The following is a 72,089-nucleotide window of genomic DNA, read 5'->3' on the forward strand; positions in this document are numbered from 1 at the left end:
TTTTTATCTGAGTACCAAATTGGGCAAGGGCGTTGACCGAGCTACCTAAATGCTAGGCCCAAGGGTTGGCCGAGGTGTTTGGTAAGACAGATGGCCGAGCTAGGTATAGCTCGGTCGATGCTTCTATTCCATTACTTAGTTGAGCACAGAGCCAAGGTCAAGATGATAGCCGAAGTAAAGAAAATTCTGTAGCAAACCGAGGTAACATCAATGGCGAGAGCCGAGCTGTGTATAGCTCGGCAAGGTGGCATTCGATAGATCGGCTTTCGATCACACGGTCTGAATGGCAGGGGACCGAGATAAGGCAGTTCGATCAGGAATGTATAACCGAGGTAAAAGGGTTCAGCCATCTCACTTGGCTTGCAGTGATGAGACTCATAGTAGGACTCTGCTAAGGAGAGTTAGAGTCCTACTGGGATTGTGTAAACCATCTCACTTGGTTGGTAGTGAGTAAGAGTATGACTCCTAGGAAGACTCTGCTAAGGAGAGTACATTGTGCAAACCATCTCACTTGGTTAGTAATGAGTAGGGTGTGTGATTCTTGGAACAACTTTTATAAGGAGAGTTAGAAATCCTATTAGGATTGTGTCAAGTAAAGTCTATAAAAGCTCATGACCAGACCTATGTACAAGTATCCCAATTGTTACTCTAGAATACATAGAGTTTATTGTCTATTGTCTAGTTGCTGACTTAGGCATCGAAGGGGTTTTCGGCACACACCCGTCGGTTAGCCCACGTTTGTGTTTTCAGGTGGCAAAGCAACGTTGTTTGGATGAGTGCAAACTTGATCAACAGGATCATACGAGAAAAATTATTTCGTGCTCGTACAAATTATAATTTAAAAGTGACATTTTGTTTTATTATTTTAATCTAAGCTGTCTTTATTGACCTTTTTAATTTTAAAAAAGAGTAAAAAAAACCTACTTAGCCAAATTGTTTAGTTCACATAAAACATAACTTTTGTTAGTTCTATAAATAAAAAAAAAATAATATCATATCTTTATATATTAAAATATATAATTTTTTTATATATCATTGTGATTTCAAATTATTTATATTAATTTCAATGGACTTTAATTCTCTTCATGTTTAGCATGTTAGTTTTGGGTTAAAATAGTCACAAAAAAATAAAATAAGTTAAAAATTAATAAGACAAAATGTAACATAGAAATTATAATTATTTTATTTTTTCTTTTAGAAAATTCAAAAAAAAAAAAGTTTATTCATAATAAGATTTTTTAACTCTAAATTAAAATAACTAAAAAGTTAAAAGTCAACCCACATCCCAAACGAAAGCTATGTAGTGTTTTGAAAAGTTGGTAAAAAGTTGACTTTTTAACTTTTTTAGCTAAAAAAATTAACTTTTTTTGACTTTTTTGTAACTTTTTTATATAAAAAAATTAAAAAATCAAAAAACTAACTGTTATAGCTTCTTCCCAATTGACCTCTATGTATGTAATGAATAATTTGAATCCCTTTAATCTTTAAAAATATATATATATATATAATGATTTTAAAATTATAGGCCTACATATATTTTATCTATTAATTTAAAGGATATGAATGTAATTTGCCCAAAGAGCAATGTTGACGATCACAACACAAATCAGTGCTCGAAATTTAAAATTGTACCGCATATTTGGACCACGGAGCGGCCTGCCATCATCACTGCCCACCATCTTTGCTTTGTTTTTGTTACAGTATTATTTTCATTCCTTTTCTTAGTCAAATTACTTGAATTTTCTAATAACCAAAAATATATATATTAATTTTTTAAACAATAATATACTTAGACAATGTTTGGTAACTTGGATTACGACTAAAATAATTAATAAAGATAAAAAAAAATATTAAAATAATTAATAAGGAGTTGTTTGTGATGATCTAAATAAGTGTACTTTTTGTCTTTTTACGAAAAAATGTGCAGAAAAATAGAGAGGTGATGTGATGAAAAAAAGATAAAAAGATAAAAAGATGGATTATTTTGAAGTTGTCAAACTTGGCCTAAGACAAAACGCTACATCTTATAAATCAATTAATTATTTTTTCTCTCTAACTATATATTCAATTATAAAAAAACAAAAAAAAAATCATAAATTATCTTAAACACAAACTTTTTTTTTTTTAATCTTGTAAATAGTTAAAAAGTTAAAAAAATAATTAAAATAGCTAAATCTCCAAACAAGGTTTTAAAAAGAATTACTCTCTCCATCCCATTTTAATGATTCATTATTCTATTTTTTTTGTTATTCCAAAATATATATTCACTTTGAAAAGTCAAATTTTTAAATTTAAAATTTTTTAAAATTATTTAATACAACGTAATTATAAATATATTTAAAAATAAAAATAGAATGATATTTTTAAAATTTTACCTTTTAAATTTGAATTCAAACTATAATAATTATGTCCACTTAAAAAATTTAAATTTTTAAAAGGGGCTACTAAATTTAGGAGGGGAGTAATAAAAAACAACGATTCATCCCACTAAAGACATCACCACTAATAGTATTAATGTATTAAAAAAATAAAAAAAATATATAATTTCAAGACCAAAACATCACATCATTAATGGCGAGACCCACTGCCACCTAATTAGTAGAAACACTAATTAGTGCTCTCAAGCATTTTTCAATAAAAATATATTTGCCAAACAAGCCGAAACGGCGCACAAACACGGGCCACTACAGTAGAAAGAAAAGGATGTAACGGCCAGTTGACGTCACGCGAGGCACACGTGTACGGACGATAATGTTTCCTGATTCCTCCCACCGAGAAGTTATTGGTGGATGTTTGGGCGTGGTGTCTAAGAGATCTCCAAAAGTTTATTAGAAATTTTATTAAATTTAAGTAAAAAAAAAGATGGGATATCACTCATTTAAATGGTGTGTACTGTAATTTTCATCAAAATACATTGGACGTTTAGGAGATGACCATTAAATTTAGGGCAAATTACATATACACCCCTCGAGGTTTGGCTAAATTACAGATGCCCCCTGAGGTTTGAGAAATTACGAATTTCCCCCTGAATGCTATATTTGCATAAGAAATTAGGGGGTAATTTGTTATGAAATATAAACCTCAGGGGGCAAATTGTTATGAAAATACAAACCTCAGGGGGCGGGATGTAATTTTCGAAACCTCAGGGGGGTATCTGTAATTTAGCCAAACCTCAAGGGGTGTATATGTAATTTGCCCTTAAATGTAAGTAAAAAAAAGATGTTATATTAGTTATTTTAACGGTATATACTGTAACTTTTATCAAAATATACTAGACGTCTAAAGAAATGACCGGCCGGTCAACTAAAAAGGGACAAAATAAATTTTATTCCTTCCATTTTTGTTTCCTCAATTCCTTTCCCAATGACTACTCTTATAAGTTGTGATGTCGAATGCAATTAATGTGGAGGAGTCAAGGGTTAGTTAGGGCTTCACATTTCAACTGTAGAAAGAGAAAGAAAGACCAGTGCATACAAGTTTTGATCAAACACCAAGACAATTGTTGTGCTTGGAGTCGGAGCAACCACCGAATATGCTTACATTTTGCTAACAAATACAAGTAATTGTAAAATGGTTGTTGTGATTTTGATGAGTTTGTAGGGTAGGATATGTTTATATTCGTCTCTCTAAAAAGTAATTGTCTCTATTTTTTTTCTTGAATAATTATTATTATGATTGCAAAAGAATAATTATACTGGGATTGGAAGAATTTTCTTCAGTCTTTGAATTCCGCAAACGAAACGATTCACTTGCCGAATATTCTTCTCCAATTTCTGTAGCTATGGGTACATTGGCTCTTTCTCTCTCCTTAAAAAATAAGTTATGCATCATGGGTTTTAGATTACAGAGTTTCCTTTCCAGACTAGTATAATATTGTTAGATGTGCTGCTGCACTTGCATATATATATATATATAGAGAGAGAGAGAGAGAGAGAGAGAGAGAGAGAGGAGTTGGGTTGGGAGATTTGAGATAATAACGAAGTGACAGTTAGAAGAGGAAGAACTGAATGGCAAAAATGAATTATATGAATTTGCTTTGAATATTTTGGCCAAGTTTACATATACAACTCTGTTTTGGAAAATCCTACATCATTGATCAAACAAAGCTTTCTTTCATCTGGGAGTCGACTGGGTGGTCGATCTCTCAGTATAAAATTTTTACAAAATTTTGCTTGAGGTGGTCATTCGAGAGGGCGTCTAGTAGGTCCACACTCAACGACTATGCACAGTAAATTGCTGAAAGGTGTAAGACATCTTCAGTTTGGTAAAAATTTTGGAGCGTTCTCAATTTGATATCGTTTTGATAAAACCGTTGGAGCTAAAAAAGATGTACTTTTTCACTAAATTCAAATTTTGATAATGCATCTGGTGAACCGTTGAAGATAGCCTAATAGTGTTGTGATTGATGAAAAAGATAAAAATGTTAGAAATTTTAAATATTTTATCAATATTTTTATTAAAGGTCTCACATAAAATATTATTCTCTCCATCTCAAAATAAATCTCTTATTCTATTTTTTATTGTCTTAAATATTAGTCCATTTTTAAAAATGAAAAACTAAAAAAATATGAATTTTTCATTTTGTCATTATTTTAAATTCATTAATAACACGAAAAGTAAAATTATGACAATTAATATTCTCAAAAAAATGTATTATCTAAAAGTAATTTTAGAAAATTAATATTTTTAAAGGATAATAATTATATTACTAAAAAAATAAATTTTTTAAAAGAGACTATTATTTTAAGACAGAAAAAGCCATAAGTGCATGAGGCCTATTAATTTGTATTAAATGATTAGAAAATAAGAACCATATGATAAATGGCAGTGGCTTTGGTCCAGTTTAAGATCGGACTGGATCGTATTGTTGGGCCCGTAGGGGTCCATCACGGGTCCCGTTTTGATAATTCGAACCGTTCAATATGTAGAACTCATCGAGTACTATATGTCTGTAAAAAATCACGTTGATCGGATATCAATAGCTATGTGAACAAAACAGTTTTTTTATCAACAGTTAATTATTTCACCGTCCATTTTTTTTTATACAAAACTGATTTGATCACATAACTATTGATATCCGATCAATATGATTTTTTACAAGATATAGTACTCGACGAGTTCTACACATAAACGATTCGGACTATCAAAACGGACCCAAAAAATAAATCTCATGAACTGAATTGGACGGGTCAGTCTTGATCTCAACTTGAGACAAGCTGGACCCATGATAAATTATAGGGCAAATTACATATACACCCCTCGAGGTTTGGCTAAATTACAGATACCCCCTGAGGTTTCAGAAATTACATCCCGCCCCCTGAGGTTTGTATTTTCATAACAATTTGCCCCCTGAGGTTTATATTTCATAACAAATTACCCCCTAATTTCTTATGCAAATATAGCATTCAGGGGGGAATTCGTAATTTCTCAAACCTCAGGGGGCATCTGTAATTTAGCCAAACCTCGAGGGGTGTATATGTAATTTGCCCTAAATTATAATTGGTGTGGTAATGACCACGTGGGCCCAAGACTTGTCAATAATTTTTCCCTCCCACCACGAAATGCCGCGTGTCCCTGACAGCACAGCAGTCTCTCTGCCTCTGGATTCTCCCTCTCCACTGGCACAACAGCCCCCAAAGTAACAAGATTTGAATTAAATTTTTTGAAAATTTGAATTTTCTTAAATAAAAATTAATTTAACGAAAATAAATATTAAAAATTTATTTTAAAAATTCTTTCTAATTATAAAAAATGATAATTATTTTTCAATGTTTTATTTTTTATCAAATTAATTTTTTATTTTTTAAAAAAAAATTAAAAAATTTAACCAAACAAACTCTCTTTATAGTTTTGAAAAATATTTTAAATTTAAATTACTATTTTAATTTTTAATTTTTTTTTTAAATTTAACTTAATCTACATCTACATACACTTACAAGTATAATATTTGTAAATAAATCTTTAAAAATTAATAAAATATTAAAAAAACACAAAAAAATTACTATATTATTTTATTTTAAAATATTTTATATTTAGTAATTTTTTTTAAAAAAAATCATAAATTATATATTTTTTAAGTAAATTTAAATTAAATAGATCTAAAAAATTAAAAAAAATTTAAAATTTTAAAATGTTAACTAAAAACCAAAAGCAAATACTAATTTTAAATTTTAAAAATTATTTTTAAAAACTCTAAACCAAACAAATTTATACATTGAGAGACTAGTATTTTATGAAAAGGATAAATTATATTGATGTCCGTAATGTTTACAACAATTTCAGAGAGTGAAGTTTAAAATTAGAGTTGTTAAAATATTATTCGCTTCTATGCTTTTTTCTCTATATATTTATACATGATATACTATAATTATATATCAATTTATTAAAAATATTCTTGAAGAAAGAAAGAGTTTCATAACGTTTGAATAGGAGATGTTACAATGTGCACTCTCAAAAAAGTATATCTGGTATGTCTTTCATAATTTTTTTATAAAATTTCATAACTTAAACTCAAAATGTCATAATTTTTTCACAATAAAAATCGTAACTTTTTTTCATTGAAAAATGCCAGAACAAAAATCACAACATATCATAACATTATCATTCTTAACTTTAAGGCACACGTCATAAATTCACTATTTATAACTTTATTACAAAATGTCATAACATACACAAACATCATAACATTTATCATAAAAAATCACAACTTTTTACCATTATACACCATTTGAAAGAGTGCACATCGTAAATTTCTCCTACTAAAGTACTCATGTTTGTGTTATCAACAAAAGTATTTATGTTGGGTTAAATTTTCAAAATTTAAATAAACAAGAAAAAAAAAGATATTTTGAATTTTCAAATATTATTCCCAGCCCATAAAAGAGAAAACCATGTAAAAATATGAATTTTTTCCTTTCACCAAACTATAGTTATCAATTATCTCTTAATTTTTCATTCAATTCTATTTATGCTCTGAGTGAGCGAGTAGGCATATGCTTTCTATCTTTCAATTGGATAACAATTGCTTGGATGCAATTGTGTATATAGAGTAAGAAAAATAATCGCTGTTTAGTTTCAATTTTCAAAATATACTTTTCAAAAAAATTTCCTTTTTTTTATTTTCACTGAATTTTTTTTAATATTTTTATTATTTTTAGACACACTTAACATAAATATACTTTATTATAATATTTACAAAAAAAAAAACTTTTAAAAATTCACTAAATACTAAAAATACAAACAAAAAAACAAAAATTCCATATATTTTTCAAATTTTTATATATTAATTTTTTAAAATATTTTTTCACAAATATTTTACTATTTATATATATCTACATAAGGTACATCTAAAAAAATTTAAAAAAAATTCTTAAAATTTTAAAAATATTCACTAAAAATAAAAAAATGAAAAATAAAAACTCAATTTTCAAAAAATTAAATTTATAAAACTGAAACTAAATAAACTGAATAATTTCCTATACACATAGGGTTACAAACAACCCAAACTACCGATGAATAGATCAAACTCAATTTGTTTATTAAATGAACTAAAAAATTATTGATTAGTGCTAGGACACCATATAGTCATGTCCCAAGTCAATCATAAATCCCCATACCTCATATTCCTCAATCAAAATCGTGAGTTACATCCCTTTACCAATCACAATACAAATGGAGCGCCACGTGACGCTGTCACTAGACCAACAAATAACTTCTCTAACTTATAGACAAAATTTTAGACTCGTTTAGTAACCAAGCTTAAGCCTCTGTTTGCGATGTGAGTTAACTTTTTAACTTTTTGATTCTTTTAGCCTGGGACTAAAAAATTTCGTTTGAATAGATTTTTTGACTTCTGTGAGAGAAAAAATGAAATGATTATAATTTAGATGTGACATTTTTTCTTATTAACTTTTTAGCCTATTTTATCTTTTTGTAAAATAACTCCAAAATGCTATGCCAAAAACAGTCAACCCAAGTTCAACTTGATAAGACTCTTGAAAAGTAAAAAAATAAAAAAATTCAAATTAAAACCTTACTAATATCATCACACTATTACTGGACCACCTTCACAGTATTACTGTACCGCCATCACACTATTACTGCATTGCCGCCACCGCTGCTGCACCACCACCACTAGAAAGACATCACAGAGCACTTTGCTAGAAGATTAAACTGTTTTTTTTTACACCCCATTAGAAAGCTTTCCCAAGCATGCAAGAAAAAAGCTTGTTCAATATGCGTGTGTGCGCAGATCAGCTTGGCTATTATTTATGTACAAATTAGTAAATCTTTCACCATTGATGGATCAAAGTCAAAGTTGTCCCCTTCAAGCATGATGGTTTCCCACAAATAGTGATTAGTCAAATTCAGCAGAGTTAAAAGATTTAAAACAATAACACTATATACTTAGAAATTTTATCCAGAAATACTAATATGCGATTCAGAACTTAGTGTACCTAGATTGAGATGCCTGTAAGAGCCTGAAAATGAAGAATGGATTTTACATATGCAGAACTTAGTGTATACGCCTGCAAGAGGATCTCTTGTAAAGGCTTAAAGATTGAAAATAACAATTTTAATAATAATTACTTAGTTGACATCCACACAAAGGTATTTAATTCTCACAATCAATGTTGCTTCTATGTATCGCCGTGTAATTTCTTATGAAGGTCCGTTGTTCTATGAATTTGCTTCATTTTACTTTGATCTTTTCTTACCAGCAATTTCTATGTATCGTCAGTAAGAACAGAAAATAACGAACAAAATAAACCATTTAACAACTACTCTTATCAACTAATTTTAATAATTTCTCATATGACTATGAGAAGCAACAGCAAGAAAAACAAGAAAAAGCACTCAAACGTTTTTGAAACACTGAAAAGGAATCACATTTTCTTGAATCCATTAGAAGTGAAATCAAACATGAAAAACAAAATAATGTTGCACTAATATAGAGCTAAAGATTGCAGCCAAGGAACCATGACTATTAATATAAAGCATACCAACTCCACGGGACAGATTTCAGCAATGGCTGGGTAAATGGTAGTTTAAAAGGGCTTCTCATATTCCTGTGTTGTTTGATCCCAAACATGCACAAAACCTGTACAACACCATCTCAAAGCACTTAGCAAAGGAATACAAAAAAGGATATCCCAAAAAATCTAAATCTTTAAACAAACAAACTCATATATTTGACCATATTCCCAGAAAGTAGACAATAAAATTAGTTGATTGTTCATGTAAGCATAATTTCACAATTTGGAAAAGTGCACATCCTTAACCTATATCACAAATGCATTATGAATTGGCAACCAATAGCAACCCACTGCTTCGATATGTACTAAGATATATCACATTTACAAAGTAACTGAAGAACCCTAGGGCTGAAGTTCAAGTAACCCAACAGGGATTTGATTAATATCCATTACAATTCAAGGAAATGCCTCCAACCATGATTTTAAGTTTTCACACGGACAACCACTCCAGGCCTAGCAGCACTCATGTGGTACCTAATGTTTCTTTTAATATTATTTCCCAGTTGCTACCCACAGTTCAAATCTCGTTTCCACTACTGTTGCATTCATCTTAACTATTTCACACTATGAACCCCGAATATCGAATCCCTGCTTGAACACTTTTTTTTTTCTTCTTCTGAAAAGTATTGCACACAACAATCTATTGTCTGTGTTTGACAACCCCCACAGGGAACGTATTAGTCTGGTAATGCAATTACAATCCTATGTTCTATGGCATTAATGTAAGATGGAACCTGAATCACTATGGAAAGAGGAATATTTTTTGAACATTGTAAAAACAGGAATTGGAACAGCATGTAATAAGCTGCTTAGTCTGAAATGTGGTATTGTGGGAGCATGTTTCCAAGATGTCTTAGCTAGGTGCCAAAATGTGAGATGCTAGTTTCAATTGTAATTATGAGACCCCGAGACTTGGGTCAATGTTTAGTATACCTTATTAAACTGTTGGTATTCAAGTACTGGGGCAACCACTTTGTGTACTATGCCAAAAGTTAGGTGTATACCCAATCTTTCTGTCCCAAACACACATTAATGTATATTATTTGGGCGTCATTGTTGTTTTTTTTTTTTTAACATTAACCCAAAAACCAACAAAAGCATATACTACGTAACTACTTTGTGCACTATGACAAAGGTTAGGTATTTACCCAATCTTTAATGTGTACTATTTGGGATTTTTTTTTAATTTATTTTAAACATTGACCCAAAAACCAACAAAAGTATACACTAAGCATCATAGATTATACAGCCCTTCAATCAAAGCATAGACATGTGTCCAAACACCATATTAGGCAGATCAACCACAAACAGTAGATTTCAAGAAAACAATAATACCATTAAATTAAATTTCTGGCATACTTATTGGTATTTCTCCCAGGGACATATATATTGATTCATCATCGCCAAGAATCCCCTGAAAAAATCAATACAAAGTAAGTTATTCAGCAGCCATAATTAACGTAGTTGAGAATTGTATTAAGAAACTTCAAGATATATAAATGAAGACTATATGTAATAACTTGGTCCTTTCCAGTGCCACACGGATATATACCAATATCAGTGTGAAGAACTACACATGGAAAAGATCCCAGTTAAACAACTATCCAGTTTCCAGCAGTTTGTAAATTGTAATTGTACCTCTCCATTATTAAGGGTCATCTCATTGTGCAGAGAACTAATGTCTGCTGGTACAGAAGAACAATTGGATATTTCAGTTCCGATTAACTCCGAAATCATAAGCCCATAACCATCCTGAACATCAGACATGACATTCGTATTCTGTGCATGATTAGGAAAGCTCTCCAAGCCTGTAAATACAGCTTCTGCCCTGTATAATCAAACAGTTATAACTTTAGAAGAGAACTTCAGTAGGCAAACAAATACAGGATTTAAATAAATCACAAACTTAAAAAGAGAGCGGGAGGCTAATCAAACTTAAAATGAAAGTCAGCTGCTTTTTCAGCCATCAAACAAGCATTTGAAAGAGGATGACTTAAATTGGAAAAGATATGATAAGAGAAACATACTTCCTATCTGAATTATTGAAGGCCATGTCTTCTTGTAGAGAATCACTTTCCAAATCAATCACCTCAACCTCTTTCCCATCAGCACAGCGGTTACCATATTTACCAGATATATTGCCGTTGTTACTTATGGACAAATCAACATCCACTGGTGTGGCTTCTTTTTTGCTCTCTGGAATAGATGGGAAAAAGAGAATTGGATCACGAACACGATCAACGTTCTCATTCACTTCAGACGCTTCCATAAGATTAAGATCACAAATCTTAAATGAACCCGGAAAAAGTTGTTTCTCTTCAGCATACTCAACGCATTGTCCAACACCGCCTCTCTGATACAGAGATATATCCACCGATCTCTCTTGTTCCGTGGACAAGGTCACTTCCTTACCAGTTGAACTCCTTCCTTCTTGTAAAGTCAGTTGCTTTCCATTCAACTTAGAGAGGTGCAACTTTTCATCAGGCTGTGTAACTAACACGGGAACCCATTCTCTAGGTTTCTTAATTCCCTCCCTGTCCCTAATATCAATGTGTTGAATGGCTCGTTTCTCACCTCTTTCCATAATCATGGAGCTGCACCTTCCAATCCCAGGTAGCACCTCACTTGAATCTTGCTCATTCATGAAAGATCTGTCTGGAAAAGATTGAGACCGTGTGCATTTTCCTTGATCCACATACACGGGACCTAATTCTCCATCGTTCTCTGCAGAAATAAAAGGTGGCTCGTTCACAATATCAGAATCAAGGCATTTTGAAATCTGGATTGGATTTGAAGGCACATCAACTGAGGAGTCATCAACAGAAACATCTTCTTCAATGGGGACTTCAGATCCCATTGGAGGTGGCTCATTCACAACATCAGAATCAAGGCATTTTGAAGGTTGAATTGAATTTGATGGTGCATCAACTGAGCGATCATCAACTGAAACATCTTCAACAGGGACTTCAGATCCCATTGAAGGTCCCATATCATAATTGTTTCCCTCTTGTCCCATATTACAATTGTTTTCCTCATCAGTAACTGGAACAGGATCAATTTTTGAACCCCTCATTGTCAAGGAAGAACGGGTTTTGGTAGGCACCTTGGCAAATCTGCTGAAACTTAACAAATCACCGACATTCCTGCTCATAGAATCACCCTCTGCTACACAATGTTGAATGGGTACATCCTCCATGGCACTTTGTTTCACTACCTGATCATTTCTAGTGGCATCCTTCATCTCAACATTCTCCTCATTTAGGAGTTTCATATCATCAGACCTTTTAGTGAGTTCCACATCAGTTTCAGGCGAGAGATCTTTCCCAATAAAAGAACTTGCCTTTGTACCCATGTCATCCTGCAACTCAAATTTCTCAACTGCATAATCTAAATCACCAGCACCATCACTTTTAGGTGCTAATTCACTCATGTGGGACTTCTGCACCCCATTACCAACTTGCTGCTCATCCTGAGATCCAGACAAAGAATCATCCTCACCTTCCATATTTGGGTAAGCCCTAGCTTTATCAGACCATGACCCGCTCTTTCCCGTTTCTCGTCCCCAATCGGAGCCATAATTTTTGAAGGATCCCATACTCCTACCTCTCGTAAAACTTCTTGACCCAGTTGGGTTACATTCATCATTAAACCGTCTCCGACTAGGCGCTGCATCAGAAACATTCCCCAAACGAGCAAGAGCCGAAGTGCGGCCCTCTAGAGGAAGCTGCAAACCATCCTCCGCTTCTTGCTGCCTAAAACCCTGAAAATCCCCTATCTGATTCTTCAAACTACCATTTTGCCACTTCCCTGAAAGAACATTTGGGGGCAGCAACCCCTTAGAAACCAAATATTCGGTCGCCAGACGACCTGCCTCTGTAAAAATGTCAGCTCTACGTGGTGGTGGAGGCTGCCGCGCTTGGTATGGTTTTGGCTGACCGCGCCCAAAACCACGATTATAGTTCCGGTACTCTGAATTATACATGCCATGACCTCTAATCGAACTTTCTGGTGATATCCGAGAGGCTGCAGACACACCACCACCCATTCCCATAGAACTAGACCTATACCCATTTCCAGGATTTCGATGCCTCGCGTGCATGTTTAAGCAAAATGTATATGATATACTGAACAACTAGTAAGCTGCAAAGAGGCTTCACTTGCCTTTCAAGAATTCAACCATTCACTTGGTTCAAATACCTCAAGAAATCAATATAAAGTGAAAGTAGTGAACATCCCAAATATACAATCAAATTCCTCCGAAAAAATTATGATGCAATGAATTATTCAGCTAGTTCTCAGTTTCAAGATCCAAGAAATGGTATCAGTATCTCCTTTTGGAACCTGAAAAAGCGAAAGTAATATTCTCTAGAACCAAAAAAAAAAAACCCCTAAATTCACGGTCCTTTAGGTAAGAAACAAGATTTTCAAGTCCAAACACAACGAAGTCCGAAAAGATTGGAAAATCAAGAATATGCCACAAAGATCTGGTGATATTGATCAGAATCACGAGCAATTACCTCCGACTGATGCACGATTTTGTCTAGTTTCATGCCGATTGTTTTAGGGTTTCAGATCCAACCTCCCTTCGTCATCAACAACACATAAATGCCCACAATTTCCTTATATGCTTCTGTGTGAATGTATATATAATCAACAGATTTTCGCAATCCTCGCCCGGTTCAAAAGAGTTGATTGATTATATTCGATTTGCTACGATCTGTGAATTGTAATCTATATAACCATTAATAATCCGAAGAGGTTGATCAGTTGTTTCCGATCACAGCAGACACGGTATGGGGTTCTGAATTCACAATTTCTTTAATCACGTTCGGTAAAAGAGATCGATTTATATATTGCGTTCAGATCCTGGTGCAGTGATCCTCGCGATCCTTTATCGCGTGACACTTGTCCCACTAATAGAGCCAAAGGCTGAGATCAATCCTTACCAAAATGACGTCGTTTCGAGGGAGACGAGAAAAAAAAAATCTGAGTTTCAGATGTTCAATAGTACCAACACAAACTTGAGAGAGAGAGGATGGGTTGAGGAAGAAGGAAGCCGAAGCCGTCGCCGATGCCGATGAAGCTATTCTTCAAGGTTTGGTTTAGTTCTGCTCTTCAACTCCTCTACTCTCTCTGTCTGTGATTTCTCTTACTTTTTCTTTTTAGAATCTGTAAAAATACCCAATTTGAAACAAAAAAAAACAATCAGCTATCAAGCTACTACTATTGAATTGTACTACTCTTGAATTGAATTTGATTGTGCTTCATTGATTATCTGTTTGGTGGATCTAAAATTACCTTTTTTGCTTTGATTTGTATTTGCAGATCTTTGTTATGTATATGTAGATTTAGAAATTTATGTATGATATACGAGTTTGATCACTAAACTCATGTTATTTTGAAACAGATTTTCCATTTCCAATACCGAGTGCTTCGATAGGGCGGCGAGCGGCGCCGTGAAGCTCTTCCCCAGCCCTTTTTCTCTCTTCTTTTTTTCTTTCACTCCGCCGCATTCAAACTGGAAAACCCAAGAATATTTTTTTGGGGGTTCCTCCACCAAAACGACGTCGTTTTTATGAAGGAGTAATCCATTAGTGAGACAGGTGTCGCGCCATAAAGAATCACTAGAGGATCACTGCACCAAGAGGATCTGAACGCTTTGCATATTAGGGTTTTTTTTTCTTTTTCTTTCACTTTCTCGAGAAAAAATGAATCCGTATCCACACACCCATTTTTGGATCCCACACACAAGACCGAAACACATTTTACACGTCTTTATTATTGTTTATTCAGCAATGCTACATTAAAAGAACCAAACACAGAATCGAATATTGAAATTATTTTATCAGATAATTGTTTGAACGATTGAAAGATATTACGACAATTTGGATTGATAAATTTTAACTAAGATGACAGTTACAAATGACATCATGATAGTTGTGATTGACAAGGCCTGACCGGTTATCAAGCCGAATGACTGAGTGTATAGTTTTTGTGTTTGTGCGCCTAAATTTTTTTTGTCATTTATTGATACTGACATATTATTTGTGCTATGCACAAAATAAAATAATATATTATTATTTATTAAAAATATGATAATTTTATTTGATTTTTTTATATTTTGTCTCTCGAATTTTTTTTTTATATATAAGTTTAAAGGTTTTCTTTCAAATGTTTATAACATATAGTATAGATAGATTAAAATTATTGTATTAACAATTAATAATTAAAATTATGCTTTATTATAAAAATGACATAGTTCTAATATTTCACTATTTCAGAATAAAAATCTATGAATTTTAAAAGATTGTCATATTGGTTTTTGGAAGAAAAATAATTAAAAAATGGATAAATTAAAAACACATCATCTGAGATTTATTTAAATTACAAATTATCCCCTGCGATTTTAGAAATTACATTATGTCCCATAAGGTTTTTAATTTCATAACAAATAATTCTTTTTTTAAATAAATCATCAAATTAATTAACAATTTTTAATAATGGTAAAATTTTATTTCAATTAATAATTCAGATAATTTTATTATTGTATAGGTGAACAAATAGAAATTTCACATTTTCAATTAATTCTGTTAAATAAAAAATTCTGACAGTGAGGTATTTATAATTTTTCAAACCAAAATGGAGCAATTCGTATTTTAAGAAACTTCATGGGGTGTATTTGTAATTTATTCTTAAGAAATTTTAAAAACTTAATAAGTAAGAAAGAATCATCGTATGCAAAATCGCAAAAATCATGGTTAAACTAACAAATCATTCAAATCAAAAATAGATTAGCTTAATCAGTTAGGTCAAAAGACCACCAACTTATACAAAAATTAATTAATTAAAATTTTTAAATTTTATTTTATTAAAATTTAAACTGTCAATAAATATGGAAAGTAATGTATTAATTTAAATTTAAAATTGATACAATATAAATTTAAAATTATAATAATTTATCTCATAATTTATAAGTTTTAAATACAAATTTGAATTTATCATAATTATCTCATAATTTTTGTATTAAGAAACAGTAAGAGTGATGTTGAGATTATCAATATTGTGAAGGATAAAAAGTCAAGCCCAAAGCCCAAGCAAATTAAGACACGACCCAAAGTATTTGTACCCGGCCAAGGCAAAGTTCCAAATAAAGGCCCAAGTCCTAAGGAAATCCAGTTGTAAAGAAAACAAAGTCACGTGATAAGATATTTAAACAAGAACACTTTCTGGAAAAAAAAATCCGTGATATGAAAGAAAACCCTTGGATCAAATAGAAATTGACAGAAGAAAGGATGCGAGATCAACCGACTCTAACAAATTGAGCATCTGATAAGGAAAATCCAACGATAAAAAATGTGAACCCATATCTGAACTAAATCTAGGCCATCCAAAATACAGCAACAGATCAAGACAGCTGGACCACTTGCCTGACCAATGCCTGAAGGCATAAAACACCATTGGATCAAGACAGCTATTCAACGATCAAGATACTAGGTATCCACACTATAAAAGGAGAGAAGAAAATCGTTTAAGGAAGGTACAAAAAAGATATTTTCTTTAAAAAAGAAACAAACAATATGTTTGAACAGTATTCTAACTTGATCGTTGGAAGGTCCTCTCGACCAACCATGATCACTGACGTTTTAGCATTTGTCTTTTTTACAAAGTAAAGGAAAGAACAACTCATTTCATTTTTCTTGTGAAGAAGAAATTTCACCCTTCCACAAATATATCTATATATTTTACAAAAAAATACTTTTAAGAAGAGATATTATGAGAGTTTCAAAATATCATACAAAATTATTTTTAAAATTAAAACCTCTGGATGGGATTATAAAATAAAAGTTAAATGAAAACTAACCAATGAAAATTTTCTTATTTGTTTAAAATTAAGAAAATCAAATATATATATATATATATTTGGTATGAGATATTAATTATAGGGTTTCTTACTCAAAATCTCATTTTGCTTATATAAATGAGAGTATAATATTTACTTTATGTAAGTGAAACAATTCACTTTTTCCTTATTTTCCTGATTTGGGATTGTAAAATAAAAATTAAATGGAAGTTAGTCAATGATAATTTTCTTAATTATTTAAAATAAAGAAAATTAAATAATTTATATAAATGGGAGCATAAGTTTCACTTTATGTAAGTGAAACAATTCATTTTTTTTATTCTCCCTTCGTGAGATTGTAAAATAACAGGTAAATATAGGAATTTTCTTAATTGTTTAAAATTAAGAAAAATTCAATAATTTTATAATAAGGGTTTGGAGCTTCTAGAAGGTTTCTTCCTCAAAATCCTATTTATAAGATTTACTTTATATAAGTGAAACAATGCACTTTTTCTTTCTTTTCCCGAAGTGGGATTGTAAAATAAAAATTAACAATTGTTTAGGCAAAAAGTTTATTTCTAATCAAGCAATCTTAGTTCTTTAGTTTATTTCGAATGAAACAAATCTAATTAATATATTTTGATAAAATTGTTAAAATCACCGTTAAACCAACAGATCATTCAAACCAAAAACAATTTAGCTTATCCTTCATTTGGGATCTGGATTGGCTTTTTGAATTTTTAACTATTTTAGTCTGAGGCTAAAAAGTCTTAGTAGGTGTTAGACTTATTTATTTTGATGATTTGTTTAATTATGTTTTAATTTATTTGGAAGAGAAAAATAGAATTACAATTTATTTTGATGATTTATTTAATTTATTTAAAAGAGAAAAATAAAATCAACATTTATTTTGATAATTTATTTAATTATGTTTTAATTTATTTGAAAGAAAAAAATAGAATCAAAATTTATTTTGTCCCATTATTTCTCACCTAAACCTTTATCTTAAATGTTGTTAGAATGTATTTAATATTTCATTAAATCAGGAGTTCAAATAGCCTAAAACAGAGATTCAAACAACCCAAAAACAGAGGTTCAAACAGCCCAAAAACAGTAGCAGTTCAAAAGGTTCAAGTAGAAGATATTCAAATTTGTAATGATGGAGTGGAAGATATTCAAATTAGTAATGATGGAGTGGAAGATATTCAAATGAATACAACGGCTATAAATTCAAATGAATACAACGGCTATAAATGACTATAAGTTTCATTATATATACCAAAGCCTCTAATGTAAACAAGTTACAAAAAAAATCAGAAAATATTCTTTTATCTATAATCACTCACATCTATTCTTTAAAAAATTTTCTGAGAAGTGTTTTTCAATTTTTGTTTACATCCTCTCTAAAAAATTATACATTAAGTCGAATAGTTTTAAACCTATCTTTCCTGTGTGAAGACTACAGAAAAATCAGAGTTTCATTTTTATATCTATCTTTAAGAGATAATTCTTGTAACTTTCTGTGAAAGCAAAAACACCTTCTTTTAAATCCTGTAAGAGTGTAGTACTCTCAGTGTTTTTTGGAATTAGAAAGTCTGTGTAAAATCCGTGGAGGATTGCTCCATCTGTGACAAGGTTGCTAGCACCATGTGAAGCTAGAGAATAGTGGAAAATCTCAAGTAAAGCTTGAGGAGTGGACGTAGGCCGAGTTGAAGCCGAACCACTATAAATTTGTTTGCCTCTCTCTCCCGTATCTCTTTATTTTATTTAAATTGCCATAACTATATTTCATATTTTTATTGTGCTAAAATCATTAATTGACATAGTTGTTAAAACACTTGTTTTAATTATTTTTATTTCATTAACTATATTTATCTATTGTGCTAGTCATAATTTTTATTAGGGTATTATTATTTTATTTGTAAAAACCTAATTCACCCCCTTCTTATATTGTCTTTTGGGTAATAATTGGTATCAGAGTCTAGACTCTTGTTTTAGATTTAACCATCTGGGAGCTTTGATCCATGGCAAACTTAGCTGAAGGACAAGTCACAAATAGGCCACCATTGTTTGACGGAAACAACTATAGTCATTGGAAGGATAAGATGATCCTATACCTATAAGCCACTGATTATGCCATGTGGATTATTGTCACCAAATGTCCAAAAATTCCTACCAAATTAGTAGACAATATTAGTGTACCTAAAACTGAAGATGAATGTAATGAGAGAGATCATAAATTATTGCAAGCCAATGCTAAAGCTAAACTCACCCTTATTTGTGGATTAGACTCTAAGGAGTATAATAAAATTTCAAGTTGTGATTCGGCAAAAGAAATTTGGGACAAACTTGAGGTAATGTATGAAGATACAAACCAAATGAAGGAATCTCGTATTGATATGCTTGTTCATAGTTACGAATTGTTTAAAATGAACTCTGATGAATCTATTTCAAGTATGTTTACTAGATTTATTGAAATTGTAAACTCTTTGAAATCTTTTGGCAAAACTTATACTAATAGTGAGTTGATGAGAAAAATTCTTAGGTGTTTACCAAAGAATTGGGAAGCAAAGGACATGGTCATTATAGAAGCCAAAAATCTCTCCACACTTGGATTGGATAAGCTTATGGGTTCCCTAATGACTCATGAGATCACCATGAAAGAACATGAAGATGTTAAAAACAAAAAGAAAAGTAGAATTGCATTCAAAGCCTCATTAAATGAAGAAGAACATGAAAACTTCAGTGAGGATGAAAGTTATGTAATGTTTAGTAGAAATCTCAAAAAACACTTCAAGAAAAATAATTATGGAGGAAGAAGACCTTTCAAGAAAGAGTACAACAAAGATAACAAGAAAGAGCCTATTATTTGCTATGAGTGCAAAAATCCTAGACATATAAAGATGGATTGTCCAAAATTTAAGAATCATTAAAAAGACTACAAAAGAAACAAAAAGGCCATGGTAGCAGCTTGGAGAGAAAGTGAAGATGAAAGCTCAAGTGATGAAATTGAAAATGAAGTAGTCAACTTATGTTTCATGGCTCTTGAAGATGAAGACTCTACTCAAGATGAGATAACTACTCTTTATGAAGAACTTGAAAGTGCATTCCATGAACTACAAGATGAATTTAGAAAAATTTGTGCCAAAAATAATGTGTTGAAGAATTATGTTGCATCTTTATCTATTAATGTAGAAGAATTAAAGAAAGAAAAAATTATTTTGGAAAATGATTTTGATACTATCTCTAATGAGAAAACTATTTTAAAAAATAATGTTGATGATTTAACAAAAACACTTGAAAATTTTGTAAAAGGTAGAGATAATCTCAACATGCTTCTTGGAAATCAAAGATGTATTTTTGATAAAGCGGCTTCTGGATATGATCCTATTAAGAAACAAAAGAATCTCAATACAATTTTTGAAAAAGCACCTCTCATGACATACCCTCATATTACTTGTCATTATTGTAGAAAAAAATGCCATTATATATCTTATTGTCCATTCAAAAAGAATACGAACATGGGAATTAAAAAGAATTGGATTATTAAGGGATCTAACAAAACTATGGGTACCAAAGACCAACACTTGATTGTCGTATTGTAGGTTTGCTTTAAGTCCAAAACTAAAGAAGGGAAGTGGTACCTTGATAGTGGATGTTCCAGACATATGACTGGAGATAAATCATTATTTACTAAACTATCATCGAAAGATGGAGGATTTGTTACTTTTGAAGACAACAAGAAATGAAAAATCATCGGTATTGGTAGCATCGGTATTTCTCCTAACCCTTCTATTGAAAATGTTTTACTTGTTGATGGACTTAAGCATAACCTACTTAGTATTAGTCAATTATGTGATAAAGGTAATCGAGTTATTTTTGATAAATCACATTGCACAATTGAAAGCACAAATGATCATAAAGCTTTATTCGTTGGTAATCGCCATGATAATATTTATATTTTTCATCTTAATGATCTCTATGCTAGTGATGTTAAATGTTTATATTTTAATAATGAAAATAGTTGGTTATGGCATAGAAGACTTGGTCATGCTCATATGGATTTAATTGCTAAACTTTTGAGAAATGATTTCGTCATTAGACTTCCAAAAATTAAATTTAAAAAAGATCATCTTTGTAGTGCTTGTCAATAAGGAAAACAAACTAAAACATCATTTAAATCAAAATCTCATATTTCTACAACTAGACCTTTACAACTATTGCATATAGATTTATTTGGTCTCTCAAGAACATCTAGTCTAGGTGGTAAACATTATTGTCTTATTATTGTTGATGATTATTTAAGATTTACATGGGTTATGTTTTTAGCACACAAAGATAAAACATTTTCTTCTTTCACAAAACTCTGTCGTAGAATTCAAAATGAAAAAGGCATTCTTATTACTAATATTCGAACCGACCACGGTAGAGAATTTGAAAATGAGAAATTTGAATTGTTTTGTGATGAGCATAGTATTGGACATAATTTTTCAGCACCTAGAACCCCTCAACAAATTGGTGTAGTAGAAAGAAAGAATAGAACTTGAGAAGAGATGAGTAGAACAATACTTTGCAAAAATAATCTTCCTAAATATTTTTGGGCCGAAGCCGTTTACACCGCATGCTATATTTTAAATAGTGCATTAATTAGACCTATTCTCAAAAAGACTCCTTATGAACTTTGGCATGATAAAAAGTCCAATATTAATCACTTGCACGTTTTTGGTTATAAATGTTTTGTGCATAATAATGGTAAGAATAACTTAGGTAAATTTGATTCAAAATATGATGAAGCAATTTTTCTTGGCTATTCCTTAACTAGCAAAGCTTATCGTGTTTTTAATAAAAGAACTTTTGTTGTGGAAGAATCTATACATGTGGCATTTGATGAACTAACATCTCTGCTCAAAAACAAATTACTACTGATAATATAGATTTGGAACCAAATGTGGAAGATTCAAGTATCTACAAAGAAGAGAACCAACCATGTAAGTTGAACAAAGAGATTGAATAACATATTCTCCCACCTCAAGAAGAAGGAGGAAACAATGATGATTTGCCAAGAGAATGGAAGTTTGTTCATAATTGATGAGGTATCGGTTCCCGGGTAGATGGGTCGGACCGGCCCAGGCTCTTCAGGCTCTGGCTCAAGAAGGAGACTCCGTCAGATGACCTGCATGCAAGTTCGGGGGCGAACGGGGTAGTCCCCCAGTGAACCCTCCGGTGCAAGAATTAGTAGAGCAGAGTATGAAAAACTGTATATCGAGAGATCAAGAGAGAGATAACTTCACCTTTTTCTTTCCTCTTATCCTTGCTTATATCCTTTTGTCATCATTTTTCCTGTCTCCTGTGACGTGCTTTTTTTCGCCGAAAGCCTGTGCCATAGCTCATCTTGTTTAGGGTGATGGAGGCTCTGTTCCGGCGGGGAGTGCTGTTGTAATAAATGCTGTGATGGGTCGCATTAATGGTGATGTGTTGTGATAATAACTCTGCAGATCTTTGTCTGCTGATGTGGCCCGTGTCCCACCTGCCGTGTGCCTAAATGCCGTTGGCCCTTCATGTCTAGGTGGCCTCCAGCTGTTCTGGGCCTTGTCAACCGGGTTGTGCCATTGGCCCCAAGCGATGGGTTCGGGGTGGTTTGCCGTGGGCCGTATGCCTTGTGGGCCTATCCATGTCAGTAGTCCCCCATTTCCGAGTGCAGCTTTAGACCAACGAAGGGAATAGTAAGAAGGGAGAGAAGTGTGAAACGAGTGGAGAGGCCGACTAGAAGGTGTGCCGACTGCGAGGATAGTCGAGCGGGAGAGGTCGACCGTGAGGCGGGCCGACCACGAGGGTGGCCGAGCGGGCGGGGTCGACCGTGAGGCGGGGCGACCACGAGGGTGACCGAGCGGGAGGGGTCGACCAAGAGGCGTGCCGACCGCGAGGGTGACCGAGCGGGAGAGGTCGACCATGAGACGTGCCGACCACGAGGGTAGCCGAGCGGGAGGGGTCGGCCGTGAGGTGTGCCGACCAGGGCGGCGTGGAGTTCGAAAAGGTGCTGATGTGAAAATGGAAAAGACAGGGTAAGGGGAGGGGACAGTGCATCGTGGCCACACATGTGGCAGTGTCGTGGGGGAAGATGAAGCGTTGGGGCAGGAAATGAAGCGATAGGTCACGGGGGGTTTTGAAAAGGCGGTTTTGGCGGTTGATTTGAAAGGTTTTGAAACGGGCGAAAATTAATGTGGATCCGTGGAATACGGGCAAAACCGTAGGTTTTAGGTATAATGCGTTTGAAATATCCAACTCCTTCACGGCGTGCGACATATCTGTGTAGCATTCTCTCAACTTTCTTGTGTCTGCGTCAGAAGTGTTTTGTGAGCAAGCCCTAGAAATGGCACAAGAAGGAGTAGTTAACGTGAGGGTAGACCCGTTGGGGGACGATGATGGGGAGGAGTTAGCAGCGCAGTACAGGACAGAGGCATCGGCCGTGATATTGGCCCCAAAGCCATTAAACCAGGTGGAGTCGGGGCAGTGGCACACTAAGGCGGACAGATCCACACTCACGGTGGCGGATTTGGAGGCGATTAGGGAGCGATACCAGATTCCGGCGGAGGTAGATTTACGGTTGCCGACGCCAGAGGAAAGGCCGTCTATGGTGAAGCCAGGGGAGTTTTCCCTGTACGAGGAGGCGCTGAAAGGGGGGCTGAGGCTGCCATTGCCTCAAGTGGTGGTTGATGTGCTAAATCGCCTGGAGGTAGCGCCGGGGCAGTTGATGCCCAATGCGTGGAAGATTCTGATGGCTTGTGCGAGTGCGTGGCCTAAGGCGAATGGAGGAGAGGCCATGACGATCGACGAGTTCTTCTCATGTTACAAAGCGTCGGGGCAGCAAGAAACGTGGGTCACCCTACAGGCGGTGATGGGCAGGGGGTTGGTGGCAGGGCTGCCTACGTCGATCAAGGGGTGGCGGCCACGGTGGTTTTTCGTGTCAGTTAATGGGGGGATGGGTGTGCGCACCATCTGGAAGGTGCCAAATCGGTCGATGGAGCCTAGGTTGGGGGTGGTGGCGGAAGAGAGGGTGAAGAAAGTGAGGGAGTGGAGAGAGAGAGAGAAAGCCAGATGGGACGATCTTGTCCAGCCGTCTGCACTGTTTGAGGCGGGGTTGGGACCGCAGCCGAAAGGTGGAGACCTCGGCCGGGGGGAGTTGGAAGAGAGGAGAAGAGTACAGGAGATGGAGGATCGAGCCATTATGGCCAAGGCTGCGAAGTTGATAGAGGCGCAGAGGGACCGACCGGCTGAGCCGCTCTCGCGGGAGAGGATCCGACCGCGCCCTAGGCCTTTGGGGGAGAAAGACTTGGGCAGCTTTGAGCCGCTTCCGCCGCCTGTAGACCCTGTAAAGGAAAAGGCCAGAGGGGGGGTGACGGTCATGAAGAAAAAGAAGGAGAAGAGGAAGAGGGGGGCCCTAGAGGAGGCTGCAGAGGAGTCTGGGGCCAAGAGGGCGAAGGTGGCCCCAACGGATGTAGAGGTCCCTGCGGCAAAGGACGCCCCAGAGGAAGTGGAGATCATCCCAACGGTAGAGGTTGTGGAGGTGGGTCCACCAGTACAAGCGGAGGCTGGGGTGGGGGAGGCGGCGCTGAGCGGGAGGGAACAGGTTCAAAGGAGGCCCGACCCCCAGGAAGGGGGGGTTCGTGTGGCCATGGCTATTTATCATGCGCGCGCGGTAGCTGGGAGGATGGAGGGAGAAGAAGGCCCAACCAGGGCGGGGGCCGACCGCCTGGTGAAGATTGTGGACGAAGGAGCTCTGCGCGCGGCATCTGGGTATGGTGAGGCCGACCTGCTGAGGGGGTTATGCTCCGCCCAAATGGAGGTGACTACCTTGGCGGGGGCTCTTCTCAGGAAAGCTGGGGCCGCCAAGTTGAAGGCTGAGGAGGCCAGAGCCCAGCTGGCCAAGTTGAGGAAGGACAGTGCCGACTGGGAGACTGCCTATGCCGACCTGCCAGCAGTTAAGTTGGAACTGGAGGACACACGCCGTAAGGTTGTGTCGCTGGAGTTCCAACTGGCTGGTGAGCAGAAAAAGTTGGAAGAGTCCGAGAAGGCCTGCGCGGTGGCGGTCGAGAGGCACGAGGAGGCTATGACCAGCAATGAAGAGCTGGTCAGGCAGAAGGATGAAGCGGACTCCAGAATTGGAGACCTGCTGAAGGAGCTGGGGGAGGAGCGCACCAGAGCAGAGGAGGACAAGGGGAGGCTTCTGAGGGAATGGGAGAGGGAGAAGGCGAAGATGGCGGCGGAGCTAGAGAGTCTGAGGAAGGGGATGGAAGAGGAGAGGGCGACGACAGCTGCTGGAAGGGTGGCTCTGCAAAGGGAGTTGGACGAGGAGAGGGCGAAGGCGGCGTCTGAAAAGGCTGCCTACCCTGATCTATGCGTCGCAGCAGTGGAGCAGTATAAAGGGTCCTCCGAATTTCAAATGGTGGTGGATGCTGCTGTCGCCAGGAGTCTGGCTGGTCAAGAGCCTGGGGAGGTGGGCCCGTCAAGGAAGACTGCTGGAGGTAGGACAGAATCAGAGGTGATTGAAAGCTTCCAGCAGTCCGACTTCTATAAGCATGAAATGGCCGAGTACTGGGACAGCGGTTGGAAAATGTTCAAGCGTAGAGCTGAGGAGCTGTTTCCAGACTTGGATCTGAGTAGTGTGACAATAGGCGAGGATGATGTGGCCCAGACCCCCCTGGACGAAGGCGTTGAAGAAGAGGATCTAGCATCCAGCGAGGAAGAGTAGCCAAGGAGAAGAAGGGCTGGGCGTGCTTTGTGGGGTTTGATTAAGTGTATACATTGTAATTTTTGTTCATTGTTTTTTTTTTTTTTTTTTTTTTTACATTGTAATTCGATGAGTGAATGAATAAATAAATGAAGGGTTTGGTTAAGATGAATTTGTGTACGAATGTTATTTTGTGTCTGTTGGCAGCTGACTGTTTGTGCAGCAAAAATGAATAAAAACCTTGTGCAGTAAAAATGAGTAAGAAATTTTGTGCAGTAAAAGTCCACAAATGAGGATAAAGGGTAAGTTACAAGTAGTAGCTAGACAGTTAAGGGTAAATTTGAAAGTGAATGTGAAAAATGTAAGTGTTATGAGGAGGTTTGGAAACGGACGAGTGAGAGTGTAAACATGAAAGTGAGAGTAAGTAAGTGTTATGGGGAAGTTTGAAAATGTGACCAAGTGTGAAAAATGTAGCCTTGTTTGGTTTTGGAGTGCTCGGTCGAGTGTTCAGTCTAGCTGGGGCTTTGAAGTGCTTGGTCTGGCCGAGGCCTTGAAGTGCTCGGTCTGGCCGAGGCTTTTGAGTGCTCGGTCTGGTCGAGGCTTTGAAGTGCTTGGTCTGGCCGAGGCCTTGAAGTGCTCGGTCTGGCCGAGGCTTTTGAGTGCTCGGTCTGGTCGAGGCTTTGAAGTGCTTGGTCTGGCCGAGGCCTTGAAGTGCTCGGTCTGGCCGAGGCTTTTGAGTGCTCGGTCTGGTCGAGGCTTTGAAGTGCTCGGACTGGCCGAGGCTTTGAGTGCTCGGTCTGGCCGAGGCTTCGAGTGCTCGGTCTGGCCGAGGCTTTTGAGTGCTCGGTCTGGCCGAGGCTTTGAAGTGCTCGGACTGGTCGAGGCTTTGAAGTGCTCGGATTGGCCGAGGCTTTGAGTGCTCGGTCTGGCCGAGGCTTCGAGTGCTCGGTCTGGCCGAGGCTTTTGAGTGCTCGGTCTGGCCGAGGCTTTGAAGTGCTCGGACTGGTCGAGGCTTTGACGTGCTCGGTCTGGCCGAGGCTTTGAAGTGCTCGGACTGGCCGAGGCTTTGAAGTGCTCCGGCTGGCTGAGGTTGTGAAGTTTTGAATTGCTGTCGATAGCAATGTTATGGGATCGTCATACAAACATTTGAATTATGATAGTGTAGATCTGCAATCGGAATTTGCGTTATATATAAAGAAAAGGGGAATACAACAATATTGGTAATACAAAAATATGAACTTATTGATAGTAACGCTTCAAATGTTCTGTATTCCAGGGATGGGGCAGGTCTCGGCCTTCCATGTCTTGGAGTCGGTAAGTGCCTGGTCGTGGTCGGGCTTTGACGATGTAGGGGGACGGGGGTCTGTGAATCGGCTGAGACGGCCCTGGCGGATGAAGGTCTCGATCTGGTCTTTGAGGTTAATGCACTCATCGGTGGTATGGCCATGGTCTTGGTGGAAACGGCAGTATTTGGACTGATCTTTCCGGGTGGAAGGGTTTCGGGACGGTAGGGGCCATTTGAGGGGGTAGTCCCGCTGGATCTGGTTGAGGACGTGATCCATAGGGGAGTTGAGAGGGGTGTACCGCTCGAACCGACCGGGCGGTCGGGTCGGAATCGATCGGTCAGTTCGGGGGGGGCGGTCATTATACTGGGCGGTTCTGGGCTCGGAGTCTTTCCTCTTCTCTCTGGGAGTCGGATTTTTAGGGGTTGGCTCTTGTCGAGCGGCCAGGGAATCTTCTGCATTCATGTATTTCTGAGCTTTGGACAGTAGGGCTGCCATGGTGGTTGGGGGGTTTTTGGAGAGGGAGAAGAGGAAGTCAGACGACCGCAGGCCGGCCATAAAGGCGGTGAGGATGACCTTGTCGTCATTTTCCGCTACTTGAAGGGCTTCGGTATTGAAACGGGTGACAAAGCTGCGGAGCGACTCCCCCTCAGTCTGACGAATGTTAAGGAGCTGGGTGGCTGGGCGCCTCTGACGCTGGGCTCCAATAAAATGGCTCAGGAAGGAGTCACTGAGGTGTTGAAAGGCGGAGACGGATTCCGCCGGTAGCTGGCTAAACCACAGCCGAGCTGATCCCTTTAGTGTCACTGGAAAAGCTTGGCACATGATCTCATCAGGGAAGGCATGGAGGACCATGAGGGTGCGGTAGGTTTCCAGATGGTCGACTGGGTCCGTCGTGCCATCGAAGGAGTCAATGGTAGGCATCTTGAACTTGGCAGGCAATGGTTTGTCGCGGATGGAGGCAATAAAAGGTGAGTTGGCGGTGGCCGAGGGCTTGTGCTGGATGTTCTGCATGACCCCTTGTAGTTGGAGTTTCATAGCTCGGATTTCAGCGTCCCAGAGGGGGGTGTTGTCGCCATGGTCGGCCAATGGAGGCTGGACGCTGCTAGCTTCCCCCTCAGGAGGCAGTACTGCAACCGGCGGGCGTGGAGGTGGTATGTTTTCATGTTGGGGAGGAAGGTGCTGCGAACCTTCTGGGTTAGGTGGAGGGGGCTGTGGAGCGAGATGGTCTGGGGCTGTTCCTTGGTTGGGTGGAACGTTTGGAGGTGGAACGGGGGGGTTTGTTTGGAGTAACGCATTGATCAGGGCCTGGTTTTGCTCGGCCATGCGGTTAATGCTGTTGGTGAGCTCGATGATGTATTGTGGTGGATTGATTGGGTGGGAGGGGTCTGTTTGGTGACCGGAGGCGTTGTGGTGAGAAGCCATGGACCTAGTCGTGACCATACACCTAGATGGGCAAAAAGGAGAGGTGATAGTGAGAAGGGAGGGCTCCGGCGGTAGTGAACACAACTACCGCGCGAATAAACCAGTACCTTCCCACAGACGGCGCCAACTGATGAGGTATCGGTTCCCGGGTAGATGGGTCGGACCGGCCCAGGCTCTTCAGGCTCCGGCTCAAGAAGGAGACTCCGTCAGATGACCTGCATGCAAGTTCGGGGGGGAACGGGGTAGTCCCCCAGTGAACCCTCCGGTGCAAGAATTAGTAGAGCAGAGTATGAAAAACTGTATATCGAGAGATCAAGAGAGAGATAACTTCACCTTTTTCTTTCCTCTTATCCTTGCTTATATCCTTTTGTCATCATTTTTCCTGTCTCCTGTGACGTGTTTTTTTTCGCCGAAAGCCTGTGCCATAGCTCATCTTGTTTAGGGTGATGGAGGCTCTGTTCCGGCGGGGAGTGCTGTTGTAATAAATGCTGTGATGGGTCGCATTAATGGTGATGTGTTGTGATAATAACTCTGCAGATCTTTGTCTGCTGATGTGGCCCGTGTCCCACCTGCCGTGTGCCTAAATGCCGTTGGCCCTTCATGTCTAGGTGGCCTCCAGCTGTTCTGGGCCTTGTCAACCGGGTTGTGCCATTGGCCCCAAGCGATGGGTTCGGGGTGGTTTGCCGTGGGCTGTATGCCTTGTGGGCCTATCCATGTCAATAATCATTCTAAGGATTTACTCCTAGGTGACCTTACAAAAGGTATTGAAACTCGCTCTTCACTTAGAAACATTTGTAGTAACTTGGCTTTTCTCTCACAGATTGAGCCTAAAAACTTTCAAGAAACCGAATTTGATGAACATTGGATGATAGCTATGCATGAAGAGCTTAACCAATTTGAGAAAAGCAAAGTGTGGGAACTTGTGCCAAAACCTAAAAATCATACCATTATCAGTACCAAATGGATCTTTCGAAACAAGCTTGATGAATCCGGCACAATTTTAAGAAACAAGACTAGACTTGTTGCACAAGGATACAATCAAGAAGAAGGTATTGATTTCGATGAAACCCTTGCTCCGGTTGCTAGATTAGAAGCCATTTGCATATTATTTGCATTTGCATGTTTTAGAGATTTCAAACTTTATCAAATGGATGTAAAAAGTGTCTTTCTTTATGGTTTTATAGATGAGGAAGTTTATGTTAAACAACCCCCAGGTTTTGAAGATCATGCTTTTCCAAATCATATTTTTAAACTATTAAAAGCTTTATATGGTTTGAAATAAGCACCTCGTGCATAGTATGAACGATTAAGTAAATTTTTTATTGAAAATAATTTTTCTAAAGAAACGATTGACACAACACTTTTTGTTAAAACTAAAAATGATGATTTACTTATTGTGAAAATATATGTGGATGGTTGTCACGCCTCAAAATTCGAACAATTAAATATTAAATTAGAACTAACCCCAATCAATATTCCATCATCCAAATCCTAGGGGTGAAACAAAAAAAAAAAAAAACTAAACACAAACCAAACCATCCACCATAAATCTATAACTAACCGATACCTCAAACATTAAAGTAACAATACAAAGTCAAAATAACTTAAATAATTACGGTTACAAACCATGCCAAATTATTCCAGTACAAAAGTCATAAAGCAAATAATAAATACAAAGACTAATATCAATCCTAAGCTCAAGAAAACAAAAGAAGTCCAAACGACATGTCCAACACTATAGTAAATCCACGTCACCACTGTAACCCCAACTAATCCTGCAAATGAAGCTCAGCTGCGCTCAAACAGAACGCACCCGAGTTGTCAAGAGACAAAATGGGTCAGTATACAGGTATACTGGTATGAGTACAAGATTCAGCACCCACGTGTTCATCAGACACAAACAAAAATACATTAAATTCTTATTACGGGACAAGACAAGTATTCCAACCGCACCGAGACGAATAGGTAGTTTCTCGAGATATGGTGGCATTTAGTTTCTTGTCCGTACACAACGAAATATAAATTGATTATAAAATAATCAAAATAGAAATAAAAATATGGTGGGTAAGCCCTGCCCTGCATAAAAAAAATTAGTAAGACTCACCATCCTGGAAAAAAAATAAAGTTAGTATAATTTAATCATAAGTAACTTACTAAAGAATTATAAAAATGTACTGTTTTATACTTAAATAACTCGAATTAACCAAAACTCAAAGAACAAAAGTTGTACAGAATCAAATTTCCTAAAAGATAACGAGGACGAATTTAATAGAAACTGAACAGGTTGAGAGAAAAACTTGATAGAAAAATCTAGACGGAATTCAATCGAAAAAATCTGAAGCTGAAAACGAACAAAAACTGCCCTAAGATGATTTTTTTCGAAAAAGTTTAAAACACGAAAAGTGTGAAGAATAATGTTTTACTTCAGGTCACGTGAAACCAAAAAAAATGAGCTCATTTCGTGGATAAAAACAATCTCTAAAATATGCATTGACAAAAATGAATCAAAAGTACCATAACTAAGATCATCCGATTATAAGTTCTAATCAATCTTTTTAATAAAAATTTAAAACACAAAAATTGTCTAGAATCACGTATACATACCTCTGTTCAAATTTCATAATTTATCGAGGTCGTTTACTATTTTTCAATCTGTACAAATCAATACAATACACACTATAACAATCATCTCATAATTAAATTCTTTATACCTTAACTCCGCCACTTCGACCCTTCACTTCCGGCCTACACATAATCTCATGTGCCTCCCGTATACCTAACACCGCTTCGAAGCCAAACTTGCACGAGAATATCGTCTTGAGTTTGACTCACACTCTCCGGATAGTTAGCATATACGTACGCGCGTAAATCAAAACACTCGTCTACTTATGAGAACGAGGCAACAATATACCTATACAAAACATCTCACTCATGAGAATAAATATAACAATGTCAAGCTTAAGGCATTCAAATAAATCTCATAATCCTCACTTTTTTTTTTTTTTTTTTTATACACTCTTTCTCACCATCACTCAAATAAAACAACAATCCATGGAGTCATGGTGGAGTATAAAGAATTTATCTATGTGTTCTTAATTAATTTTAATTTCATATAACCATATTAATTTTAGTTTCATATAATCATGAAAGTGATTACAACCATAAAATAAATCCATATAAAAACTCTAAATCTGACATAAACAACTAATCAAAATAATTAAAATCAATCAATCAGCTAAAAACCATAAACCTTACATACACAACTAAACAAAATAATTAAAATCAATCAATTATCTCAGAATCCTAAACGTTACATACACCACTAGGCAAAATAATTAAAATTAATCTATCATCTTTATGTAAATACAAAATCAAACTAATATCAAATAAATAAATAAAAACAAGAATAAAACATAAATCAAGAAAAGTGAATTTTACACTCACAATATTTTTTTAAAAATTAAAACATTATTTAAAATTCTCTTTCTCACGCTACACACAGAACTCTCTTTGTTGATTGATCACTCTTTTTTTTCTCTCTCTCTCTCTCTCTCTCTCTCTCTCTCTCTCTCTCTCTCTCTCTGGGCCGGCTTGTACAGCCACACCCAACGCCTCTCTTTTTTTCCCTTGTTTTATTTTCATTAACTTCTAACCTTCTTAAGTATATTATATTATAAACAAATCTCAATATATAATAACTTAATAAATTATTATAATACATTATATTATATAATATAACATAATTACAATATATATAAATATAAATATAAGATTAAATATATATATATATATATAACACCTCTTTTTTTTATATAACAAATATAAATATATAAATATTTTGATTAATTATATATAATTAAATAACATTTTAAATTAATTAATTACCACATTAAATTCATTAAATATCACATTAAATTCTCATGTAACCACGTAATTAATAAAGTCAAAAATAAAATAAGATAATAATAATAAATAATGACTTAAGAAAATTAGGGTCGCTACAATATACACATCTCAAAAGAATCTCGTCCCGAGATTCGATAGAAGAGAGTACTAAGCAAAAAGTTCCGGGTGCATACGCCGAACTTTCTCTTCTAACTCCTAGGTAATATCGTTCTCATCTTCGCTTCATTGCACTTTAACCAAGTTCACTTTCTTACGTCGCAACTGCTTTACATCTTGGTCTAGAATAGTAACTGGTCGCACCACATACGTTAGATTGTCACTAATCTCCAATACTTCTGCTGATACTACTTGGGAAGGATCTTGCACACACTTCCGCAATAAGGATACGTGGAACACGTTGTGAATCATAACTAAAGCAGGTGGTAGGACTAATTTATAAGCCACATTACTAATCTTCTTAATGATCTCATATGGTCCCACAAATCTAGGTGCCAACTTTCTCTTCTTTCCAAACCGCATGATTCCCTTCATCGGCGAAACCTTCAAAAATACAAAATCTCTGACATTCAACACAACCCCTTACGTTTTCTATCAGCGTAACTCTTCTGACGACTCTGTACAGTCTTAATACGTTTCCGAATAATATTTACCTTCTCCGTAGTCTCTCTCACTAACTCTGGCCCTAACAACGGCGCATCTCCTACCTCCATCCAACAAGCAGGTGATCGATATGGCCTCCCATACAAAGCCTCAAAAGGTGCCATCCCGATACTAGAGTGATAGCTATTATTATAAGCAAACTCCACTAATGGCAAGTGTTCTTTCCAACTACCACTAAGATCGAGAACAAAAGCTCTCAACATATCCTCCAAGATCTGATTTACCCGCTCAGTTTGCCCATCTGTCTGGGGATGATAAGCCATGCTCAAGTCTAACCTAGCACCCAAAGCATGTTGAAAACTCTCCAAAACTCTGCCACAAACAACGGATCACGATCCGAAACTATAGAAATTGGTGCGCCATATAGTCGCACCACCTCCCGAATATACAGCCTAGCTAGTTTATCCGTAGTTCGGTGAACACTGATACGAATAAAATGAGCAGACTTGGTGAGTCGATCCACTATCACCCAAATAGATTTATTGCCTCGCTTAGACCGCTGCAATCCATCCACAAAATCCATAGAGATGCACTCCCATTTCCAAGTAGGAATCTCAAGAGGCTGCAAAAGTCCAAACAGTCGTTGGTGTTCTCCCTTAACCTGTTGGCACACATAACATCGAGAAACATACTCTCCTACGTCTTTCTTCATACCTTCCCACCAAAACGTCCTTTTTAGGTCATGATACATCTTAGTCCTACCAGGGTGAATCGTATATCAAGACCTATGGGCATCATCCATAATATCTTTTCTCAATTCAACAATGTTAGGTACACACAACCTGCCCCTGAATTGCAATCCCCCATATGAGTCCACAGACCAATCAGTAGGACAATCATCGATCAAATCCACTACAAGATCATCAAGCTTGCTGACGAGAAACCCATTCAAATTCTGCATCTGACGAACTTTACCCAGTAACGTCGACTACACGGTCAAACTACCAATGTATGCCTTCTCAGCACACTCTATTGGTTGAACATCATGCGTCGAAATTAACTCCAAGGACTTCTATTCTTGAATCATCAAAGAAGCTATAATCCCATGTTGTCGACTAAGTGCATCAGCGACCACATTTCCTTTCCCCGAGTGGTAAAGGATCTCGAAATCATAACTACTAATGAATTCAACCCACCTCTGTTGTCTCATGTTCAACTCTTTTTGAGAAAAGAGATATTTAAGGCTCTTGTGATCTGTGTACAACTCAAAGTGTTCCCCAAACAAGTAGTGTCGCCACACTTTCAATGCAAAAATAACTGCTACCAACTCTAAGTCATAAGTAGGGTATCATCTCTCATGAGGTTTTAATTGTCGAAAAGCATAAGATACAACCTTTTGATGCTGCATCAACACACATCCCAACCCAGTTCCACTCGCATCAGTAAACACTACTAACTTTTCCTCTTGTACCAGTATGGTTAACACCGGTGCTGTAGTCAACTGCTGCTTTAACTCTCGAAAAGCTTTCTCACAATCATCTGTCCATAAGAACTTCACATTCTTGCGGGTCAACTTGGTCATGGGTGCTGCAATAGTGGAAAACTTCTCTATAAATCTCCTGCAATAATTGGCTAGTCCTAAAAAAACTTCTCACCTCTGTAGGGTTCGTAGGCTGCTTCCATTCTTTGACCACAACAACTTTCTCAGGATCTACCGCTATCCCTTGATTGGACACAACGCGCCCCAAAAATTGAACTTCTTTCTCCCAAAAGTGGCACGTACTGAACTTAGCGTATAACTATTGTTCCCTCAAAGTCTGCAATACAACTTTCAAGTGTTTTCTGTGTTCCTCCTCATTCTTAGAATACACCAGGATATCATTTATGAAGATAATCACAAACTTATCTAGATATGGTTGAAAAATTCTGTTCATCAAGTCCATGAAGTAAGTAGGAGCATTGGTCAAACCAAAAGGCATTACAAGAAATTCGTACAACCCATACCGGGTTCGAAAAGCAATAAGCTGTATGCTTTCTTCTGACACACCCATCTGATGGTAACTCATTCTGAGATCAAATTAAGAGAACATGGCTGCCCCTTTCAACTGATCAAACAAGTCATCAATTCTAGGTAGTGGATACTTGTTCTTGATAGTCACCTTATTTGGCTCTCTGTAATCTATGCACAAACGGAGAGTGCCATCTTTCTTGGAGACAAAGATCGCAGGTGCTCCCCATGGGGAGTTACTAGAACGAATGAACCCTTTCTGAAGCATCTCTTCCAGTTGCTTTTTCATCTCCACAAGCTCCTTAAGCGCCATTCTATATGCTGCCTTAGAAATTGGTGCAGTTCCCGGCACTAGGTCAATGCGAAATTCTACTACCCATCAAGGTGGAGGTCCAGGTATCTCTTGAAATACATCCTCAAACTCAGGTACCACATCTACCTCACTAATATCCTGCTTAGGGATTTCTACCGAGCATAGAAAACTCGTCATCACCGACTCTTCTTCATCGCTAGAAGTGTGGGTAAGCCGTGACATACCAGGAATATCTATATTTACAATCCTTCCAGCACAATCTAGAGTCACAAAGTATTTTCTCAGCCAATCCATACCCAAAATAATTGTAAACCCCTCAAATCCTAAAACAATTAGGTCTGCATACAAGACTTTACCCACAAAGTCAATCTTAAAATCTTTACACATCTCATAAAAAGTAACTGCCCCTCCTAAAGGGGTCTCAACACGAATAGGTCTAGACAATGAGGTAATTACAAGGTGTTCTCTTTCTACAAACTGCCTAGATATGAAACAATGAGAGACACCAGTATCAAAAAGTACTCTAATGGGTTCTTGAAAGAGATTAAAAGTACGTTCTAGCCATCACCTTCAAGTTAAACACACAAGAAGAATTCGGTCATAAATACTTAGAATAAATTTAACCACCAAACTAAACCAGCTAACTCATATTTCCACAATCCGAGGATCACCTAAACTCTCACAAGTCTAGGGTAACCTAGAGCTCTGATACCAAACTGTCATGCCCCAAAATTCGGACAATTAAATATTAAATTAGGACTAACCCCAATCAATATTCCTATAGCGATCCCGGGTTTACCCTTGTTGTACAGTGATCCGGACATGTGTCCGTGGATGTTGGTAGTTGTTTATTATCTTGTTTGCATCCTCTTTACTTTGTGTTTTGAGTTATAGGATGTGTTGGGCAGGTTTGTTGCAGGTTGGTTGAGTTTAGAAACCAAAACTAGTTGCCCAGATTTTGGCCTGTCCGCTCGAGCGGGGGTTTTGGCGCTCGAGCGGGAATTGCACCCATCCAGTATTTCCTGTGCAGTGTTGGACGCTCGAGCATGGGGTTGGCCGCTCGAGCGGGGTTGTGTGAGTGCCGCTCGAGCGGGGAGTTGGAAGCTCGAGCGAAGACCTGGTTCTGTAAAAGTTCTGGGAGTGTGTATCCGCTGCTCGAGCGGGATTGTTGACGCTCGAGCGGGAGTCTGTGAGTGATGCTCGAGCGGGGTGTTTGACGCTCGAGCGGGTCGACTGGGTTTAAGTTCCATGTTTTGACTTTTCAAATCACTTTTTCACTTTCTCTTCTCTCTCTTACTTTTCCAAAAACGCCATTGTTGAGCCTCTCACTCTAGAACTCTACCTTCTCTCTAGGTTTTGATCTAGTAGGAGTGATTTGCTCATCTTTGGCCTTTACAAAAAAGTTGTTGATCGTCGAGGGCTATATTTTAATCTGAAAATTTCAGGATTTGGAGCACGTTGGGTTTTGTCATCTTCTCCTTTGGGGCTCCGAATTTGAGGTAGGGATATCCTACTCCTCTCTATGGATTTTGTCTTTAAATTTTAGTATTTTGAGATGTTGGGGTTGGTTTGGTGATTTGGTGAAAGTTTGGGGCTTTTGTGTTATTTTACAAAAGTTGGGATTTTATTCATAATAAACCTAGAAGCATGTTTGGCATAGAGAAATGGAATAAATGTTGAGTCATTGATGAAAAAGGGACCTAAGGGTTGTAATGTTAATTATGGAAAATGACCTAATTACATTGGTTGATTAATTGGGATAATTAATTGTGAGAAATGAGGAAATGAAATGGAATTGTTGAGATTGGGAATGTGTGGGAAAAATGGTGTAGTTGAATTATTTATCACTCACCGAATTGGAATGTTGATTGAATATCCATTTGTGCATTTATTTTCTGTTTAGAAATAATTGCTTTGGGCTATCGGTGGAGGATAGTCGTGATTGTTGTAGACAATGCATGATGATTAGGCAAACGAAAACTAATCACTAGAATGTGTCATGGAATGTGACGGTTGATAGAATACATTAACTATATGTATTGAGTGATTGTATATAGAACCAATGTGTTTGTATACGTTATGTGTAGAGGAAGAGATGGAGGATGTACTCCGCGGTTTAGGGGAAGATGGGGGATGTACCTCTAAACCGGATAGTGTTGGGAGAAGATAGGGGATGAACTCCGTAGATACAGCTCATATGTTTGTCTAGAGAAGTGAAGATAGAGCTCATATGCTTATCTTTGTGAAGTGTGGATATAGCTTATATGCTTATCTGTGAATGTGGATATTGTTGCTATACATATCTGTTGTAGAATGTGGATATAGCTTATATGCTTATCTGTGAATGTAGATATTGTTGTTATACATATCTGTTGAGAATGTGGGTAGAGCTTATATGCTTATCTGTTGAAAAAGGGAAAATGAAAGGTAACTTGGACTCATAAGTCGTATGACATAAATATGTGATTTATGTGAATGTATCAGTGTTGGCCATCTATCAATTGCTAATCTTTTAGTCATTGTTCATGGTTGGTTTAGTGTATTTCTACTGGGCTGTGGCTCACCCTATATGGGAATTTCATTTTCAGGTACAGGTAGCATGCCACCTCCAAGGACATAGCTTGGGAGGCTAGAGGCGGACATACTTTTGTCGTTTTACTTTTTGATGTATTACATGTAATTTCAAGCCAAGGGCTTAATGTGTAAACGAGTTAGTACTCTTTTGTTGCAACCAAGTGTTAACTTGGAAAGCTGTAAGCCCATAGGGCATTTGCTTTTGTCGTTAACATGTAATACTTTTGTAGTGGAACTCTGATAAATAGAAGAATGTGGAACTTTTACATATCAATGTATATCTTTATTGATGGGTTTAATGTTGTTATTTTGAGGTTGTGACAACTTGGTATTAGAGCGTACCGGGTTCGAATACTTTGGGTACGTGGGAAGTGATTAGTATCACAATGGGTTTGTCTCGCTTAATAGAGACTTAGATGTAGTGTTATATGCTACGTGCTTAATTGATAACATGCTTATGTGACTATGTGGGTATGGGATTTAGTTTCTAGGATGTTGATTGGATCCTTGGGTTTCTGGGAGTCTTGTTGGAAAAGCACTTGATCAGTGCTATTTCTAACCGGAACTCTAGTAACGCCTTGGGACTATCATTATCCGGAAATGAAATTCGTAAGTGCTTATGTGTTTGTGTGCTTACGTGGAGTGAATTACAGTTGTCCATGCACTAGGACGTAGGTGTTTAGTTTCGGCACATTTGTGAATGTGCTAATGTTATGTGTTACCTTTATTAGGATGTCAGGGCGAGGAAGAGGTGCTAGGCGTGGTAGACCTGCGAGGCAGGAGGTACCGTTACCGGAGGAGGTTCCGGCAGTGCAAGAGGGAGTTGGTCAGGCCAATGTGGCCGAGCCAGTGGGTCAGCAGGCCATGGGTGCCTTGGCCAGAGAGATAGCAGGAGCTTTGGGTATTCTTAGGGCTGGGAATCAAGCAGCTGAGGCAGGGCCTTCCTTCTTGAAGAGGGAGTTTTTCCGGTCTAATCCGGATGAGTTTATCGGGGATCCGAAGGAGCCACTGAAGGCTGATGAGTGGCTAGAGCAAATGAGTAAGACGTTCGAGATGCTTGGCATCGAGGACGGAGCACTGAAAGTGACCTTGGCATCCTTCCAACTGAAGGGAGATGCGGGTCAATGGTGGAAGTACGAGAAGGCTCGTGTTAGTGGTACTTGGGAGGCATTTGTGAATGCTTTTCAGGAAAGGTTTTTGTCTGCAGCAGCTAGGGAGAAGCTGAGGGACCAGTTTAGCCGGCTTAAACAGCAGGGCTTGTTAGTGGCCGAGTTTGAGGCTACTTTTACCAGTCTGTCCAGGTTTGCACCGAAACTAGTGGCGTCCGAGGAACGCCGTTGCTATGAGTTTGAGCGAAAGTTGAGGCGGGGCCTCAAATTGAGAGTTGGTGGGTCTTATATCCGAGAGTATAGACACCTGGTAGATGCTGCTGCTCATATGGAAATTATGATGCAGGAAGAGGAGGAAGAACACAGGGTGATGGCAGGAGACAGAGGGGTTATAACCCTCAACAGTCTCAGGGAGCAGTTTCTAGATCGACCTTTCCGGTGCCGAGTGCAGGCTCGGGGAGAGGCAATCAGGGGGAGTTTGCTTGTTACAAGTGTGGCCAGCTGGGTCACAAGGTTTCTGTTTGCCGGCAGAAGGGTGGGGGTCAGAGAGCTGCTTCTTCTTCAGCTAGACCGCAGAGTCAGAGTTTGGGTAGGGGGCAGCCCTTGTCTTGTTATCAGTGTGGACAGCCTGGGCACTTGAAGAGGTTTTGCCCACAGTTGAGTGCCACTTCAGGAGCGTCTGTTTCTAAACAGACGCAGGGTTTTCAGCCAGCTCAGTCTGTGCAGGCCTCGAGGGCCAATCCGGGAGCTTCGTCATCCCAGTCTGTGCAGCAGTCTTTTGTTCCGAGGGGTGAGCAGGTAGACCAGGGGCCTACGGGGCTCGTATATGCTGTTACTGCGCAGGATTTAGTGCCGGCTCCATCGGTAGTGAGAGGTACTTTTCTGTTTTGCAACTCGGTTGCTAATGTGTTGATAGACACGGGTGCATCTCATTCTTTTGTATCTGTTGCATTTGCATCTGTTTTGGAATTGGAGTTAGCACAGTTGGCATCTCCTATTTGTGTAGTGTCACCTCTTGGTGGTGAGTTGATCTTGAAACAGGGTGTTAGAGGATGTGATATAGAGGTCGCCGACTATAGGCTTCCTTTTCTGTTTGTTGTCATGCCCATGAAGGGTTTTGATGTTATTTTGTGTATGGACTGGCTATCGTCATACCGGGCTGTTATCGATTGCTACCGCCAGAGGGTTACGTTATGTACCTTGAGCGGGGAGTGGTTCCATTTCTTGGGAGACCGGGTTGGTTGTGTGTTGCCACCGGGGTATGATTCGCGAGGGCGAAGTGAGCTTAGTAGTCTACTTGCCAGCTTTGAGAGTGGTGAGACCCAGCTTGTGTTGCCGAGGGTGGTTTGTGAGTATTCGGATGTCTTTCCCGAAGATCTTGTTAGTTTGCCACCTCACCGAGAGATAGAGTTCTCTATTGATTTAGTGCCCGGCACGGCGCCGATTTCTATGGCACCTTACCGTTTTGCTCCAGCAGAGTTGGTTGAGTTGAAAGTTCAGCTCCAGGAATTGCTAGATAAGGGCTTTGTTCGCCCTAGTGTTTCGCCGTGGGGAGCACCGGCCCTCTTTGTTAAAAAGAAAGATGGTGCCTTGAGATTGTGTATTGACTACCGGAAGTTGAATCGGGCTACGGTTAAGAATAAGTATCCTATGTCCCGTATAGATGACCTGTTTGACCAGTTGAAGGGTTCCCGTTGTTTCTCTAAGATAGACTTGAGATCGGGTTACCACCAGTTGAGGGTCAGGGTGGAGGATGTTCCTAAGACGGCATTCCGTACGCGGTATGGCCATTACGAGTTTCTGGTGATGCCATTCGGGCTTACCAATGCACCTGCAGTCTTTATAGACTTGATGAACCGGATCTTCCGGGAATTCTTGGATCGGTTTGTAGTCGTTTTTGTGGACGACATCCTTATCTATTCGTCTACTGAGAAGAAGCACGAGGAACACTTGAGAGTGGTGCTTGAGTTGCTTAGAGCCCATAGGCTGTATGCCAAGTTTGGGAAGTGTGAGTTCTGGCTGAGAGAAGTCAAATTCTTAGGCCACGTGGTATCCGGGGAAGGGGTGTCTGTTGATACATCCAAGGTTGAGGCAGTGCAGGATTGGGCACAGCCTAAGAATGTGTTTGAGATCCGCAGTTTTCTGGGATTAGCTGGGTATTATCGTCGGTTTGTGAAAGATTTCTCCAGGTTAGCGTCACCGTTGACTAGGCTAACTCGGAAGGGAGTCAAGTTTGTGTGGAGTGAGACTTGTGAAAAGTCGTTCCAAGAGCTGAAAGTTAGATTGACCACCGCTCCGGTGTTGATTATTCCGGAGAGAGGGTTGGGTTATGCGGTTTATTGTGATGCCTCACGAGAGGGTTTGGGTTGTGTGTTGATGCAAGAGGGAAGCGTGGTAGCTTATGGCTCACGTCAGTTGAAAATACACGAGAAGAATTACCCTACACACGACATAGAGTTAGCAGCAGTGATCTTTGCCTTGAAAATCTGGAGGCACTACCTTTATGGTGAGAAGTTCGAGGTGTTCTCGGACCACAAGAGTTTGAAGTATCTGTTTACACAGAGAGACTTGAATTTGAGGCAGAGGAGGTGGATGGAGTTCATCGAAGATTATGATTTTGAGTTGCATTATCATCCGGGAAAGGCCAATGTTGTGGCCGATGCCCTTAGTAGGAAATCCATTAGTGATGTAGCTTGTATAGCCATCCGGGAATGTGAGATGTTGGGAGCACTTGGTGAGTTTGATTTGCTACTGGGCAAATCTGTTGAGGCTGCGGCCTTGTTTTCTGTTGTTGCGCAGCCTACACTTGTGACTAGAGTGTTAGAGGCACAGAGAGGTGACCTTGAGGTAGAATCCCTCCGAGAGAAGATCTCCAGTGGGAAAGTTGAGAAGGGTTTGACGGTGTATCCCGACCTAAGTGTGAGATACCGAGACCGTTTGTTTGTACCGGAGTCTTGTCGAGAGGAGGTACTCCGAGAGTTTCACCATTCGTGCCTTGCGGTGCATCCGGGAGGTACTAAGATGTATCAGGATTTGGGTCGCCAGTTTTGGTGGTGGGGTATGAAGAGAGATGTGGCTGTTTTCGTATCGAAGTGCCTTACTTGCCAGCAAGTGAAGGCCGAGCATCAGAGGCCAGCGGGTTTGTTGCAACTCTTGCCTATTGCCGAGTGGAAGTGGGAACATGTCACTATGGACTTCGTTGTAGGTCTTCCGAGGACTCAGCGGGGTAGTGATGCTATTTGGGTGGTTGTAGACCGGTTGACTAAGTCGGCGCACTTCATTCCTATGCGCGTGAGAGATTCGATAGATCATCTTGCCGACTTGTATATTCGGGACATAGTGAGATTGCACGGGGTCCCAGTGACGATCGTCTCAGATAGAGATCCTCGTTTTACTGTTAGGTTGTGGCAGAGTTTGCAGAGTGCCTTGGGTACTAAGTTGACTTTTAGTACGGCTTACCATCCGCAGACTGACGGGCTGTCCGAGCGTACTATCCAGATCCTCGAGGATATGCTTCGAGGTTGTGTCCTGGACTTCAGTGGGACGTGGGAGAGGCACTTACCCTTGGTAGAGTTTGCCTACAATAACAGTTTTCAGTCTAGCATCGGTATGGCACTGTTTGAGGCCTTGTATGGCCGACCGTGTAGGTCTCCAGTTTGTTGGGCCGAGGTGGGTGATGCACCTTTGTTGGGTCCGGAGTTGGTTAGGGAGACGACGGAGAAAGTTGAGCTTATCCGTAGGAGGCTTGTTACAGCCCAGAGTCGTCAGAAATCTTATGCTGACCGTAGGAGGAGGCCTTTGGCGTTTGAGGTAGGTGATCATGTCTTTCTGAAGATATCACCTAGGCGAGGCCTGATGAGGTTTGGGAAGAGTGGGAAGTTATCCCCTCGGTTTATTGGTCCTTTTGAGATCCTTGAGAGGATTGGCGAGGTTGCTTATCGGTTAGCCTTACCACCGCAGTTGTCCGAAGTGCATGACGTGTTTCATGTGAGTATGCTTCGGAAGTATGAGCCAGATCCATCACATGTGTTGGATTGGACCGATTTAGAGGTAGGTGAGGATGCCTCGTATGAGGAGAGACCGGTTCGGGTCTTGGATAGGCGGGATCAAGTCTTGCGTGGCAAGACCATTCCGTTGGTGAAAGTCTTGTGGAAACATCACGGAGTGGAAGAAGCCACTTGGGAACGTGAGTTGGAAGTCCGCGAAAAATATCCGGACTTGTTTGTTGATATGTAATCTTGTATTTAGATTTTGAACTATTGTTGAGCTTAAGAGCTTTTATATATGTCTTAAGTTGTGAAACATTGAAAATGTTTTGGTTTATTGGAAGTATGTTTTGGAACTTGCCTCATATGGAAGTTGAATGTAACATTATATATGTTGAATATGTTGTTGAAATTGGAAAGGAAATGCGTAATGTTGATGCATGTTGAAAGTACATATGTTGTTTACATATTGTGAAATGCCTCTTGTTAAAGAGATGGGATGACCGGTAATGGGTCGAATTGTTGAATGTTAAAAGGTAATATTGTTTAAAATGGAGAAAAACTTGTTTTTGAAAACTTGTGCTTAATTTCGGGGATGAAATTCTTTAAGGGGGGGAGGTTATAGTGATCCCAGGTTTATCCTTGTTGTACAGTGATCCGGACATGTGTCCGTGGATGTTGGTAGTTGTTTATTATCTTGTTTGCATCCTCTTTACTTTGTGTTTTGAGTTATAGGATGTGTTGGGCAGGTTTGTTGCAGGTTGGTTGAGTTTAGAAACCAAAACTAGTTGCCCAGCTTTTGGCCTGTCCGTTCGAGCGGGGGTTTTGGCGCTCGAGCGGGAATTGCACCCATCCAGTATTTCCTATGCAGTGTTGGACGCTCGAGCGTGGGGTTGGCCGCTCGAGCGGGGTTGTGTGAGTGCCGCTCGAGCGGGGAGTTGGAAGCTCGAGCGAAGACCTGGTTCTGTAAAAGTTCTGGGAGTGTGTATCCGCCGCTCGAGCGGGATTGTTGACGCTCGAGCGGGAGTCTGTGAGTGACACTCGAGCGGGGTGTTTGACGCTCGAGCGGGTCAACTGGATTTAAATTCCGTGTTTTGACTTTTCAAATCACTTTTTCACTTTCTCTTCTCTCTCTTACTTTTCCAAAAACGCCATTGTTGAGCCTCTCACTCTAGAACTCTACCTTCTCTCTAGGTTTTGATCTAGTAGGAGTGATTTGCTCATCTTTGGCCTTTACAAAAAAGTTGTTGATCGTCGAGGGCTACATTTTAATCTGAAAATTTCGGGATTTGGAGCACGTTGGGTTTTGTCATCTTCTCCTTTGGGGCTCCGAATTTGAGGTAGGGATATCCTACTCCTCTCTATGGATTTTGTCTTTAAATTTTAGTATTTTGAGATGTTGGGGTTGGTTTGGTGATTTGGTGAAAGTTTGGGGCTTTTGTGTTATTTTACAAAAGTTGGGGTTTTATTCATAATAAACCTAGAAGCATGTTTGGCATAGAGAAATGGAATAAATGTTGAGTCAATGATGAAAAAGGGACCTAAGGGTTGTAATGTTAATTATGAAAAATGACCTAATTACATTGGTTGATTAATTGGGATAATTAATTGTGAGAAATGAGGAAATGAAATGGAATTGTTGAGATTGGGAATGTGTGGGAAAAATGGTGTAGTTGAATTATTTATCACTCACCGAATTGGAATGTTGAATGAATATCCATTTGTGCATTTATTTTCTGTTTAGAAATAATTGCTTTGGGCTATCGGTGGAGGATAGTCGTGATTGTTGTAGACAATGCATGATGATTAGGCAAACGAAAACTAATCACTAGAATGTGTCATGGAATGTGACGGTTGATAGAATACATTAACTATATGTATTGAGTGATTGTATATAGAACCAATGTGTTTGTATACGTTATGTGTAGAGGAGGAGATGGGGGATGCACTCCGCGGTTTAGGGGAAGATGGGGGATGTACCTCTAAACCGAATAGTGTTGGGAGAAGATAGGGGATGAACTCCGTAGATACAGCTCATATGCTTGTCTAGAGAAGTGAAGATAGAGCTCATATGCTTATCTTTGTGAAGTGTGGATATAGCTTATATGCTTATCTGTGAATGTGGATATTGTTGCTATACATATCTGTTGTAGAATGTGGATATAGCTTATATGCTTATCTGTGAATGTAGATATTGTTGTTATACATATCTGTTGAGAATGTGGGTAGAGCTTATATGCTTATCTGTTGAAAAAGGGAAAATGAAAGGTAACTTGGACTCATAAGTCGTATGACATAAATATGTGATTTATGTGAATGTATCAGTGTTGGCCATCTATCAATTGCTAATCTTTTAGTCATTGTTCATGGTTGGTTTAGTGTATTTCTACTGGGCTGTGGCTCACCCTATATGGGAATTTCATTTTCAGGTACAGGTAGCATGCCACCTCCAAGGACATAGCTTGGGAGGCTAGAGGCGGACATACTTTTGTCGTTTTACTTTTTGATGTATTACATGTAATTTCAAGCCAAGGGCTTAATGTGTAAACGAGTTAGTACTCTTTTGTTGCAACCAAGTGTTAACTTGGAAAGCTGTAAGCCCATAGGGCATTTGCTTTTGTCGTTAACATGTAATACTTTTGTAGTGGAACTCTGATAAATAGAAGAATGTGGAACTTTTACATATCAATGTATATCTTTATTGATGGGTTTAATGTTGTTATTTTGAGGTTGTGACAATTCCATCATCCAAATCCTAGGGGGTGAAACAAAAAAAAAAAAACTAAACACAAACCAAACCATCCACCATAAATCCATAACTAACCGATATCTCAAACATTAAAGTAACAATACAAAGTCAAAATAACTTAAATAATTTACGGTTACAAACCATGCCAAATTATTCCAATGCAAAAGTCATAAAGCGAATAATAAATACATAGACTAATATCAATCCTAAGCTCAAGAAAACAAAAGAAGTCCAAACGACATGTCCAACACTATAGTAAATCCACGTCACCACCGTAACCCCAACTTATCCTGCAAATGAAGCTTAGCTACGCTCAAACAGAACGCACCCGAGTTGTCAAGAGACAAAACGGGTCAGTATACAGGTATACTGGTATGAGTACAAGATTCAACACCCACGTGTTCACCAGACACAAACAAAAATACATTAAATTCTTATTACGGGACAAGATAAGTAGTTCCAACCGCACCAAGACGAATAGATAGTTTCTCGAGATACGGTGGCATTTAGTTTCTTGTCCATCCACAACGAAATATAAATTGATTATAAAATAATCAAAATAGAAATAAAAATATGGTGGGTAAGCCCTGCCCTGCATAAAAAAAATTAGTAAGACTCACCATCCTGCAAAAAAAATAAAGTTAGTATAATTTAATCATAAGTAACTTACTGAAGAAGTATAAAAATACACCGTTTTATACTTAAATAACTCGAATTAACCAAAACTCAAAGAACGAAAGTTGTACAGAATCAAATTTCCTAAAAGACAACGCGGACGAATTTAATAGAAACTGAACAGGTTGAGAGAAAAACTTGATAGAAAAATCTAGACGGAATTCAATCGAAAAAATCTGAAGCTAAAAACGAACAAAACTGCCCTAAGATAATTTTTTGTGAAAATTTCAAAACACGAAAAGTGTGAAGAATAATGTTTCACTTCAGGTCACATGAAACCAAAAAAAATGAGCTCGTTTCGTAGATAAAAACAACCTCTAAAATCTGCATTGCCAAAATGAATCAAAACTACCATAACCAAGATCATCCGATTACAAGTTCTAATCGATCTTTTTAATAAAAATTTAAAACACAAAAATTGTCTAGAATCACGTATACATGCCTCTACTCAAATTTCATAATTTATCGAGATCGTTTACTATTTTTCAACATGTACAAATCAATATAATACACACTATAACAATCATCTTATAATTAAATTCTTTATACCTTAACACCACCACTTCGGCCCTCCACTTCTGACCTACACATATATCTCATGTGCCTCCCGTATACCTAACACCGCTCCTAAGCCAAACTTGCACGGGGATATCGTCCCGAGTTTGACTCACACTCCCCAGATGGTTAGCATATACGTACGCGCGTAAATCAAAACACTCGTCTACTCATGAGAACGATGCAACAATATATATATACAAAACACGTCACTCATGAGAATAAATATAACAATGCCAAGCTTAAGGTATTCAAATAAATCTCATAATCCTCACTTTTTTTTTATACACTCTTTCTCACCATCACTCAAATAAAACAACAATCCATGGAGTCATGGTGGAGTATAAAGAATTTATCTATGGGTTCTTAATTAATTTTAATTTCATATAACTGTATTAATTTTAGTTTCATATAACTATGAAGTGATTACAACCATAAAATAAATCCATATAAAAACCCTAAATCTGAAATACACAACTAATCAAAATAATTAAAATCAATCAATCAACTAAAAACCCTAAACCTTACATACGCAACTAAACAAAATAATTAAAATCAATCAATTATCTAAGAACCCTAAACATTACATATACCACTAGGCAAAATAATTAAAATTAATCTATCATCTTTATGTAAATACAAAATCAAACTAACATCAAATAAATAAATAAAAACAAGAATGAAACATAAATCAAGGGAAGTGAGTTTTGTACTCACAATATTTTTTTAAAGATTAAAAAATTATTTAAAAAATTAATGGAGTCACCAAATCAAAACCCTAATCTTTTTCTTCATTTTCCTCCTCTCCTCCCGCCATCCTTCTCTTTCTCACACCACACACACAACTCTCTTTGTTGATTGATCACTCTTTTTTTCTTGATCTCTCTCTCTCTCTCTCTCTCTCTCTCTCTCTCTCTCTCGGCCGGCTTGCACAGCCACACCCAATGCCTCTCTTTTTTTCCCTTGTTTTATTCTCATTAACTTCTAACCTAATTGACTTCTTAAATATATTATATTATAAACAAATCTCAATATATAATAACTTAATAAACTATTATAATATATTATATTATATAATACAACATAATTATAATATATATAAATGTGGGGACATATTTCTTGGGTAGTCCACGTGGTCGAGGTTGTTAGCCGAGGTGCTACGTGGGCAGATCATGTTTGCTGAGATATTTGGGGCACTGCCGTGGTATTCTGCGGTAATACCAGAATCCGAGATAAGCGGATAAGGGACAAGAGTCTTAGAATGGGAGAAGACTTCAGTTTGGGTAAAGATAAGACTCTTAGAGAGTTTATCCTAATCCTACTGGGAGTCCAAGATTAGCAGTAATACTAAGTCCATTAGAGCTAGGCTTCTATTGGGACTAGGATTGAGTTTGCTATAAAAGAGAGGCACCCCCATGGGTCTAAGGTACGCAGTTTATATTCTGAATAGTGAGTTTAGCACTATTGATTATCTTTGAGAGATATACTGACTTGATCGTTGGAGTGCCCTCGGGTGGACGAACCACCGCTGAAATCTTCTCTTTCTGTTGCAGGTCAGACAGGTGCCATCTATTCTGCCAGTGCTCTCCAGCTGAATACTGAGTTGGCAGTGTGGTCGGAAAATCACTCACACAATTTGGCGCCGTCTGTGGGAAAGAAAGGAGAATAGATGGCCAACGACGGACAGAAAGAGAAGGATGAGGACGACACCCCTACCAAGAGTGAGAAACATATTGACCTTGACATCGAAGAAGACAACTGTAACAAAGAGACTCGTGATAAGAATCACGGAGGAAAGGACGTCGGCCAGGAGGGCGGCGTACCGAAGAAATCGGACCGGAGCGGGTATTATAACGAGGATGACCTCCAGGTATGGAAAGATAGATGCCTGCGGAGGGACGATGAGATAAAGGGAATGACAGAAAAATTGGCGGACTTACAAACGGTCATCAATTTCATGATGCAGAACAACGTCATGCAGCCACCGTTCCCGCTACAAGATACGCCGATTCCAGCGGCCAAGAAAGGTGCCCAGAAAAGGGGGCAGAAAATGGTTCCTGCAGTCCCTCAGCATGGCGGGACCAAGGGACATTCTCACCGGTCTTCACGGGAGGTCGGGAATGGAGAATCCCAGAAGGCACGTCGAACAAAAGAAACCTGTACCAAAGAACATCGGGATGTTCAGGGGAAGGAACTCTGTTTCGACACGACCAGTGGAGGGAGGTCCAAAAGGACTCACGATGACACTAGAAGTAGTGCCCCAAAGAGGCTGAAATCCGGAGATAGCTGAGCCCTTGGACGAGCCAAAGAGGATCTGGGAGATCACCTACAGAGGAAGAAACAAGATGCCGAGGTAACCTCCCCGGTCAAACCGAGAATGCCGTTCTCGGAAGAATTAGACAAAGTTGAGGTCCCAAAGAGATTCAGTATGCCGAGGTTCCAGATATATGATAGGAAGTCGGACCCCAACTTTCATGTCAGATTATACCTGAACGCGATAGTGTTATACACTGCGAAGGAGCCATTGCTCTGCAAAGTATTCCCCTTATCATTCGGGGAAATTGCATCGAACTGGTTTCACAAGTTGCCGAAAGGAATTGTGAAAACCTGGGAAGGCTTGGCCGAGATGTTTGTGGCCAGGTTTGTGACAAACAAACTACAGCCATTGAGGGTAGACGCCCTAATGGCCCTGAAGATCGGCGAGGATGAAAGCCGTAGGGCCTATGCCAAAAGGTATTATGAGGTATTCTACTGAATACCAGGATACGACCAAGAGGTGGCGGTCATGTCGTTTAAAAACGGCTTGAAGAATGATTGCCTGCTTCGAAAGTCACTGGCAAAGACATTGCCAAAAAGCATGGAGGAGCTGATGGCCAGAATAGAAAAGTATGCCAGAGCCGAGGAAGACACGCCAGGGACAAAGGCGTCCAAACAAGAGAAGAGAAATGGTTCGCCGAAGCAAAGCCGAGATAATACTGGACACGAGAAGACAAGAGCCTAGCCCAAGTGAGCAGATCCCAGATTCCAGATCTGGAATCCCAGATCCCAGAAGACAAGATATCGGCTTAGATGATTAAGTCCGAGAAGAGAAAAGCCTGGCCTAAGTTAAAGAATTTTTTTTTCCACAAAAGAGTATGTGGAAGCCATGCAGGGGGCAGATCCCCTGCCCATAGAGCAATATCAAGGTCAAAGCCACGTGCTTAATGAGAATCCAAGTGGAACTTAAGCTCACATTAGGGAGGCAAAGGACTGAAGAATGATGCTTGGGATTTGGAATTTCACAAGCCAAGATGATGTTTAACACTTGTTGAAACTTGAGAAAAGTTTACAAGTTGAAGTTAAACCGAGATGATGTTTAACACTTTTTGAAACTTGAGAAAAGTTTACAAGTTGAAGTTAAACCGAGATGATATTTAACACTTGTTGAAATTCTGAGAGAATTTACAAGTTGAAGTTAAACCGAGATGATATTTAACACTTGTTGAAACTTGAGAAAAGTTTATAAGTTGAAGTTAAACCGAGATGATGTTTAACATTTGTTGAAATTTTGAGAAAAGTTTACAAGTTGAAGTTAAACCGAGATGATATTTAACACTTGTTGAAATTCTGAGAAAGTTTACAAGTTGAAGTTAAACCGAGAAAGAAGATTGATTTAACACTTGTTGAAATTTTGAGAAAATTTACAAGTTGAAGTTAAATCCAAGGTTATAGAAGTATCTATACACGTGCCGAGGTGACTCACTACAAGAATTCACATTTGCCGACTAAAAATTTGGTCGTCAAAAGTCCATTTTTAGTCGGCAAAAGTTATCCGCGACTAATTTTTTTGGTCGCCACTTTGATCGCCAATTGAGGGTCGCGGAAAGTAATTAGCGACTAAAAAATTTTTTAGTCGCGAAAAAGTTATATTTGCCGACTAAATTTTTGGTCGCTAAATATATAATTACTGCGACTAATCCATTTAGTAGCTAAAACACTTAGTCGCGAAAAGTCATATTTTCCCGACCAAATATGTTAGTCGCCAATTCGCACATTCAACGACCAAATAATTTGGTCGGCATTTGTTGCCCATTTCCACGACCAACTAATTTGGTTGCAAATTGTCACATTCCACGACCAAAAGATTGGTCGGCAATATTCACTACAAAAAAATTACACTTTCGCCGACTAAAAATTTGGTCGGCAAAAGTCATTCGCAACCAATTTTTTTGGTCGCCACTTTGGTCGCCAATTGAGGGTCGGCAAAAGTAGTTGGCGACCAAAACTTTTGTTAGTTGGGAAAAAGTTAAATTTGCTGACTAAATTTTTGGTCGCTAAATATATCATTACTACGACTAATTCATTTAGTCGCTAAAACACTTTGGTCGCAAAAAGTGATATTTTCCCAACAAAATATGTTTGTCGCCAAAAGCAAAAAATTGGCGACCAACTATTTTCGTCTCCAAAAGTTGAGGAATTGCTGACCAATGATTTCAGTCGCAAAAGTGTAGAATTTGGCGACCAATTATTTAGTCGCCAAAACTTTTCTCAACCAAATATTTTGTTCCCAAAAGACATTAAACAATCAACGACTAATTAGTTAGTCACTGAATCTCTTTTTTTTTTTTTTTTTTTTAACAATCAATTTTTGTTTATAAACATTCAATCCAATATTGAACAAAATTCATTCAACCCAACCTAAATATAACATTAAAATTCATCATATTTTCCTACTCAATCCCAAACTTTACAATCATTCCATTCAAAACATTAATTGAGACAAGTTTTAAACATCCATCCATTGAAAACCAGTAAGTAATTGAACAAAAATTAAAAGGAAAATCAATGAAGGAATCCAAAAAAAATTCTAAAACATGAAGGAATATATATGATTTTGAAGCATCAGCCTTGTGCTTGATCGTTTTTGGAAGTCACCTACAAATAAAATAAGAAAAGTTAGAATCTAGAAAAACATCCAAAATGAAGTATTCTCATAAAAAAAAATTAACCATATGGCAAAAATTTATATGATTACATTACAAACATTTGATGATGACTAAACCACAATTAAGTATTGGCATACCTGAACAATGAGACAAAGCAGCTCAGCAAGTCTCGCCAAGGTAATCCTTCAGTAATACTTTGAGACAACAAGGATGTTCTACAAGAAACAATAATGTCTTGTAGATGAACCATTGCAACATATAATTGAAATATATAATTGAACATGAGTGAAAGATTACATGTTTTATTACTCTCTGTCTCAAATCTTCAGCTGCTCTGTTACCTAAAGAACCACCAAGCATGTTCTTTTCATTCTCAAATTCATCCTTGAATGTATGCCATAAAGTCATCCACTGAATAACCTCCATTGTAACAAGCTGTTTCAAGAGCAACCTATGACAGAACAGAAGGGCAAGCATCCAATAGTGTTAACAGAACAAAACTATGCTCTCTATTTTTTTTTTTTTTTGGTCATTACTATTGGTTTTAGATTAATTGGATAGACATACCTAAAATTAGGAATTTACTATTGGATCTTTATCCTCTAATGTGGAATTAAGAAGGCTTGACTGCATAGGATCATGAGGTGACAAAACTAAATACCAGCATATTTTCCGCAGGACCTGCATCAAATAATTGTTAGACAAGCTAAAAAACAGTGGAGAAAGCTTATTTTTCTATTTTTTCCCCTCCTTTAGACAAAGAAAAAAAAAAAAAGAGCACAAGTTTAGTTTTGATACTGGTATCCACTGAGCAGGGCCTTCTTTGACAGAGGGAATCTCATATATTGCCTTGTGACAATGACATATTTCAAGGTAATCATTGCTGTGTGAGTAGAACCACAGATATTGAAATTCAACAAAGAGAAAGACACACAAATCAATTAGTGAAACAGATAAGATAAGATACTCAATTTTCCAGCAAAAGCTATCTATGTAGAATATTAATAAATATGTAGTTCAAAAGCTATCTAGTTCAAAACCTTATAATTGACAAGCATTGAGTGAAGTTAAATAAACATTAGCAAAAAAACATCTGTCTGTTATAACAAAATGTATTAAGTTAATCTGGACCATTATGTCAGAAAGACGCTACAATCAGATTCTCAATGTCACTATGTTAATAACTTTTCCAAAAAAAAATATTTATTTTTAGCTCAAGCAGCAAAATTCTTAGAGACATAAGCCAAAACCCCAATTCCTGCCTGCTGTCAACTTTGTTTTCTCTTACCACTGATGTAATATAAACATGTGATAACAAAAAAAATCACTCACTCGGTATGCCTAAGGCAAAAACTTTGTATCTCATGAGCTCCATTCAAAGGCTTCTTGGGAAACACAGTAACCTGTCATAAGATTAACATTATTGGATAAAGAAATAAAATGGAATTGACTAAATAATTATTTATTTCAATGGGGAGGAAAACGAGTTACACGAATTTTAAAATCCCGATCAGCACGAACAAAGAATCGTCCATCTGGTGAGTATTCCTGTAAGAAGATACAACTGTTTAGAATAATATCCATCCCATTTTTTTTCTATCATTAATGGGAGAAATGACCACTGATTCACAAAAATAAAAAAAAAAAAACTTTGAATGATAGAAATGTCTATGATAATATACTGAAACAAATTACCCATAATTGCTAAGCATAAATCTGCATTGCCAAGTCTTAGATGTATTATTAATGTTATGATCTATTTTTTGATATAATTATGATGGAAATAGGTAGGCATTAACAAATGCCTATATATAGAACAGAGCAATGAAGAAGAGAAAAGATACAAAGATAACAAACGACAAACCAGGCTAGTAATGATGCTACAGTAGTGGGCAAGAATTGTCATTGCCTTCTTCTTACTGGGTGAAGCTTGATTTTCATGTAATCAATCCAAATCCACAACCCAAACAACCCCAAATTTGTCAGCAAAACAAACAAACAGACCATCATTGCTTATGGCAACAACACTTACTCTCTTCTTTGATGACCTGTTACATTTACAACAATCACGCAATTTGAATTTGAAGTTAAACCCATCAGTCTAGAATATCTTAACAATGCCATTAAAAAAAATTGGGTCTTACCCAATGAAACAAGTGCTAAAACCCAATTCAACATAATGGAAGACTTACACAGTACATATAAATTGATTTATTTTTGTCTTTAGTTAATTCTTTTAACCTTTAAGTCAGTTTTTAATTTAAAAAAATAAAAATAAAAATAAAAGGTTCATATGGACTAAACAATCCTAGAATTTTTTTTTTTTTAAAAAAAAAAGTGGAAAACATTTTTACAAAGTATACAAAAGACAAAAATAAGCCAATTTTTTAGACTTTTTAAGTTTTTTTTTTTTTTGGGTCTTTAGTGAAAGTTTTACCTAAATTTTTTCAAACAGTGTATCATAAAATTATCCTCAAATTATTATAATTGATCTTTTTTTATTGGAGCAAGGGGTGTTTACCAAAACATTTAAAAATAAGAAGATAATACTCAAAAGCTATTGGGTGGAATAGAAGCATATCAAAAGAAAGGACCATAACCATGTCACTGTCTATGACAGTTGGAACTCTATGAGCTACAGTTATCACTGTGCAATTTGAGAATTCTTCCCTAATTATCCTTTGTAGAATGGCATCAGTGGTTGAATCAATTGAAGCTGTTGCTTTATCCAAAACTAGAAATTTGTTTCTTCTTAGCAGGACTCTTCCGAGACAGAAGAGTTGGCGTTGCCCCACGCTCCAATTTTCACCTTCATCACTCACTGTTGGAACAAGAAGAAAGAACAAAATTTATGCTTTGTTTATAAATATAAGGTTATGTATGGACTATGGAGTGCAACTTCACTGAATAATGACTTTATCTAAATCTTTCATGTTTTAAATTGCATCATAATATGCATTTCAATGAAGTTGCTTCCATGTTTCGGAGTTCAATTCACTAGAAGAATCTAGCAAACTTGGAAGACTGTTGATGGTAGTCTTGAGTTGACACTTTTCTAGAGCCTGCAATCAAGAATTAATTTGATTTGTCATATGTTTACTAACATAAGATTGCTTTTACATTATGAAAATCGATAACCGCCATGGCACTTCATCATATACTATGAGGAGTGTGATGAAGTGGTAAAATTGATTATCTTTACCTTCCATATGTAGTGGGATTAATAATAAGTTCCCTTACCCTTAGATCGTGTAAGTCTATCCTCCCTTTAGAAGGCTATGAAGATGGTGGCCTTCTATCTTCCACAATTGCTGGAGGCTTTGGAGGTATGTGCATGAACTATTTGATTCGTTCCACTGAAATAATATAATTAGCCAAGCTGTTATACCATCGAATCATGAACACTTGGGTGCTTGTCAAAGCCAAAGCATAAGAAAGAGAAAGTCCAACAAGCCCTACAAAAAAGACATGTTTTACGAATCTAAAAGAAAATTTCTAAGCTATAAATGAATTATTCCACTGAACCATGGATATACCTGGATCAACATAACCCTTGGGAAGTAAAACCAAGAGAAAAACAGCAGTGAATAAAGTCAGATTTTGAAGTGCTTCTACTCTCAAAATTAACCACTCCATGGTTGCATTGGAGTAAAAGAAAAGTTTTGCATCATTGTCTACAAGCTTTAGGTAGTTTTGGAAGAACCTGTTTGCCATGTTAAATGCTCTTATAGTTACCACTCCAAGTGAGGTCTCGGCTGCACAATTCATGACAGGTGCTTTTGTTGTTCCATTGATTCTCATTAGTTCCCTTGCAGAGGCTTGATAATATCCCTTGAGTCAAAGAATTTTCTTAATTAAAATTTTCCTTTCATCAATGAAAATAAGAAAAATATTACTATTAAGTTGGAAAATGAAACTCACCTGAACATATTTTGAAGCCACTATAGCAAAGAATGCTACAAAGAGAACTTGCCACATGACTGACGCCATAATGCCAATGATTGCTACCGATTCAATTAAAGGAGCAACCACAAAGGCAAATGAGAAAGGTATGTCGAAATCCACCACACATAAATCTGATGAAGCCTACATATAACAAGCATGTATATAAAAGTGCATATCAGTAACTAGCTATGCAATACATTACACTTCACTACGATACATAAATACTATGGTTACTTTAGAATTGATTGAAGAAGAATAAAATCTTACTCGGGTCAAAATTCGTCCAACTGGGGTGGAATTAAAGAAGAGCATAGGAGCATTGAAAATAGAATTAGTGAAATCTAAAAAGAAAGCCTTTGAGGCTTTTAATCCTAGAAGAGTAGCGGATAAAGACCTTAGTCCTCATAAAGACTTCAAAGTTCAAACCCAGCTAAAAAACAATAGACAGAGTAACAAACCCAAATAAATTAAATTATGTTGCACTATTAATAATCACTTCATTCAAGCACATAACACAAAATTCCCAAAATCAAATAATTGAAACAAGAAACTGAACCCAAAAAAAAAAGAAAAAAAAAAGAGCAAACAAGATAATGAACTGAATGTGAGAGAGAGAGAGAGAGAGAGAGAGAGAGAGAGAGAGAGAGAGAGAGAGAGAGAGAGAACCATGGAGGAGGACTGAATTTGTGGGTCAAGCTGATGGGTTTTGATCTGTGGAGCTAAAGAAGAGTCTCTGCCCAAATCAAGGGCTGGCCATCTGTCTCTGTACAGACTCTTCCACACACAATCTGACCCACACAGCGCGCGCCAAAACCACGAGCAACTACCCAACGACTACACATCTGATAGCTTGAAATTCCAAAAAAGAAAAAAGAATAAACAAAAAATAAACAAAATCATCACATTCAAATAACAATAAAAACAAAAAAAACAATTTGCAGGGAAGAAACTTGAAGGGAAAAGGCGATTTTGAGGGCAATATCGTCTGGGAGACAACTTTGCAAAGCTGTCTATTTCGCCTCTCCAATTCCAAAAAAAAAGCAACTTTGCAAAGCTACACACCTTTTCTTCACTTTCTTCTTGCACCTCCATCTCTAAACGCTCGCCTCTCATCTCTTCTCTTCCTCACTCGCCGGCAGTAGTCGTGGCTACAACCGTTAGTACAATCGTGGAAAATGAGTGGCAAACGACCATGGCTTCGATCTCCACAGATTGGATCCTGGATACCCTCTTAGTCATATCTTCTTGAATTTCGCAGAGCCGTAAGAATTAGGGATTTTTGGTTGAAGGGGATTTTTGGTTTTTCAATTGGGGATTTTGGTTCAAGAGATGGGGAGGGGGGGAAGCCGAGCGGGAATGGAAAAAAGGGGGTGGGAAATCGAGCGGGAATATTTTTTTGTTTTTTTGGTAATATTTAAACAACAAAATGGCTTTTTAAAAAAAAAAAATTATTTTTTGTTAAAATAAATTTTTTTTAATAGTTAATGATTTTTTTTTTTGATTCTTTTTTTTTTTAGTTATTAAGGTTGAAAATTTATTTGTTTCATTTTTATTTTAATGAATAAAAAATAATTCTTATTTTTTTACTTTGGTAGAAGTAGGGGTAATATTTTAATGAAAAATATTTTTCATAAATTTTATAAATTGGTTTTTGTTTATTTTTAGAAAAACATATATTACAAACGCGTTTGGTTTGAGCAAAATGTTTAAAAAATTTTAAAAATATAAACTAAAAAACATGTTTAAAAATATGAACAAAATGTTTATTATTATCATTTTTTTGGATCTTTGACTCATGAAGATCAAACAACTGAAGCCTCAATATCAACGATCGTTTGAGTACTTGAATTCATTTGATGAGTTCGGACATCAGAAAAAATCTCCGATAGATTCACATTCACGTATGCATATAGGCCAATTAAATGACTATACAGGTTTTCAAACAAAATATTGCAAATTGAGGCAGATAACAATATTATGGTAAAATTTTCTTTTGCCAACATGCACAAAGAACACAACCAAATAAAACTTGAATTGAATAATGCTATAACAAAGCTCAACCTATTCATATTTCCATCACAGCAATGAGTTGCAACAAGGAAACATATATTGAAAAACCACATATTAGGACTACATTAATTTCATCTTCTAAAAGCCAATTCCAAATGTTTGAAATCTCTAGATTAAAACTCTTGACAAATCATGGAATTGATTACTTGTCGATATCAAAATACAAGTATCATACATATGTCATCATCAATATTTCAAACTTCAACACATGCTTTCTGCTTTTGTATGTATTAAAGTCATTGTGTATGCCATTCTATTAACTACTAAATTTCACCACTTCTAGAATGTTAATATCACTACTAAAGTTAACTACCACTGTCCTGCAATAATCAACATCAGCAAAGTCCCTATATTTTTTGAACCTTGATATCACTACATTCATATTTTACTCCCACAAACAGAAGGGGCCCTAAATGAATGGAGGCATAACTTAAGTAGATTGGAACTTGGAAGTAGCGACTACACTACTATCCATTAGGAAATTTGGGAAGCATAACTTAAAGGGCTATGATGCAATATTAAAGAATGCTCTTTGGGCAGTTAGGAGGACCAATAAATATTGGCAGCACTGTTGAAAAGGTGAAAACAAAGGCATCTAAGTCATTCCAAAAGCTTGACATGCACAAGTGTTCATAGTGGGGTTAAAAAATTCAATACGCTTTCAAGGTTTAAACATCCCAACAATTTCAGGTTTTTGAATAATAGTAGTCGAACGCTATTTGACCATTTCAAATTTCTGAATTTTGAACATCAGAGAAAAAAAAAAAATCCCAATTCCAACCACAAAATAATAAATAAAATTCTCATTGGTAGCCTAGCCATTCCTTCTCATCTTAATTCTTTATCATTTCAGAATAAACATTTCTGGGTCAGACATTTTAACAAACAGTTCAAAGACTATTTGGTGACTTGAAATTGTAAAGCTAGATCAAAGAGTAACATAAACAATATACAGAGAGAGAAGAGATGAACGAGATAGATAGAGAGAGAGAGATGAGCTAGAGAGACATAGAGAGAAGAGAGATGAATGAGAGAGACAGAGAGAGAGATAGAGATAAGAGAGATGAGCGATAGAGACAGAGAGAAAAGAGAGATGAGAGAGAGCGAGAGAAGAGAGATGAGCAAGAGAGATAGAGACAAGAGAGATGAACGAAAGAGACAGAGAGAGAAAAGAGATGAGAGAAGAGATAGATGAGTGAGAGACACATAGACAGAGAGAGACAGATAGATAGACAAACAGAGAAGAGTGATGAGTAAGAGAGAGAAAAATAATAGAGAGAGGAAGATGAAAAAATGGGTGAAAAGAGACAGACAGAGAGAGAGAGAAAAAAAAAGAACGAAAAGAGATAAACAAGAGAGATACATGAAGAGATGAGCGAGAGAGATAAAGAGAAGAGAGACAGAGAGAGACGAGAGATGAGAGAGATAGAGAAAAGAGAGATAAGCGAGAGACACAGAGAGAGAGACAGACAGACAGAGAAGAGTGATGAGTGAGAGAGAGAAAGAGAAAAGAGACAGAGACAAAAATAGAGACACAGAGAGAGACAGACAGACAGAGAAGAGTGATGAGTGATGAGTGAGAGAGAGAGAAAGAGAATAGAGACAGAGGTAGAGACACAGAGAGAAAAAGAGAGACAGATAGATAGAAAGAGAGAGAAAGAGTAATGAGTGAAAGTAATTTTTTATTTTTCTTTCAGCGACTAAATTATTTTAGTTACCAAAACTATCTATACAGTGACTAAAATATTTTTTAGTCACTGAAATTAAATTTTGGCCGACAAAAATTTTGGTTGCCAAAGATAAAAAGTGAATTTTTATTTTTCATTCAGCAACTAAATTATTTTTGTTGCCAAAACTATCTATATAGCGACTAAAATATTTTTTAGTCGCTGAAATTAAATTTTTGCCGACCAAAATTTTGGTTGCCAAAGATAGAAAGTGAATTTTTATTTTTTTTCAGCGACTAAATTATTTCAGTTGCCAAAACTATATATACAGCGACCAAAATATTTTTTAGTCGCTGAAATTAAATTATTGCCGACCAAGATTTTGGTCGCGAAAGATAAAATATATTTTTTTATTTTTCTTTCAGCGATGAAATTATTTTAGTTGCCAAAATTATACATACAGTGACCAAACTATTTTTTAGTCGCTGAAATTAAATTTTTGCCGACCAAGCTTTTGGTCGCGAAAGATAAAAAATAATTTTTTATTTTTCTTTCAGTGACGAAATTATTTTAATTGCCAAAACTATACATATAGCGACCAAAATATATTTTAGTCGCTGAAATTAAAGTTTTGCCTACCAAACTTTTGGTCGCGAAAGATAAAAAATAAATTTTTATTTTTCTTTTAGCGACGAAATTATTTTAGTTGCCAAAACTATACATACAGCGACCAAAATGTCTTTTAGTCGCTGAAATTAAAGTTTTGCCGACCAAACTTTTGGTCGCGAAAGATAAAAAATAAATTTTTATTTTTCTTTCAGCGACGAAATTATTTTAGTTGCCAAAACTATACATACAGCGACCAAAATGTATTTTAGTCGCTGAAATTAAAGTTTTGCCTACCAAACTTTTGGTCACGAAAGATAAAAAATAAATTTTTATTTTTCTTTTAGTGACGAAATTATTTTAGTTGCCAAAACTATACATACAACGACCAAAATGTCTTTTAGTCGCTGAAATTAAAGTTTTGCTGACCAAACTTTTGGTCGCGAAAGATAAAAAATAATTTTTTATTTTTCTTTCAGCGACGAAATTATTTTAGTTGCCAAAACTATACATACAGCGACCAAAATGTCTTTTAGTCGCTGAAATTAAAGTTTTGCAGACCAAACTTTTGGTCGCGAAAGATAAAAAATCAATTATTATTTTTCTTTCAGCGACTAAATTTTTTTAGTTGCCAAAACTATATGTACAGCGACCAAAATGTCTTTTAGTCGCTGAAATTAAATTTTTGCCGACCAAGCTTTTGGTCGCGAAAGATAAAAAATAAATTTTTATTTTTCTTTCAGCGACGAAATTATTTTAGTTGCCAAAACTATATGTACAGCGACCAAAATATATTTTAGTCGCTGAAATTAAAGTTTTGCCTACCAAACTTTTGGTCGCGAAAGATAAAAAATAAATTTTTATTTTTCTTTCAGCGACTAAATTTTTTTAGTTGCCAAAACTATATATACAGCGACCAAAATCTTTTTTAGTCGCTGAAGTTAATGTTTTGCCGACCAAACTTTTGGTCGCGAAAGATAAAAAATAAATTTTTATTTTTCTTTCAGCGACTAAATTATTTTAGTTGCCAAAACTATATATACAGCGACCAAAATATTTTTTAGTCGCTGAAATTAAAGTTTTGCCGACCAAACTTTTGGTTGCCAAAGATAAAAAGTAAATTTTTATTTTTCTTTCAGCGACTAAATTATTTTAGTTGCCAAAATTATATATACAGCGACAAAAATATTTTTTTAGTCGCCAATTGTGGCAAATTTAGCGACTAAATTTTTTTTAGTCGCCAATTGTGAGATTTTTAGCGACTAAATTTTTTTTTAGTCGCCAAAAATGAATATACCCCGACCAAAAAAATTTAGTAGCTAAATATTGTACTTTTACCGACTAACATAATTTTTGGTCGCCAATTCCACAACTTTTGGCAACCAAAATATTTTTAGTCGGCAAAAGTGGTCGCCAATTGTGTATTTTCTTGTAGTGTATGTTACCAAGACTTGGAAGATAATGGAAGATACAAGTCTTAAGAAGTAAAAGCAACATTTGTGAAAATATTTGTTACAATATTTTCAAGTGTTAAACCGAGACCAAGATAAGCAAGGTTGGAAGTTTTGTCTGAGGTATGTTAACCTGGGGAGATTGCACAGTTAAGGTGTATGTTGAAGACATGCAAATTATATTCTAAGTATGGAATCATACAAGGCATTAAGAAGAGGATAAACATTCAAAACACTTGAAAGAAGAAGTTAAAAAATGCATTCATATAAGGAAAGAAGGCACTTCGGCCTAACATTGAAGAATAAATTGTTTAAGTAACAAAAAAGTACAAGGTACAAAGACAGTACATGTTCAGTACATGGTGAAATTCAAGATACAGGTTAAATGATCAAAAGACATGAACGAGTAAAGCAATGAAGCCGAAGTAAAGTTCGCCGGGATCAGACGGTGGCCGTAAGCAAGGAAGTGCAGCAGAAGCCTCACCAGAGGGGAGAGTGAAACTGGTTGCAGAAAGCTTGGCAAAAGCAACAATACAGGATTTAAAAGAGAAAGTTTAAACAAAAACGAAGATGCAAAAGTGAAAAGACGGAGAGAGTGAAGAGATTTTGATCAAATACGCAGATACAAGGCGACTTAATGACGCGTATCAGACACGGCTCAGTAGAGGAAAGATGCGTGGCAGAAACGGTTGAAAAATTGTACGTGCCAGCTCATACGCATGAAGAAAACTCTTGAAGTTCTTGATTTAATGAAACAAATACCTCGGCTAGAAGGACAGTTTCGGCTGAGAAACTTGAACGAATTTGGTTGTTGGTTCCAAAGCCTTGATGAAAGCAGACTATAGGTTTGGGTCATATTGAGCCGACGAGTTCTGACTTTGGCAATAAATGATGAAGCAAGCTTAGCCGACGTGCTAGATGAAAGAGATAATATATGTTCCATCACCTCAGTTTGCCGAGGTAATAGAACCTAGGGGGTAGTTGTGGTGACATATTTTTTGGGTAGTCCACGGGGCCGAGGTTGTTAGCCGAGGTGCTACGTGGTCAGATCATGTTTGCCGAGATATTTGGGGCACTGCCGAGGTATTCTGCGGCAATACCAGAATCCGAGATAAGCGAATAAGGGATAAGAGTCCTAGAATGGGAGAAGACTTCAGTTTGGGTAAAGATAAGACTCTTAGAGAGTTTAGCCTAATCCTACTGGGAGTCCAAGATTAGCAGTAATCCTAAGTCCATTAGAGCTAGGCTTCTATTGGAACTAAGATTGAGTTTGCTATAAAAGAGAGGCACCCCATGGGTCTAAGGTACGCAGTTTATATTCTGAATAGTGAGTTTAGCACTATTGATTATCTTTGAGAGATATACTGACTTGATCGTCGGAGTGCCCCAGGGTGGACGAACCACCGCCGGAATCTTCTTTTTCTGTTGCAGGTCAGACAGGTGCCATCTATTCTGCCAGTGCTCTCCAGCTGAATACTGAGTTGGCAGTGTGGTCGGAAAATCACTCACACAATAAATATAAATATAAGATTATATATATATATATATAACACCTCTTTTTTTTATATAACAAATATAAATATATAAATATTTTGATTAATTATATATAATTAAATAACACTTTAAATTAATTAATTACCACATTAAATTTATTAAATATCACATTAAATTCTCATGTAACCACGTAATTAATAAAGTCAAAAATAAAATAAGATAATAATAATCATAATAATAAATAATGACTTAAGAAAATTAGGATCGCTACAATGGCATTATATTTGGTGCTACTAATGAAACTTTGTGTAAGGAATTTGCTAAGTGTATGCAAGGTGAGTTTGAGATGAGCATGATGGGGGAGCTAAATTATTTCTTTGGGCTTCAAATCAAACAATGTAAGGAATGAATTTTTATCAACCAAGCTAAGTACACAGAAGAACTACTCAAAAAGTTTGGTATGTATGACTCAAAAATAGCTGGAACACCTATGAGCACATCCATCAAGCTAGACAATGATGAAAAAGGTAAGTCCATTGATCAAACAAAATATCGAGGTATGAGCGGTTCACTTCTTTATTTAACTGCAAGTAGACCCGATATTATGTTTGGTGTTTGTATGTATGCTAGATATTAATCAAATCCTAAGGAATCACATCTCAGTGCTGTTAAAAGAATTTTTAGATGTCTTGTTAGCACTGAAAATTTGAGACTGTTTTATCTTAGAGGTGTTGTATTTAATTTAATTAGTTACTCGGATGCCGACTTTGCCGGATGCAAACTTGATAGAAAAAGCACCAGTGACACTTGTCACTTTCTTGGTAACTCATTAGTATCTTGGTTTAGCAAACAGTAAAATTCTATTGCTTTATCAATGGCCGAAGCTGAATATATAGCTTCTGAAAGTTGTTGTGCCTAAATACTTTGGATGAAATAACAATTGGAGGACTTTGATTTGCATTATGATCATATCCCTATTAAATGTGATAATACTAGTGCCATCAATTTAAGCAAAAATCCGGTTCAACACTCACTAACAAAACATATTGAAATTTAACATCATTTTTTAAGAGATCATGTTCAAAAAGGGGATATTGTACTTGAATTTGTAAACATCGACAAGCAATTGGCAGATATTTCACAAAACCCCTAAGCGAGGATCGCTTCAATTTTATTCGTGGCTAGCTTGGAATGTCGATTTCTACTTAAAAAGTTTTGTTATGACTGTGAAACTTGAATTTTGTTAAAATGATATATGTGTATTGCTACATTGATATCGAAACATTTATATCAGTTGAATGCCTTTAAGTCTTTCATACATTTATTCTCTTTAACAGTTTGTTATTCTCAACTGTGTAATTTTTTTTGAGTTTTGCGTCTTGAGGTAAAATTAACTTTACATACATTGATTTTTTTTAAAACTCTCATGGTATTTTTTTTGCATTACCATTCCAGTAACACCAACGTTACATAAAGTTTAATTTCTGCTGGTATTATTTTATTTTAATTTAATTTATTTTTTTATTTTGCTATTAGGCTTAATTTCTTTTATTTTTATTTTTTTTTCATTATTATTTTTTGTTTGGGCTTAATTTTTTTTTTTTTGCTTTTTAATTTCATTTTTCAGTACTTAAACATAAAAACAAAAACAAATCAAAATACAAATATTTACATAAAAAAAAATACCCTTCATTTTTTTTACGGCCATACGCCGATCAAAATAAACATATTTACATTAAAAAAAAAACCCTTCATTTTTTTCGGGCCATACGCTGATCTTACTTTCTCGCCTCTTCCATCATTTTCATTCTCTTTTTATCACCTTGGGAGGCCCTTGAAGACCCTGCTCCCGTGCTTTCGTTGAGAGCGACGACTCCCCGCTGACTATCAAAGGCCAAGAACGACATTGTTCCAAATCGGGCCATGGAGGTGGTCTTCCATTAAAGCTTTTTATTTTCGGCCTTCAGTGCGCAAATCTTTGCTCGCGCATCCTTGTGCATGCGCTGGAGCAGTGAGAGTTGGGCGTTGACCTGGTGGAGCTCACTTGTCTTGTTCTGTAATCGGTGAGCCAATTTTGTGACTGCAGTCACCGTCTCTATACAGGACGTTAGTGTGAAATGATTGGCTTCAATGTCTGATTGAGCTGCCATTATTTGCTCAATCGAGATCATAGGAAGGTTGAGAAGAGTAGGAGCCGGGACACTCGGCCCAACAGTGCTTACGGGATCATTCATGTCCAGAAAGAGAGTAAGGGGACGGGATGAGGCCATGAAGTCGAAGAGAGAGATGTAATCGATAGGATGGTCATTTTTGGCAGTCTTTCTGCTCTGCTCAGTCTTTCTGTTCTATCTCTCTCACGTAGAAGAAGAAAGAGATGGAAGCGAATGAAAAAGAAGAAGGAGAAGAGCGTGATTAAGAAGAAGACAGAGGAGAAGAAGACAAGAAGGAGAGAAAGCCGAGGCCGTTGATTGACCCGTCTTGCTTTTGTCAGTCGGCTGACGCAAAAGCGAGGACGCATGCCCGACGCAATTTTCGATGGAGAAGAGAGAGATGCGCGAATCATATATATATGTGTATAGATGCCATTTTTCACTATCATTTTCCTGCTCCTCCTCCTCCAGATTCTGACCCATGATTTCCTTTTGATAATGTCACAGGGGGGGAGAAATTATATGATGTTATGTATTATGGTATTATTTTGTTATGATGCTATGTATTATGGTATTATTTTCAAATTATGGTATTATTTGAAAACTAATCTGATGATTATGTATTTATAGTTTGATATCTTAGTCTCATATCATGTCTCTAATTAAAGCTTATTTATTACACATGTGTTAATCTATGTATTTAGAAATGAATTCAGGGAGCATGACTTGAGGGAAAGCTTTTCTTACTCCCAAATCAAATCAAAACATCATTGTGTGCCATCATCAAAAAGAGGGAGATTGTTAAACTTATTTATTTTGATGATTTGTTAATTATATTTTAATTTATTTGGAAGAGAAAAATAGAATCACAATTTATTTTGATGATTTGTTTAATTATATTTTAATTTATTTGAAAGAGAAAAATAGAATCAAAATTTATTTTGTCCCATTATTTCTCACCTAAACCTTTATCCTAAATGTTGTTAGAATGTATTTAATATTTGATTAAATCAGGAGTTCAAACAGCCTAAAACAGAGGTTCAAACAGCCCAAAAACAGTAACAGTTCAAAAGGTTCAAGTAGAAGATATTCAAATTTGTAATGATGGAGTGGAAGATATTCAAATTAGTAATGATAGAGTGAAAGATATTCAAACGAATACAATGGCTATAAATACAAATGAATACAACGGTTATAAACGACTATAAGTTTCATTATATATACCAAAGCCTCTAATGTAAACAAGTTACAAAAAAAACAAGAAAATATTCTTTGATCTATAATCACTCACATCTATTCTTTGAAAAATTTTCTGAGAAGTGTTCTTCAATTTTTGTTTACATCATCTCTCAAAAATTATACATTAAGTCGTATAGCTTTAAACCCATCTTTCCTGTGTGAGGATTACAGAAAAATCAGAGTCTCATTTTTATATCTATCTTTGAGAGATAATTCTTGTAACTTTCTGTGAAAGTAAAAACACCTTCTTTTCAATCCTGTAAGAGTATAGTACTCTCAGTGTCTTTTGGACTTAGAAAGTCTGTGTAAAATCAGTGAAGGATTGCTCCATCTATGGAAAGGTTGCTAACACCATGTGAAGCTTGAGGAATGGACGTAGGCCGAGTTGAAACCGAACCACTATAAATTTGTTTGCCTCTCTCTCCCTTATCTCTTTATTTTATTTAAATTGCCATGGCTATATTTCATATTTTTATTGTGCTAAAATCATTAATTGACATAGTTGTTAGAACACTTGTTTTAATTATTTTTATTTCATTAACTATATTTATCTATTGTGCTAGTCATAATTTTTATTAGGGTATTATTATTTTATTTGTAAAAACCTAATTCACCCTCCTCTTAGGTTGTCTTTTGGGTAATAGTAGGGATAGGTTTTTTGGTTTTTTTGATTTTTGTGAAAGAAAAAATGAAATGATTATGGTTTAAATGTGACATTTTGTCATATTTTGCTAAAATAATCAGTTTTGTCCTATTTAACTATTTTAGCCCAAATGGGCATGCCAAACATAGCCTTAGGCCCTGTTTGGGATGGGTGTTTGAGCTAAAATACCATATAGGACAAAATAGACTATTTTAGTCAAATATGACAAAATGTCATATCCAATTCATAATCATTTCATTTTTTCTCTCACAAAAGTCAAAAAAGTTAAAAAAACATATCCTAAACGAGCCTTTTTAGCCTCATGCTAAAATAGTCAAAAAGTCAAAAAGGTAACCCACATCTCAAACGAACCCTTAATCAGTTAGGTCAAAAGACCAACCAGCTTACACAAAATTTAATTAATTAAATTTTTAAATTTTATTTTATTAAAATTTAAGCTGTCACTAAATATGGAAAGCAATTTATTATTAATTTAAATTTTAAATTGACCTAATATAAATTTAAAATTATAATAATCTATCTCATGATTTATAAGTTTTACATATAAATTTAAAATTATCATAATTATTTCATAATTTTTGTATTATGGGGCAGTAAGAGTAACGTTGAGATTATCAATATATCTATATATTTTACAAAAGAATGCTTTTAAAGAGAGATATTATGAGAGTTTCAAAACCTTATACAGAATTATTTTTTAAATCAAAGCCTCTATGTGGGATTGTAAAATAAAAGTTAAATGAAAGTTAGCCAAAAAAATTAGTAGGAAATATTGATCATAAGACTTCTCAATAAAAATCTCATTTTGCTTATATAAATGAGAATATAAGATTCACTTTATATAAATAAAACAATTCACTTTTTCTTTATTTTCCTTTTGTAGGATTGTAAAATAAAAGGTAAATAAAAATTAGCCAATTGAAATTTTCTTAATTGTCTAAAATTAAAAAAAATTAATAATTTTAGAATGAGGGTTTGGAACTCTTAGAAGGCTCATGCCTAAAAACTCTATTTAGTAAACTTTAAAATTAGTAAATGATAAATTATTCATTAATAAGTAAAAAAAAATTGTCCAAAATAATTATATCAAAACTATGGAGCATTTTGGCAACATTGGTAAAAAGTTGATTTTTTGACTTTTTTACCCAAAAGAACCTAGCTTTTTGCCAAAAAAAAAATTACCAAAAAGTCAAAAAACTAATTTTATACCAACTTTCCAAAACACCCTTATAATTTCAGAATTTATGTATAAATTAGTAGACTATTGCCAAATTTGACTTTTTGCCGCCCCGCTGTTATCACCCACCCCCTCTCTTTTCATGGATTGATTTATGTTATTCTGCGATTTATCTGTCTATCATATCTATCTATACTATATAACTAAAAATAATTATTTTGTCAAAATTTTTTAAATATTTATTTCTAAATTTTCATAATTTTAAAATTTTCTCTTTCTTACGTGACAATCTTCTTTGATTACCTTTCATGTTTTTTATTTTTTTTCATTTTTTATTTGTTTGATTAATTAAAATTAAAATTAATTTCATTACTTATGGATAAAGTTTTAAATTTCAAAATTCCTCCAGATAAACATATAAAAACTGAAAATTAATTTTATAATCTGCAAATAAATATAAAAATTAAACAATTAATTTCATAACTTATAGATAATTTAAAATTTCTTCCCATAAATAAACATATAATAGTTGATGAATAACTTATAAAAATAAATTTCATGGCCTACAAATAAAGATAAAGATTAAATATTAAGCAATTAATTTCATAACTTATAGATAATTTAAAATTTATTCCCATAAATAAACATATAAAAGTTGATAAATAACTAATAAAAATTAATTTCATGGCTTACAAATAAAGATTAAGATTAAATATTAAGCAATTAATTTCATAACTTACAGATAATTTAAAATTTATTCCCATAAATAAACATATAAAAGTTGATAAATAACTTATAAAAATTAATTTCATGGCCTACAAATAAAGATAATGATTAAATAATTGATTTAAAAAAAATGAAATTTTTCCTTTTTTTCCCTTTCATTTTGTACTTTAATTAATTTCATTATAGATAAACATATAAAAATTCATAAATAATTTTTGAAAATTTATTTCATGACATATAGATAAAGATAAAAATTAAAAAAATATTTAAAAAAATTAATTTCATGACTTATAGATAAATAAACATATAAAAATTGATAAATAATTTATAAAGATTAATTCTGTGGCCTATAGATAAAGATAAAGATTAAATAATTGATTTACAAAAAATTAAAATAATAAAATTTAGATAAAGATATGATTTGTTAATCTATATATCTATCAAAAACATATATATCTAAATCTTTATTTTGATTTATTCATATTTTTTTTCTCCTTCTATCACATATTATCTTTTTTTATTTTAAATTTTTTATCTTATGAAATGCCCTTATCTATAATTTCTTGTCTCCTATTAAATTCTTAACAATTTCTTGACAATTTTTATTATTCGTTATTATCTACAAAGTGATAAGGATTAAAAAATAAATAAATTATTGGCTCTAAATGAGAATAGTATTAATAATGAAATTGGTTGGTTTTGAATGAGAATCCTCCATATAGATAAATATATAAAAACTGAAAATTAATTTTATAGTCTACGGATAAAGATAAAAATTAAACAATTAATTTAAAAAAATTAATTTCATAACTTATAGATAATTAAATTTTTTCCCATAAATAAAAATATAAAAGTTGATAAATAACTTATAAAAATTAATTTAATAGCCTACAAATAAAGATAAAGATTAAATAATTGATTTTAAAAAAAAAAACGAAATTACTCCTTTTTTCTCCCTTCGTTTTGTATTTTAATTAATTTTATTTTAGATAAACATATAAAAATTCATAAATAATTTATGAAAATTTATTTCATGACCTATAGATAAAGATAAAAATTAAAAAAAATTAATTTCATGACTTATAGATAAATAAACATATAAAAATTGATAAATAATTTATAAAGATTAATTCTGTGGTCTACATAAAAAGATAAAGATTAAATAATTGATTTACAAAAAATTAAAATAATAAAATTTAGATAAAGATATGATTTGTTAATCTATATATCTATCAAAAACATATACATCTAAATTTTTATTTTGATTTACTCATACTTTTTTTCTCCTTCTATCACATTTTATCTTTTTTTTATTTTAAATTTTTTATCTTATGAAATGTCCTTATCTATAATTTCTTGTCTCCTATTAAATTATTAACCATTTCTTGACAATTTTTATTATTCGTTATTATCTACAAAGTGATGAGGATTAAAAAAAAAATAATTATTGGCTCTAAATGAGAAGAGTATTAATAATGAAATTGGTTGGCTTTGAGTGAGAATCCTCCATATGAATAAATATATAAAAACTGAAAATTTATTTTATAGTCCACGGATAAAGATAAAAATTAAACAATTAATTTAAAAAAATTAATTTCATAACTTATAGATAATTAAAAAATTTTCCCCATAAATAAAAATATAAAAGTTAATAAATAACTTATAAAAATTAATTTCATAGCCTACAAATAAAGATAAAGATTAAATAATTGATTTAAAAAAAAAACGAAATTACTCATTTTTTTTCCTTCGTTTTGTACTTTAATTAATTTCATTTAGATAAACATATAAAAATTCATAAATAATTTATTAAAATTTATTTCATGACCTATAGATAAAGATTAAAATTTTAAAAATTATTTAAAAAAATCAATTTCATGACTTATAGATAAATAAACATATAAAAATTGATAAATAATTTATAAAGATTAATTATGTGGCCTACAGATAAAGATAAAGATTAAATAATTGATTTAAAAAAAATTAAAATAATAAAATTTAGATAAAGATATGATTTGTTAATCTATATATCTGTCAAAAATATATATATCTAAATCTTTATTTTGATTTACTCATTTTTTTTCTCCTTCTATCACATATTATCTTTTTTTTATTTTAAATTTTTTATCTTATGAAATGTCATTATCTATAATATCTTGTCTCCTATTAAATTCTTAACAATTTCTTGACAATTTTTATTATTCGTTATTATCTACAGAGTGATAAGGATTAAAAATATATATATTATTGACTCTAAATGAGAAGAGTATTAATAACGAAATTGGTTGGCTTTGAATGAGAATCCTCCATATAGATAAAGACATAAAAACTGAAAATTAATTTTATAGTCTACGGATAAAGATAAAAATTAAACAATTAATTTAAAAAAATTAATTTCATAACTTATAGATAATTAAATTTTTTTTCCCCCATAAATAAAAATATAAAAGTTGATAAATAACTTATAAAAATTAATTTCATAGCCTACAAATAAAGATAAAGATTAAATAATTGATTTTAAAAGAAAAAACGAAATTACTCCTTTTTTTTTCCCCTTCGTTTTGTACTTTAATTAATTTCATTTTAGATAAACATATAAAAATTCATAAATAATTTATGAAAATTTATTTCATGACCTATAGATAAAGGTAAAATTTTAAAAAATTATTAAAAAAATTAATTTCATGACTTATAGATAAATAAACATATAAAAATTGATAAATAATTTATAAAGATTAATTTCGTGGCCTACAAATAGAGATAAAGATTAAATAATTGATTTACAAAAAATTTAAATAATAAAATTAACATAAATATATGATTTGTTAATCTATATATCTATCAAAAACATATATATCTAAATCTTTATTTTGATTTACTCATGTTTTTTTCTCCTTCTATCACATATTATCTTTTTTTTTTTTTAATTTTAAATTTTTTATCTGATGAAATACCCTTATCTATAACTTCTTATCTCCTATTAAATTCTTAACATTCTCTTGATAATTTTTATTATTCGTTATTATCTACCAAGTGATAAAGATTAAAAAAAAAATTATTGACTCTGAATGATAAAAGTATTAATAATGAAATTGGTTGACTCTGAATAAGAAGAGTATTAATAATAAAATAATGAAGGCTACATGGGAGAAAGCAGCACAAAAATCTCACAAAATTAATTTTCATCAC

At 35.9% G+C, this 72,089-nt stretch overlaps 1 protein-coding gene and 1 long non-coding RNA gene across 3 annotated transcripts; one reads left to right on the forward strand and one right to left on the reverse strand.

Moving 5' to 3' along the window:
• Positions 1-8,765: 8,765 nt before the first annotated feature.
• On the reverse strand, positions 8,766-13,944 carry LOC114256882 (uncharacterized protein At4g26450). 2 transcript variants are annotated; one of them, XM_082880293.1, is made up of 4 exons: positions 11,063-13,944; positions 10,674-10,863; positions 10,395-10,449; positions 8,766-9,100 (listed from the first exon to the last, which is right to left on the reverse strand). In XM_082880293.1, exons 1-4 carry the CDS (start codon positions 13,132-13,134, stop codon positions 9,048-9,050), a joined length of 2,370 nt encoding a protein of 789 aa, XP_082736419.1. In that variant the 5' UTR covers positions 13,135-13,944; the 3' UTR covers positions 8,766-9,047. The 2 variants fall into 2 exon arrangements, with proteins under 2 accessions (XP_082736419.1, XP_082736420.1); XM_082880294.1 differs by having other exon boundaries at positions 10,371-10,449.
• Positions 13,945-14,068: 124 nt separating this feature from the next.
• On the forward strand, positions 14,069-14,883 carry LOC145795550 (uncharacterized). Its single transcript, XR_014336662.1, has 2 exons — positions 14,069-14,130; positions 14,443-14,883. It is a non-coding gene; the product is annotated as an uncharacterized LOC145795550 (long non-coding RNA).
• Positions 14,884-72,089: the final 57,206 nt, after the last annotated feature.

Source organism: Camellia sinensis, chromosome 7 (genome assembly GCF_055761805.1).
Source record: "Camellia sinensis isolate YWXY chromosome 7, ASM5576180v1, whole genome shotgun sequence".
NCBI classification, from domain to species: Eukaryota; Viridiplantae; Streptophyta; class Magnoliopsida; order Ericales; family Theaceae; genus Camellia; species Camellia sinensis.

Bases quoted from the DNA above. Each gene is read 5' to 3' on its own strand.
- LOC114256882 (XM_082880293.1), bottom strand. From the start codon at position 13,134: ATGCACGCGAGGCATCGAAATCCTGGAAATGGGTATAGGTCTAGTTCT. The intron at 10,864-11,062 runs GTATGTTTCTCT...TTGATTATACAG, and splicing joins TTCAATAATTCAGATAGGAA to GGCAGAAGCTGTATTTACAG. The intron at 10,450-10,673 runs GTACAATTACAA...TGATTTTTTCAG, and splicing joins TGACCCTTAATAATGGAGAG to GGGATTCTTGGCGATGATGA.